We start from the raw sequence: 72,089 nt of genomic DNA on the forward strand, positions 1-72,089 counted from the left end.
CCCATAGGGAAATCTTGACTTGGGATGATCAGAGTTGTCCCAAATTGGGAAAAGGGGCTATGAATTTGTTTCCCTACATTCCAAGACATAAGCTGCTTTCGAGGAGGGAGTATGTGCTTGAGTGAGAAGTTCCCTATAACTGAGAGCAATACTGGAAGAGGGGCTTAGTTAGCTATGATTCAGCAGTGTCCAACACTCCCAGAATCTTAGTGGAGTGAGTGCTTTATTTTTTAGGGAGGTTTGGGCAACTTACTACAGCTTCCACTATATTTGATGCGGCATGAGCTGTGGCCTCCAAAAATAAGAATGTCTGAAGATTACAAAAACCTTAAAATTGCTCTGGGGCAGGAAGTGGGAGTGTTCAAGGAACAAGATAAATGAAAACATTCAAAATGTTCATTTCAACCCAAGATTTGAAACCATGAGTTATTTCTAAATCCTTCTTATTGTAAGTGAAGACTATCTTTCATATTCTGCTTCTTTTTGAGTAGGGAGATTAATTTTTTATTCTGAAAGATAATTTTTTTCTTCTTTGTTTTATGACAGGGTAATATATTCTGTCCTGATAACTACAAACATTTGTATTTGACAATGGTTATAAAAAGTGCAGCGTGAAACTGTAAAGTGGGATAGAAAGCAGGATAATATATATCATTATTACTTCCATGAAACAATCCTTCTATCCTGTGAGCTTCTGGAAAATTGGTGATGCCTAGGACTTGAAACTATAGGCATAAATTACCTTCCTTCAAGAATTTACTCACACTCCAGCTGAAACCTATCAACTAGTGAATTTGACCCATGAGCTAGAGACTCAGAACTACTATTCTGGTGTGAATTTCTCCAGTGGGGACTTTCACTACACACTTGTTGACTAATCAAGGAGTATATAACATATTAGGATTAGAGGGTGATCAAGGTGAAAATTTTCTCCAAGTGTCCAATTAATTTTTGCCAAAGAGAATTCCATATAAAACAGAGCCCATAGAATATTTTGTTTTAAAAGAGTTTTATTATCCAAAAAGAAACACGTTAGTTTTGTGTTGTTGCCTGAACTCTTCTGGTCACAGACTCCACTTTTTTGTGAAACTCCTTATAATCCATTAGAATTAGTGCTCCACGGGAACACAGTGAGGTGTTCCCACGAGGTATTAGGGAAGTGGATACTGCTCCTGGTTGCAGAGTAGTACATGGATGGGGTAGCCAGCCTCCAAAATAGCCCCTCCAAAATAGCTCCCCCATCCTGGTATTCACACCCTGTGTAGTCCCCTCCCACATTTTACAAGTCTGACTGGTAAAACTTGGCAGAATTGATGGTATTTTTGAGATTAGGTCATAAAAATGACTGCAGCTTCCTTCCTGGGAGCACACTCTCTTTTTCTCTTCCTGACCAGTAGTCTGTGGGAAGTCATGCTGTCATGTCTTGAACACACTAGGCAGCCAATGGATACACCCATATCATGAAGATCTGAAGTAATCAGCCAATAATCAGTGAGGATCTAGGGCCTGCCAACAATAGTGGAGTGGAAGCAGAGTTCTAAACTTATTGTGATAACCATTTCATGATGTATGTAAGTCAAATCATTATGCTGTACACCTGAAACTTAGTGCTGTAAGTCAATTATATCTCAATAAAACTGGAAGAAATATAAGTATATATATATATATATATATATATATATCTGATGGATATACTTTAGATTATTTTAATTGAGAGAGTGGTTTACTTACCTAGATTTTCTACTTTTTCTACAATGAATATTCCCTGAATAATAAAAATGATAGAATAATCAAATTTCACCAATCTTTCACTTCATTTTCCTTTAGGAACATTTATTTCTCAAGTTTAAAACATCTCTTATGTATCCTATACACATTTACTGAGCAACCATTATAAAATCAGATCTATACACTATTTCATTTGAATCTCATAATGGCTTCGTGAGTGAGTCAGTTAAAAGATATACTGGACCTGGGACCTTAGTGGTAATCACCAGATAGAAAAGAAAAGGTATGGCCAGGTAGAATGGACCTGTAGAATAGACTTGCCTTTAGCCTGGTCTCTCAAAGGCAGTTAATATCTGGAGATGGTGTCTGAATTAGAGAGTGGCATATGGAAGCAGTATTTGCTACTCAGTAGACAAATGGGATGAACAACAGATTTATGTTGAAGGGAATTCATCTGTTAAGAAACAAGACTCAAGACAGCATAATCCAGAGAAAGGGAAAGGAGAACTAATCAGGTTGTGAAGCTCTATGACCAGGTGTTTGAGATCCAGAGAATCAGAATGTTTTAAAGGACTAGTCTTTATGCTCTAATAATATATTATAAGCTAAGATGCTTGTTAAGGTTTAAAGGCATAGTCTTTGCCTGTGTATACACTGAGATATTTCTTTTGGTAGCAAGTTGACAGAAAACCCAAATTAGATTAGTTTAAACAATGAAAGTGTTTGGTTGGCTTGTATAAGTGAAAAGATATAGAGGAATGATGGAAACACAAGCATTTTTTAAAAATCACAGTTCTGGTTATGTCTCCACAGTTCTTTATGTTCTACCCTCTTCAGAATGACAGCTTTGTCCTCCAGGTGGCTTTCCTCATCCTGGCAGAATGGCTCCAACATTTACATATGCACATTTTACCATCTAGGAGACAGGAGACTCTCCATGTACTGGAATCCCCACTAAGAATCTTGAAAGTCACCCCAAATGCACCAACTTAGATCAAATGCCCACCATTCTATCACTGTGGCAAGAAGAATGAAATGCACTGATTGCATTAGTTTAAATTATTACGTTAGGTATCTAATGTTGTGTTACAAATTATCCCCAAATTTAGCAGACTGGCATAACAAACATTTGTTTCCATGGGTCAGGAGCACAGGGTCAGCTTAGTCGGGTGTTTCTGATTCAGGGCTGCAGTCTCATCTGGAGGCACAACTGTATATATATAGGAATATTACTCAGCCATAAAAAACAGAATGAAATCTTGCCATTTGTGTTCACATTGATGGACCTAGAAGGTATTATACTAAAAGGGAACTACTGACTGTTTAAATTTTGGAGTAAATTATCCTAGCCTTTTTCTAACAAAAACTGAACTCAGTAAATGCAAAATAAATTATAGATTTGCTAATTAATGGATAGGACACTGGATTATTCTGTCCAATTCAACTGGCAGCTGAGATTTTGCCCACTCCTGAACCCCAGTTTCAAGTTAGGCACCCAGACATCTGCCCTCACACTTTCTGCCATTCTTCTTGGTTCTATATGTTGCCAGACCCCAGACTCTCTGACACTGGAGCCTACATGCCTGCTGCCCCAGGTAGTTGAATATCTGCCTGGCTGGGCTGCTCCCTGTTCATGGCTACCACGATCTTTTCTTCTGTCTTCTACCTCCTTTTCTGTTTACCTTCATATCTCAGTGGGCTTAGTGTGGCTCTGAGCACCTGCTGTAACATGAATTATGCCTCATCTCTGGGTCCCAGGCCCTACCTCCTAGCTTTCCTCATTTCCTACTTAGCTCACATCCTGGCAGGACTTACTGTACTTGAAGTCTGGTTAATGATAGATCTTTAATTTTGAAAGCATTTGAAAATTTTTTGTTTTTCGTTTTTCCCAACCTAAAGAATTGAAAAGCTTTGCAAAAAGAAACAGGGTTCACTTTCAGCCAAAGGGCTCATCACCAGATCCTTTCAGAATTGACATCCGGCTCTTTCATGCCCCCTTGAACCTTGGGCCAGTTAGTAACACTCTCTGAACCTCAGTTTCCTCAAAAGCAAGTGGAATTAAAGAGCTAGCATTTGTGGAAGTACATAATATGGCCCTTGGCACCTAACAATTACATGCAAATTAGCTCTCTATTCCTTTTCTTAAACAGAAACACAAAGGCTTGGGAATTGGCAAAGACCTACCTTAGTTATCAAGGTCTTCGTAATGCAGGTGGCTTGTTTCTGATCTGTGTATCTGATCTGCTTGCCAGGGACTGCTTCTCAGGCTCCTATTCCTGACTATTGGCATTAGGCTTTGACTGCTCACTTCTGGTATTTTTGGCTGTCTCTCCTTCCTTATTGTATATCAGCATAGTTCTCAAAATGCAACCCCTTTGTTTTTTCTGCCTCTAGTCCCTGACATAACTAACCCTACTCTGTCTCGTTCCCTGTTTGACATATGTAGGGTTTAGGAAGTTCAAATTAGAATAAAACTTTTACGGAGCTGAGAGTTCCCTTCCGTTCCTCCCCTTGTTTTGAAGATGAGTCTAAAGGCAGTGAAATATTTTTCTTAAAATAATGAATATATGGCTGAGTCGGGGCTGAAACTTGGGTCTTGCAGAGCCTTTGTCCATTGAGTCATTCGCCTTGCTCCTTGTTCCTTATCCATAACTTACCTCCAACTCAAGGGTGTTACTGAGACTATTAGCTAGCAAATTCTTACTTCATACCTATGACAGTAGAAACATTTTATTAGTGATTCCATAAACCATACAGGCAAAGAACATGTTGTATTTTTAAGAGTGACTCATTTATGAAAAAGAAATATGTTTCCTGGTTCCCAGTCTGCTTGGCAAGCTTAAGTAGAGAAACCTTGAATTCATTCTGTTTTTTAACAAAAGTCTTAAAAGAGACTCATCTTTTTTGAAACTTCTTTAGTATGAGAAGTGTATATGCCTCAAATATAGCTGTAACACATGGTATTTAACTAACTTACATTGCCCCAAATGATGCTATTGTGCTCAAGGTAGATTGTGAGCTCCTAGAAAACATTCTCTTAGTCATCTTTGATTATCCAATATCTAATACAGTGCTCAGGCAACAGGTTTTTTTTTTATGAATAAATTTCTCAGAATCCGGCAATGATGTAGAAAATCTATGACTGTTTCTTCAGAACCAATCAATGACATAGAAAATATATGACAGTTCAGAATGTGCCCATACTTTTATAAATAGAAGGCAGTCATAGTACTGTTTTTATAGTCTAGTTAGAGATCCAAGAGATCCTTATACATAGTTACCCTGCAATTAAAAACTCTTCTTGCTTGTTAGGAAACTCCTGACTCCCCTTTTCTTCCACCTTTGTAAGGAGAATCTTCCCAGGGGTTATCTCGGGTGCTTCTCCTCTATTATGGTTGATGACAGTAAGAGGAGGGATTTTAGGCAGCAAAATTTGAGCTTGTTAGTTTATATCTTATGTAAGCATAGAACTCAGACACAGAAAGGTTCTATAGAGATCAAAATGCAGATCAAAAAACTTCAGATACCAAGAATCTATATTGATCTACCATGTGAGAGGTAGGACCATCCATCACTGGAAGCAACAATAAGAGTTTCTCCATTTTCCCTCAACATTGAAAGTAGCCTGTGTGTGTGTGTGTGTGTGTGTGTGTGTGTGTGTGTGTGTATGTGTGTGGTGGTTGTGGTTTCCCCTGAGACAATCAGAGGTCCTTAATGTGTACAGGGTCAAACATGTAAGTTTTCAACAAGTTCCATGAACTGCTTTAGATCTGAAAAAGTTCAGTTTCTGAAGGATGCTATTGAAAGGAGTGGCAAGCTGACTCTTTACTTCCCTCTCCTCCTTTCCTTTCTAATACCATGAAACACTCAATTCCCTAGCACTCTGCAGGACTGGACTCGAAGTTGGCCATCTGTTTGGAAAACAAACTTCTTGTGGTTGAACCTAATACATGCAGCACGTGCAGTTCAGCATGTAAGATTCATGAGTTCTCGACCACATCCAGACACCAACGTATCTAGCTAGATCCAGGCACATCATTTATTAGAATTAATTTTTCAGTTGACACCTATTTAAAAAAATTCAACAATACCAGTTATTAAACAGAAAAGAGTCTTTTTTGTTGTTGTTTAAAAAAACCCTGAAGGGTACAATACCTAAAAGAAGATTTTAAAACGTTTATACATACTATATGCTGAGTTTTAATACTATATTTGCTCTAATTTTAAGCCTCTTTAATAAGAATATAACCAAAGTGTAATTAGGGCTATCATTTTATGTGGTATCTTCAAATTCAAAGTAGCAGAGTAGCGAACAGTTAAATAAGTTTAAATGACATTAGATTTATAGGTCTATGGGTTTATATCTGAACCATGTTTCTTTATAAAAAGGGGTGTATGTTTACAAAACTTTCAAAGATCTCTTGTGTGTTATTGTGAAGTACTATATTTCTGTTTTTCTCCTTCCCACACCTATCCCTGTTATTTTTATATATTCAGAAGGAATGTCCAAACTCCAGTTTAGTGAATTACACTTTAGGGTAAATGGTAAGCAGTCCTACCTTTTCCTTTCACATATAATTCCAGAAGATCAAATAAATGGTGTTTGCTTAAAAACTTACTGACAGCATTTTTGCAAATATTAACTGACCAAGGGGATTTAGGTTATTGTATTTTGTTTTGAAGACTTAGCATGTAATTTTGCTTCAACCTCTGGTCTCTTTGGAATGTCAGGGTTATGAGTATAGCCTCATTATAGATCTGAGTTGGGTCAGACCAGAGAAAACCCTTAGGCATGCAGGACCTCAGCTGAAGGGAGACCCACATAATGGGAGTAAGAGAAAATGCTTCAGACATGGGTGTGGCCCATTAAGGAAGAAACCAGTTTGTTTTGTGTTGTAACCCAGTTACAGTTGAGAGAGTTAGACATGTCTGCTTAAAGAGGACAGCAGAAGTTTTAAAGAACAGAGTGTAATGGTACTACTTGAAATTATGGACATAAATTGAGCCAGATATTCTTTCATGCATTCATTCATTCATTACTTATCTGTTTGTTCAACATTTGCAGTTGATTCCCTTCAAGAATCTACCCTCTACCCAACAAGGTATTTGTGAGTTAATCCAAAGTAAGTGATTCATAGGTTTCTATTTTTAGACAATTCAGCTTCTCCAACTCAAATGTTACCTTCCCCGGGTCATGTTCCTTCTCTAAATCTTGTCCATTCTTCACTCTTTCCTTAGCTTAGCTCTTTCATTTAAAAAATACTTGATTAGTTACCTAGTTCCAAATTTATGTCTCCGTTGTCTCAGTATCTTGATTTCAGATTTTCACATTGCAACAGTAAGTCCAGTAACCACCTCCTTCACTTTGTCAAGCATCACAACCATTCTCACTTACTGTTTTACTGACAGGTCCTGCTTGGCATAGATTGGAACCGAAGAAACATTGGGGTTGGCTGGTTGAGGCACAATTTGCAAACTAATCCACACTGCCTTCAGAATAAATTTTTCCAAAACCGTCTATTACACATTTATTTATTATTAAGAATCTTGTCTCTTTGGAACAGCTTCAAGATGGCGGAGGAGTGAGACATGGAGATCACCTTCCTCCCCACAAATACATCAGAAATACATCTACAAGTGGAACAACTCCTATAGAATGACTACTGAACGCTGGCAGAAGACCTCAGACTTCCCAAAAGGCAAGAAACTCCCCACGTACCTGGGTAGGGCAAAAAAAAAAAGAATAAACAGAGACAAAAGGATAGGGACAGGACCTGCACTAGTGGGAGGGAGCTGTGAAGGAGGAAAGGTTTCCACATACTAGGAAGCCCCTTCGCGGGCGGAGACGCGGGTGGCGGAGGGGGGAAGCTTCGGAGCCGCAGAGGAGAGCGCAGCAACAGGGGTGCGGAGGGCAAACTGGAGAGATTCCCGCACAGAGGATCGGTGCCAACCAGCACTCACCAGCCCGAGAAGCTTGTCTGCTCACCTGCCGGGGCGAGCGGGGGCTGGGAGCTGAGGCTTGGGCTTCAGAGGTCAGATCCCAGGGAGAGGACTGGGGTTGGCTGCGAGAACACAGCCTGAGGGGGCTAGTGCAACACAGCTAGCCGGGAGGGAGTCCGGGAAAAAGTCTGGACCTGCCTAAGAGGCAAGAGACCATTGTTTCGTGGTGCACGAAGAGAGGGGATTCAAAGAACTGCCTAAATGAGCTCCAGAGATGGGCGCAAGCCACGTCTATCAGCGTGGACCCCAGAGACGGGCATGAGACGCTAAGGTTGCTGCTGCAGCCACCAAGAAGCCTGTGTGCGAGCACAGGTCACTATCCACACCTCCCCTCCCAGGAGACTGTGCAGCCCACCACTGCCAGGGTCCCGTGATCCAGGGACAACTTCCCAGGGAAAACACAAGGCACACCTCAGGCTGGTGCAACGTCACGTTGGCCTCTGCCGCTGCAGGCTCGCCCCGCATCCGTACCCCTCCCTCCCCCCAGCCTGAGTGAGCCAGAGCCCCCGAATCATCTGCTCCTTTAACCCCGTCCTGTCTGAGAGAAGAACAGATGCCCTCAGGCGACCAACACGCAGAGGCGGGGCCAAATCCAAAGCTGAACCCTGGGAGCTGTGCAAACAAAGAAGAGAAAGGGAAATGCCTCCCAGCAGCCTCAGGAGCAGCGGATTAAATCCCCACAATCAACTTGATGTACCCTGCATCTGTGGAATACATGAATAGGCAATGAATCATCCCAAAATTCAGGCAGTGGACTTTGGGAGCAAGGGTAGACTTGGGGTTTGCTGTATGCAACAGACTACTTTCTGATTTTTATGTTTATCTGAGTATAGTTTTTAGCATTTGTTATCATTGGTGGATTTGTTTATTGGTTTGGTTGGTCTATTCCATTTTTTAAAATTAATTTTTAATTTTAATAATATAGTTTTATAATTTTTTATTTTAATAACTTTATTTTATTTATTTTCTTTCTTTTATTTTTTCTTGCTTTTCTTCTGAGCCATGTGGCTGACAGGGTCTTGGTGCTCTGGCCGGGTGTCAGGCATGAGCCTCTGAGGAGGGAGAGCCGAGTTCAGGACATTGGACCACCAGAGACCTCCCAGCCCCACATAATATCAATTGGCAAGAGCTCTCCCAGAGATCTCCGTCTCAACACAAAGACCCAGCTCCACTCAGAGACCAACAAGCTCCAGTGCTGGACACCCCATGCCAAACAACAACCAAGATAGAAACACAACCCCATCCATTAGCAGAGAGGCTGCCTAAAATCAAAATAAATTCACAAACAGCCCAAAACACACCACCGGACACACATCAGAAAGACAAGGTCCAGCCTCATTCACCAGAACACAGGCACCAGTCTCCTCCACCAGGAAGCCTACACAACCTACTGAACCAACCTTATCAACTGGAGGCAGACAACAAAAACAACAGAAAAGCAGGAACTACAAACCTGCAGCCTGCGAAAAGGAGACCCCAAACACAATAAGTTAAGCAAAATGAGAAGACAGAGAAATACACAGCAGATGAAAGAGCAAAGTAAAAAACCATGAGACCAAACAAATGAAGAGGAAATAGGCAGTCTACCTGAAAAAGAATTGAGAGTAATGATAGTAAAGATGATCCAAAATCTTGGAAATAGAATGGAGAAAATTCAAGAAGCATTTAACAAGGGCTTAGAAGAACTAAAGAGCAAACAAACAATGATGAACAACACAATAAATGAAATAAAAAATTCTCTAGAAGAAATCAATATCAGAGTAACTGAGGCAGAAGAACAGATAAGTGACCTGGAAGATAAAATAGTGGAAATAACTACTGCAGAGCAGAATAAAGAAAAAAGAATGAAAAGAATTGAGGACGGTCTCAGAGACCTCTGAGACAACATTAAATGCACCAACATTCGATTTATAGGGGTCCCAGAAGAAGAGGAGAAAAAGAAAGGAACTAAGAAAATATTTGAAGAGAATATAGTTGCAAACTTCCCTATTATGGGAAAGGAAATAATCAAACAAGTCCAGGAAATGCAGAGAGTCCCAGACAGGGTAAATCCAAGGAGAAACATGCCAAGGCATGCATTAATCAAACTAACAAAAATTAAATACAAAGAAAATATATTAAAAGCAGCAAGGGAAAAACAACAAATAACATACAAGTGAATCCTCATAAGGTTAACAGCTGATCTTTCAGCAAAAACTCTGCAAGCCAGAAGGGTGTGGCAGGACATATTTAACGTGATGAAAGGGAAAAACCTACAACCAAGATTACTCTACCAAGCAAGGATCTCATTCAGATTCGATGGAGAAATTAAAACCTTTACAGACAAGCAAAAGCTAAGAGAATTCAGCACCACCAAACCAGCTTTACAACAAATCCTAAAGGAACTTCTCTAGGCAGGAAACACAAGAAAAGGAAATGATCTACAAGAACAAAACCAAAACAATTAAGAAAATGGGAAAAGGAACATACATGTCGATAATTACCTTAAATGTAAAAGGATTAAATGCTCCAACCAAAAGACCTAAACTGGCTGAATGGATACAAAAACAAGACCCATATATATGCTGTCTACAAGAGACCCACTTCAGACTTAGGAACACATACAGATTGAAAGTGAGGGGATGGAAAAAAGATATACCATGCAAATGGGAATCAAAAGAAAGCTGGAGTAGCAATTCTCATATCACACAAAATAGACTTTAAAATAAAGACTATTTCAAGAGACAAAGAAGGACACTACATAATGATCAGGGATCAATCCTAGAAGACGATATAAAAATTGTAAAAATTTATGCACCCAACATAGGAGCACCTCAATATATAAGGCAAATGCTAACAGCAAACAAAGGGGAAATAGACAGTAATACAATCATAGTAGGGGAGTTTAATGCCCCACTTTCACCAATGGACAGGTCATCTAAAATGAAAATAAATAAGGAAACACAAGCTTTAAATGACACATTAAACAAGATGGACTTAATTGATATTTATAGGACATTCCATCCCAAAACAACAGAATACACTTTATTCTCAAGTGCTCATGGAACATTCTCCAGGATAGATCATATCTTGGGTCACAAATCAAACCTTGGTAAATTTAAGAAAATTGAAATAGTATCAATTATCTTTTCTGACTGCAATGCTATGAGACTAGATATAAATTACAGGAAAAAATGTAAAAAATACAAACACATGGAGGCTAAACAATACACAGCTAAATAACCAAGTGATCACTGAAGAAATCATAGAGGAAATCAGAAAATACCTAGAAACAAATGACAATGAAAACAGGATGACCCAAAAACTACGGGATGCAGAAAAAGCAGTTCTAAGAGGGAAGTTTATAGCAATACAATCTTACCTCAAGAAACAAGAAAACTCTCAAATAAACAACCTAACCTTACATTTAAAACAATTAGAGAAAGAAGATCAAAAAAACCCCTAAAGTTAGCAGAAGGAAAGAAATCATAAAGATCAGATCAGAAATAAATGAATAATAACTGAAGGAAATGATAACAAACATCAATAAAACTAAAGGCTGGTTCTTTGAGAAGATAAACAAAATTGATAAACCCTTAGCCAGACTCATCAAGAAAAAAAGGGAGAAGACTCAAATCAACAGAATTAGAAATGAAAAAGGAGAAGTAACAGCTGACAGTGCAAAAATTCAAAGGATCATGAGAGATTGCTACAAGCAACTATATGCCAATAAAATGGACAACCTGGAAGAAATAGACAAATTCTTAGAAAAGCACAACAACAACAAAAAAGCACAGCCTTCAAAGACTGAACCAGGAAAAAATAGAAAATATAAGCAGACCAATCACATGCACTGAAATTGAAACTGTGATTAAAAATCTTCCAACAAACAAAAGCCCATGACTAGATGGCTTCACAGGCTAATTCTGTCAAATATTTACAGAAGAGTTTACACCTAGCCTTCTCAAATTCTTCCAAAATATAGCAGAGGGGAAACTCTCCCCAAATCATTCTACGAGGCCACCATCACCCTGATATAAAAACAATACAAAGATGTCACAGAAAAAGAAAACTACAGGCTAGTATACTGATGAACATGCTTGCAAAAATCCTCAATGAAATACTAGCAAACAGAATCCAACAGCACATTAAAAGGATCATACAGATGATCAAGTGGGGTTTATCCCAGGAATGTAAGGATTCTTCAATATATGCAAATCAATCAATGTGATAAACCATATTAACAAATTGAAGGAGAAAAACCATATGTTAATCTCAATAGATGCAGAAAAAGCTTTTGACAAAATTCAACACGCATTTATGATAAAGACCTTCCAGAAAGTAGGCATAAAGAGAAGTTACTTCAATATAATAAAGGCCATATATGAAAAACCCACAGCCAACATTGCTCTCAATGGTGAAAAATGAAACCATTTCCACTAAAATCAGGAACAAGACAAGGTTGCCCACTCTCACCACTATTATGCAACATAGTTTTGGAAGTTTTAGCCACAGCAATCAGAGAAGAAATAGAAATAAAAGTAATCCAAATTCTTAAAAAAGAAGTAAAACTGTTACTGTTTGCAGATGACATGACAGTATATGTAGAGTATCCTAAAGATGCTACCAGAAAACTCGTAGAGCTAATCAATGAATCTGGTAAAGTAGCAGGATATAAAATTAATGCACAGAAATGTCTTGCATTCCTATACACTAATGATGAAAAATCTGAAAGAGAAATTAAAGAAACACTCCCATTTGCCATTGCAACAAAAATAATAAAATACCTAGGAATAAACCTACCTAAGGAGACAAAAGACCTGTATGCAGAAAACTATAAGACACTGATGAAAGAAATTAAGGATGATACAAACAGATGGAGAGATATGCCACGTTCTTGGATTGAAAGAATCAACATTTTGAAAATAACTATACTACCCAAAGCAATCTACAGATACAATGCAATCCTTATCAAACTACAAATGGCATTTTTCACAGAACTAGAACAAAAAATTTCACAATTGGTATGGAAACACAAAAGACCCTGAATAGCAAAAGCAATCTTGAGAAAGAAAAACGGAGCTGGAGGAATCAGGCTCCCAGACTTCAGATTATACTACAAAGCTACAGTAATCAAGACAGTATGGTACTGGCACAAAAACAGAAACATAGATCAATGGAACAGGATAGAAAGCCCAGAGATAAACCCACACACATATGGTCACCTTATTTTTGATAAAGGAGGCAAGAATATACAATGGAGAAAAGACAGCCTCTTCAATAAGTGGTGCTGGGAAAACGGGACAGCTACACGTAAAAGAAAGAAATTAGAACACTTCTTAACACCATACACAAAAATAAACTCAAAATGGATTAAAGACCTAAATATAAAGCCAGACACTATAAAACTCTTAGAGGAATACACAGGCAGAACACTCTATGACATAAACCACAGCAAGATCCTTTTGACCCACCTCTTAGAGAAATGGAAATAAAAACAAAAATAACAGATGGGACCTAATGAAACTTAAATGCTTTTGCACAGCAAAGGAAGCCATAAACAAGGTAAAAAGACAACCCTCAGAATGGGAGAAAATATTTGCAAATGAAGCAACTGACGAAGGTTTAATGTCCACAATATACAAGCAGCTCATACAGTTCAATATCAATAAAACAAACAGCCCAATCCAAAAATGGGCAGAAGACCTAAACAGACATTTCTTCAAAGAAGATATACAGATTGCCAACAAACACATGAAAGGATGCTCAACATCACTAATCATTAGAGAAATGCAAATCAAAACTACAATGAGGTATCACTTCACACCTGTCAGAATGGCCATCATCAAAAAAATCTACAAACAGTAAATTCTGGAGAGGGTGTGGAGAAAAGGGAATCCTTTTGCGCTGTTGTTGGGTATGTAAACTGACACAGCCACTATGGAGAACAGTACGGGGGTTCCTTAAAATACTAAAAATAGAACTACCATACGACCCAGCAATCCCACTACTGGGTGTATATCCAGAGACAACCATAATTCAAAAAGAGTCATGTACCACAATGTTCATTGCAGCACTGTTTACAGTAGCCAGGACATGGAAGCAACCTATGTGTCCATCAACAGATGAATGGATAAAGAAGGTGTGGCACATATATACAATGGAATATTATTCAGCCATAAAAAGAAACAAGTTCTTGGTAGTGAGGTGGATGGACGTAGAGTCTGTCATGCAAAGTGAAGTAAGTCATAAAGGGAAAAGCAAATACCGTGTGCTAACACATATATATGGAATCTTAAAAAAAAAAAAGGTTCTGAAGAACCTAGGGGCAGGACAGGAGTAAAGACACAGATGTAGAGAATGGACTAGAGGATGTGGGGAGGGGGAAGGATAAGCTGGGATTAAGTGAGAGAGTGGCATGGACATATATATACTACCAAATGTAAAATAGATAGCTAGTCGGAAGGCCACATAGCACAGGGAGAACAGCTCGGTGCTTTGTGACCACCTAGAGTGGTGGAATAGGGAGGGTGGGAGGGAGACGCAAGAGGGAGGGGATATGGGGATATATGTATACGTATAGCTGATTCACTTTGTTATACAGCAGAAACTAACACACCACTGTAAAGCAATTATACTCCAATAAAGATGTTAAAAAAAAGAATGTTGTGTCGTTGCACTCTTGTACAGATTATGTCCTACTCCAAATGTCTGAAACCTCATCTCTCTTCTTGTTGGTGATGTGTGTGTGTGTTACACACACACACACTCATATATATATATATGCATACCTATACATATATAGATATCACATTGATATGAGTGTGGTCCTCATAAAGCTTGGGAATCAAAAGCTTTGCATATGAGATCAACTTAAGATTATTGGATATATTTCTGCATGTTATATGTTATGTGATCATAAGGATTTTATTTACTCTGGGAATATGAAAGATTAGAAACCTAAAGAAATTAAAATTTTGGTTTAATTCAACAAGTATGGATAGCGTATGTTGATGACTGCTTAAAGAGTCACAAAATTGAAAAAGACTTAGTCTCTGACATCAGGGGCTCAGAATTCAGAGGGAGCCATGCACAAATACATAAATATAAAACAGGCTATAAAGTGTTACAAGAGAAAAAGAAATAAAAATATCTGCCATAGTAATATACAGCAAGGAGAAATTAACTTTAACTAAGAGAATCTGAAAAGATTATCAGAAAATAATGGTGTAGATATGCTCATGTATAGCCAGAGGAAACAATTTGAGCAAAGATGCTGATGATTTGCCCACTTCATTTACTCATCCAGTGTTTATTACTGATCTACTGCTGGCTAGCATTAGAGAAATGGAAGGCATGTCTCTGCTGATAAAGAGCTCTTAACCTGATAGGGAGGAGAGACACAGACAATAACAGTCTGATGTAAAAGGGAAGTTATCTATGGCAGTGAATTCCCCGAATTTCTGGGAGATATTTTAAGAATTTATGATGTTTGGAAATCACAATCTCTGCAGGTATCTACTTTTTGATAACCACTCCCCAGGTGATTCTGTTGAGCAAACAGGTTTTAGAGTCAACCAGCTATGAGGTAATGAAACCTGAGTCCAGAAAGAGGCAGAGGAGTTAGTTAAATGGTGAGGAGAGGGGAAGGGCAAGGATCTTCCAGGCAGAGGGAAAAGCTTTTTCCAAATGCTGGAGAGATAGTCATTGGTTCAAAGGAACATCGCTGCATGTTAGAAGTCATAACAGGTGAATCTAGAGAAGCAGAGAAGTGTCAGATTGAGAAAGATCTTGCATGCTATGTTAAACACTTTGTATTTTATCCGTAGAGTGATGGGAATCTTTAAAAGGGTAATGGGGAGCAATGTGGTAAAGGAGGCATGAAGGAATTACTCCTAATGCATTTGATTCCCAAAGAATTTTTTTCACTAATGTTTGAATTTTGTAGTTGGAACATTTCACTAAAATGGAGGAATCACATGATTGGTCTCCTTCTATCATAAGAGTTTCCACTCTTGGGCTCCATTTTGTGCTTTATCAATTTTAGTTAGTTTTATCTCTGTAAATCAGTTTAGCTTACCAGAATTTAGTTGGTCCCAGGTTAAAAAAACAAAAACAAAACCAACTCTTTGCTCTTCTGTTTTAACGACTCCTTAGATATGCAAGTAAATTATAGTTACTAGTGTGTATTCTATGTGTGTAATTAATAATCATGATATGCTGTAATATCTCAGTGTGTTATAATTAATGATCTCTGATCACAAAAACTTCCAATAAATTGAATTCTTAAGGACTTGCTATAAACAAGATATCTGTGCAATACTGTAGGTGATAAGAGGACGAGGAGGTGCCTTCCACGGCCTTATGAATCTCTCAGGCACTATGTAAAGTGTGAAGTGGAGGGGTTTTGGGTCTAATCAATCTCAGTAACTATTGAGTCACCTAGGATAAGATATTTTACTGGAGCCTCAGTTTCCTCATCTGTTAATCCAAGGTAGCTTTCCAATTTTAACCATGGGTTTCCAGTGACGTAGTAGAAAAAGGTATGGTGATAATGCAATGTGGAAGTCTGTAGTGCATAGTGATATCAGGACCACCTTCCCTGGAGTCAGTCAGACCTGGGTTTGGATCCTGGCTCCATTATTTGCTAGTTGTGAAAACTGGGATGAGTTACAATATCACCCTAATCATCTGTTTCCTTATCCATAAAGTATATGTTTATAATAGAACTACCTCTTATGATTGTTGGGAGAATGTAAAAAGATAACACTCAAAAATCAATTAGTGTAGTCCATAGCATGTAATAAGCCCTCAATAAATGTTATACAAGCTAAGAGTTAATATTGACTCAGAGGAGAGATTACCTAAAAATAGGAGCCTTGCAATGCACTGAAACAATGATAACATTTGAGAAGACCCTGGAAGATGGAAGAGCATCTCAGCAGGTGGGTTTGGGAGACAAGAGTGAGAAGAGGCAAGAGTGGGAGGAGAAAGTTTTCCTGAAGGGGGTTAGAACTTCACAGTGTTTATACACGTGCATAAAACAGGACATGAAGTACAATGGAGTTTTCCACCCTTCATGAGTGATGTCACTGCCTCCCTGAGGGCAGATGGGTTGAAACTATTTCACTGATAAATTCAAACAAGTAAAATGACATGCTTCATAGTTTCAGCAGAGAGCTTTCGTCCTACCAGGATGGTAATCCAAATATCACGAGAGCCAGGTCCTGATTCTTTCCTATTCAGTGGTGGTTAGGACGGATCTTACATCTGACTCCTGCTTTAGGATTAAGGAGTCAGAATGTTGGACAGGTAACAGGTGGAGTGAAACTGTCCCTGAACACTTGCCAGGTTTAAGTGGGTCTGCTGTCCTCTGGAGGACTTCCATTTCCCTGACTTACCTCCATTGTCTTTTACAGTTTCCATTGGATGCTTGCCTCTGCTCCACTTAGGTTGCCTTGGATCCAAACCCTGATTTTGCCACCTTCCAGCTCCATCAGCTTGGGTAAGTAATTAAACAAATGATCCTTATTTTCCTCTTCTGTATGTGATATGATGCCTCTCCAATTGTGTCTTTAATACAAAATGAAATAATACAAATGAAAATGCCTATAAACTCCAATTAAATATGATTAAAATTAAGAATGTTGATACAGAGTTTTTCATAAATTCTTTAAGCACTTGTATATAGACCTTTTTGCTCATTTGATGCATAAGTAGAGAAATATACTTGATTTTTTTGTTTTAAGCCTCAGTTATATAGATTGGCTATCTAAAATGATCAAATTACTGGACAGTTTTTAAAGGACCTTTTAACATTTATTTTATTATTTTATTTATTTTGTTTTACAATATTGTGTTAATTTCTGCTGTATAGCAAAAGGATTCTGTTTTACATATATATACATTCTTTTTCATATTCTTTTCCATTATGGTTTATCACAGGATATTGAATATAGTTCCCTGTGCTATACAGTAGGATTAAAGGTCCTTTATTTTCATGTAATACAAGCTAATAAAATATAAAATGTACCTTGAACTGAAACCAAGTATATGGAATTCCAGCCCAATATTTTCTATTAAAACACCCTGCATCTAGAACATAAGATACATTCTAAATAAGCTATATTATAACTGGGTCACCTTTGAAGGACCTTTTTAGAATACTCATGCTAAATTTATAGCTTTATCTCACAGAAAAACATCAACTATCTATTAAGAGCGTAAATACTATTGAATATCTTTCCTCCACTAGAATATTTTGTTCTTTGATGTATTTCTAGTGCCTAGCATGATGCCTGGCACATGGAATTTATTCATTCATTTATTCATTCACTCAACGTGTATTTATTGAAACCTAGCATTCAATAAAGCTATTCACATAGTTCCTACTTCTATGGGGCTTAAAATTTTAAACAAACAAATAAACATCCCCAGCACGTGAGCTTCTACAATGATGCCATCACTGTACTTGATATTGTGGAGCATTTAAAGTACAGGTAAAACATGAAATAAAACAAAAAAGGATTCCTGCTTGCTTATTGGTACTTGTCACAAACTCATTTCTCAATAATGTGATGCACATTTACACACCTCTCTCTTTGCTCAAGATGTTTCCCTTGTCTGTTCCCTTCCTTTATGTTTAACGAATTATTATCACTTAAAAACCAAATCAGCCATTTTCTTTTCCACAAAGCTTTTTGTAATGATTGCCTAGAGATATCAATCATTCCATCATTTATGCTCCTAAAACATTTTTCAAAAACATATACTTCAATACAAGATCGATCTATCTATCTATCTATCTATCGTCTATCTATCTATCTCGTCATCTCTTCTCCCAATCAACTGCAAACTTCTTGAATGGTGTTTTATTAATATTTGGATATGAAGTAACTAACCCTGTGCCTGACACATACTTTCTACTTGGTGAATTTTGTTTGTTTGTTTCTTAAACATCATCTGGAGACATCAAAATAGTGTATAGAAAACTTGAAATGATGGCATGCTAAACTATGTGGTTATTGATTACATGTCAGACAGAGAGGTGAGTGAGCTAGAGATATCATATAAGGCTTTGTAAAGTTAATATTCATCCCTTTGTTGATGATTAGGATTATAATAAATGGTGAGAAAAATGAAAAGCATTTCATCCAGAAGAGATAGCATAAACATATGTTAAGAGACAGAAGTAACCAGAGGTTAAGAAAGAAACTGCATAATGTCTAGAAAGGAAACTCTGTTGAGAAGGACTGAATGAGCAAATAGAGGTGATACATAATCTTCTTATTAGATGTGTATTAGGGTTCTCCAGAGACATGAACACACACACACCCCCACACACACACACATGCACATGCACTCGATTATGGAGGTGGGCAAATCAAATCCCAAGATCTGCATGGTGAGTAGGCAAGACCCAGGTGACCCAGAAGAACTAGATACAAAGTGCACAGGTCTGAAAACGAGGAAGGCCAATGGTGTAGCTCTCATTTTAAGGTTGGCAGGCTCTAGACCCAAGTTCAGTTTCAATTCAAGGCTGAAGGGAGGAAAAAAGCCAAATGCCAGTTCTAAGGCAGTCCAGCAGGAAGAATTCTCTCTTATTCAGGGAAAGGTCAGAACTTTTGTTCTATTCAAGCCTTCAGTGGATTGGACGAGGCCCACTCACATTAGGGAGGGCAATCTGCTTAACTTAGAGTACTGATTTACATGTTAATCTCACCCAAAACACCTTCACAGAAATACCTGGTCATCTTGACCAAATATCTGATCAAGCTCTAGCTCAATCAGTTTGACACAGAAAGTTAACTACCACAAGATGTATAGAGGAAACATTAGAAAGATAATTTTCATCCAGCATTATTAGTAAGAGGCTTTATGAAAAAGACATCTTTAAGGATATATAGGTTTGGGATAAGTGGACTTTGGGTTTTATTGGGGGTCATTCCTGATGACAAAGCAGCATGAACAAAGGTATAATTCAGGAAAGGACAGGGTATTCGTAGTTCAGGCAATGGTCACCTACATGGGGCATCAGTGAGGATACAGGGAGGGAGTGGCAAAATGACCCATCCTTGCCTCCTCTCCCCTCAATAGTCAAGACCTTTGAGTTTCTGTTCTCTTCTCATTCCCTCCTGCTTTTCCAGCTCAAAGTTGACTGTGAAAATACTGCTGGAAAAAATTATGAAGATTTACAAAAATTAGGCTGGTGGATTTTTTATAAATTAGTAAAATTTTAGCTCACCTGCCAAGGAATCAGAGGGACAATCAAGGCTTGGAGTTGCTTCCCCTTGGTGGGCAGAAGGAAATAGATCTTGCAAATTAACTGATACAAAGTAGGGTCCCCAGGACCAGAGCTGCAGAGGATGCAATGGAGGTTATTCAGATTGGCCAGGAGGGTGAGCATGAGCTATACCCTCGGGAGCACCAAAGGTAAAAGCTAGGGAATACGTCAACTTCCCAAGTCCAAGGGGTCAGTGCTGGGATTTAGATGACAGATAAACTACAAAGGCTCTGGATTCAGGAAGACAGGGCAGTGGTACAGGGTGATGTGCAACAAAGTGCACGGGACAGAGTGAAGAGGGAGGACCGGAAATAGTTTCCTAAAATATAATTAGTTGACTAGAACTTGTTTTTATTAGCTTCCCCACACCTGGTTGGTAGCAGATCTTCTGGTTTAAAGGCTAAGGTTTAGGGCAGTTAGGAATTAATTTTATAAGTAGTAGTAAAAAGGGAGGCTACCTGACCTGTCTGTTACTTGACCACTCTCACTCTCTTGTCTAAAACTTTCAGTGGCTCTCAACAAATAGCACGTTAATCCACGCTCCTTAACCTAGGGTTGAGGATCTTCTGCAATGTGACTGTAACTTGCCACTCCAGCTTTCTTTTCCTCTATCGTCCTAAACATATACTTAACTCTCTGCACAGCAGAGCACTCAAGGCTTACTCATCATATACTTTATCCTTCTGCCTCTAGGCCCTTTATACCATTATTTTTTATCACTGACGTCATCTAGCACCAGTGTATTGAATGAAACCCCAAATTAGTCATCTATTGTCTTAGATAGGGACTTTGTGCAATTTTCATTCCAAAAGAGCTGAGTTAAGAATACATCAATTAAGCCAACTGGATTGTAAAGGTGAGCACAAGGGCAATGATAAGGACACAACCTGATAGCTTATAAGAACATCTCCTACAATTTCCTGACAATTTCAATATTTTCCTGCTCAACGTGGACTAAGTATACACTGAACATTCACCATTCATATAGCCTTCATAATTTACAAAGAAGAACTGAAACTGACTCCCTAAGTGAATGCTTAAATATGCAGAGAGAAAACAAGAAGAAGGAAATGCAAAATGGTGAGGAAAAAAATCACAACTGTCAAGTGAATGCGCTTGAGTCAAATGAAGAAAGTTCAACTTGTGAAATAAACCCTGATTCTGATAGATTTACTTAACACCATTTTAACAATGAACATAAGGATATATGTGAAACGGTGCAGGCCATTGAAGAGAAAAGTTTCATGTTAGAATGGTTTCATGAGTTACCTGTTACCTCAAAGAGAATAAAATGCTAACCTTCGATACCAGGTTTATTACATTGCAGTTCCCCTAGAGCACCCTCGATAGCTTAATCATACTGTACCATGATGAAAAGCTTGTTTTTCAAGGTGAAGTAAGTTACAGAATGAGTAATGATACATGCATTACTGCTGAAGTTGAGGTGTGATTTTTGACGAATGATTCACTGAGTCATCGTTAAGGTTTGCTTAAGAAAGACTCAAATTCTGTGTAAGGTAAGAGATAACTTAAGTGCACAGGTTTTCCTGGACCCCATGCCCTCCAAGCATTCTCCAAATCAGAGTACAATTATCCCATCGTGAACTGATTCATGAACTCTCTGCCAATGGTAAGCCTTTCTCTGTTTGAATGTCTCCAGTATCAAGAAACCCATCAGACCAGACCACTTCCCTTTCAGTCAGTTCTGATGTTTGGAAATTCTTCCTGAATTGAACACAACTTTTCCCTTCTGTGCTTTTACAATATTTTCTAGTTATGTTTTCTGAAGCCTCCTAGCAAGATTATTATTAAGGATTATTATTCCTTTCCTGTTTGACAACCCTTCCATTATTTAAAACCCACTGTTGTGTTTACTATCTCCTTTATTTAGATTTAAAATACCCTCTTCTTCCCAACTTCCTTCAGTTATACTTAATAGGAGATAGCTGCCAATCTCCTCACTAACTTCACTAACTGGAACCTTCTCCTCTAGGTGGGCTCCAGTCTTTCTTAAATGATGTACTCAGGAGTAAACTCAGTGACTCCAGGTGTGGTCTAGCCAGGATGAGCACTAGACTTTCAGTCTAACACTAAATGAGTATGTGTAGAGGTTTTTCCATTGGAACCATTTTAGTCCCAGGTTTTTGTTTTTTTATTTTATTTTATTTTATTTTTTTGTGCGGGCCTCTCACTGTTGTGGCCTCTCCCATTGCGGAGCACAGGCTCCGAACGCACAGGCTCAGTGGCCATGGCTCATGGGCCCAGCCACTCCACGGCATGTGGGATCTTCCCGGACCGGGGTACGAACCCGTGTCCCCTGCATCGGCAGGTGGACTCTCAACCACTGCGCCACCAGGGAAGCCCTATTTTTTTATTTTTATTTTTTTTAGTTCCAGTTTTGACTGAAGTCACTAGACAGTAAATACCACACTCCAAAATGAGATGAGGGATCCCAAGCTGGAGTTGCAAAAGAGGTGTCTTAGAACCAGTTTTGCAACTCTTAGTGGGCCAGCTATCTCCACCCTGCCCACTCTTCCCCATCCGTTGACAGAAAAAGACAAAGTTATCTCCAAGAAAAGAGATGAATATTAGGAGAGCTTTTTGGAGACTGACATGTATTGAGTCCCGCTTCCCTGGCACCATAGAGGCGAATGATAGTTCTAATACCTTACTTTAAGCCCAGAGAAAGGAGTTTCAACTCGTCTACACTGAAAGCCTGGTATTTGTTCCCTGGACCTGGAGAGACATAATGGACTGCTGTCTGTCTCGGGCCCAAGAAATCTAAAGGGCAGAGACCGTGGCAAGCACGTTGCTATGAGGGAGGCCTGCACGAAGGAGGATTGGCTGCAAAGGGCTTCGCCTCTGTACAGGAGTACAGATGTTTACATAACTGGAATGAGGCTGTGTCTTTGTGCCTTGAAATGACCAAAAGAATTTATATTACCTAAGAATGACAGCGATGTCATGGGACCTACCCTAGATTTCATCCTAGAGGCAGGGGAAGAAATGGCCCAAAACGAATGGATTGAAAGGATCATGGGAGAGAAAAATGAAATTTCTTCATGGTTACACCTTTTGTTTCCTCTGTGTTCAATTAAGTTGTTTTACCATGTATCTATGACGTCTATGTGTACGTACATATATGCATACACCACATATACATATCTGTACACACGTGTATATATATATATTGATATATATATATGGCACATATGTAGAAGAGCAAGATTGTAACATAAAAATAATAATAGCTATAATTTATTGATTGTTTATTATGTTCCAGGCACTGTATTAAGACCTCTACAAATGTTATTTATTTTTCACAGCCATCTTAGACAGCATTTGTCATTTTCATTTTATTGAGCCAGCTATTAATTAAGTAGCAAGTAGTGTTCCCAAGAGCTCACATATGTTAAGTGGCTTAGTCTGAACTTGAGTCTGCCTGACTCTGAGGTCCAAACATTTTAACCACTGGTTTATTTTGCCCTTAGTTATAGGCAGTATGGCCTTTGACAACAACAGATGATTTTATTATGTACTTTTTTCCAGTGAGCACTGGGCAATTAAAAAGGAGTGAGAAGATTATTCATAAGATGTGGTATAAATCAGCTTATTCCTCCTAAGGACGTATAATGAACATAGAAGGAACAGTGTGTGACCCTAACAGAAACAACAGTTAGCACAAAAACAACTTGCTGTTTTTCTCAACTGAAAATGCAGAGCTACTTCCACCTGCAGGCCAAAGGGACAACTGCAGTATTTCCAGCTGAGCAGAGACTGACACTTAGGGTGCTGGACCAAGGGCACCACTCACTGCATCACCAGGTGGCTCTAAATCTTCAACCAGGAGTAATGCACATACTGGGTGAGTGGGAACACAGTGCTAACGAATCGACCACGATGTCTTAGGGATCCTGCAGAACGAAAAGCTCTGGAGCTGCAAAGATGATTGAGCCACTTCTGCCAGCACAGTATTTATCCTGGGGGACCCTGGCTGATTCAGAAAGAGCAAGCTCACCTTTACTATCTCTTCTGTCGAACATGGGGGCTTTGAGGATTAAATGAAATTCATCACCTAGTTGTTGAGAGCCTACTATAGGCCAGGCAGAATTTTAAGCATTTGGGGTGCATTGATGAATCAAATAAAGCTGTCTGTCTTCATGGAGCTTAGATGAGATAATGCATTTGAAAATATTTTATAAACACTACTGGGTCACACGCAGAGGGATGATTGTCCTTTGTGTTTATACTATAATGGGAATCCCTGCATGTTTTTAACCAATGTGCCCGTGTACTACTATTGGAAGTCGCACTATCACTTAAGACTGTACTCAGCGTTGCCTGAACGGAGCTCTCACTTCCTCTCATGTGCTGGGCTCTGGTCCACTCACTGTAGTTTCTCAAGGACAGGGACCAGGTCTTCCATATTCTATTTTCTCTGTGTCTCCAGGACCTAGCATAGTGCCGGTCAGAGTAGGTTATATGTATATGTGTACTGAGTGGAATGGAACTAAACTAGGATTGAGTAGATAAAGCTAAGTATTGGAATCTAGAGCATGGGCAGAAAGAAGAATTGATTTAATTACATAGGCTCATGAATGTTTTTTTGCTTTTGTTTTATTAAAGTATAGTTAATTTACAATGTTTAGTTTCAAGTGTACAGCAAAGTGATTCAGTTATATATATATATACACACACACACATATATATGCATATATATAATTTCTTTTTTCAGATTCTTTTCCATCATAGTTATTATAAGATACTGAGTATAGTTCCCTGTGCTATATAGTTGGTCCTTGTTGTTTGCCTATTTTATATATTAGTGTGTATTTTTTAATCCCAAATGCCTATTTGACCCATCCCCCATCCCACTCTCCCCTTTGGTAACCATAAGTTTGTTTCCTAGACTCATGAATGGTTTACTCTGCATGTGCACCTCCGTGCTCACAGCTCCCAACACATTTGTCTCCTCCTTTGAAGTGCACTCACACTCCACCCATGGAGTCCTTCTTACTCATCGGTTAGTCTGCATGTCTCTCCTTTCTTGGATCTCCTATCATATTATGGCCTCACCCACAGAAATTGACCCTGAAGCATGCTTGTCTTACGTTATTCTCTAAAAGTACTATACTTTGATTCAGGAAGAGCTCTATAGTCACACTAATGGTCTCCCAATCCTTAACCGCATAAGACGTCCAGTACAATTTGGGGAATTAAATAAATTAAGGTACAGCCTATATATTTCCTGTGAAGGAATCTCTGATTTCCAGAGATATGTGTGTACTGGTGTGTGTTCGCATGCATAGTGCATGCATGGAGCCCAGTGTTTTTTTCCTTTACTTCACCTTCTTCATTAAGTCCTGATATTTGGATTTGGGACCTGTTATGGTACTAATTAGGGAAGACTTTGGTACCAAAGATGTAATTCTGGTGTCCCCCTCCCACAGCTTTGTCTGTGAGCTATAGTATATGAGTCTGTAAAGTAATATGCTGGTTTTAATGCTGATTTTTCTTCTCTTCTTCTTAGTCTCTCAAAGCATGGTCATCTGGTTCAGAATCAGAATTTTATACAAGACATTTACAAAATGGGAACTCTTGACTTCCGTTCCCAATTTCCCGAATCCAGATCTCTGAGGGTGGAGCTCCCGAGTCTGCATTTATAACAAGTGACTTTGGAGATTCCATTGTGCACTCAAGTTTAAGAACCATTGCCCTGGGGTGCACTGTTAGCAGGAAAAGTACATTGTGGAAGGTCCCTGGGTGGCAAGCCAGCAGCCAGGTCCAGGACTTTTCCTGTAATGGGCATGTGCTTTTGGAATTGGTTTCCCTCCCAGATCAACAGAGCATGAGCATTTTAGATTTTAGGGCACAGGGACAGATTCACTTGTGACTCACCGAAGCAGCATGTGTGCGTTGTAGCTGCCTTACACCATAGGTAATTCCATTCTTTGAATGGGTACTTTAAAAATTAAGTGTTCTTTTCCCCAATTGTTAGGTGAAATTAGTCAAAAAATAAATAAATAAAACTAAAAGCAATTGTAATGCCGCTCACAAACTAATGATAACTACTGATAACATATATACTTTATTTATGGCAGTAAATAGACATATTCCACATATGGTTTTACAAATGATTTTATATTTACAGTTTATACTTTTGAACACAAATCAATTAGAAAATAGCAAATTTTAGTTGCAAAAGTTTATTATTTTAATATAGACTTGAAGGATGTTTTATCAATACTGATTTTAGTCTTTTACCCTAAATATTATGACTGAATCATTATTAAGTGGAAAAAAGTAATCCCTTCCTGAGCTGTCACTAAAATAACTTTCTTAGCAGATGATTCTTCCCAGAGTAATGACCTATTTCTAATCCTTTTCCCTTGATCCTCTGTCTCTTTCTCTCTCAATCTCTCTCTCTCCCCCGCCTTTCTCATTCCCTCTCTTGCATTAAGAACCATGTAAAATATTTTTTATTATCACTTAAAAATCTGTATTTTAGTGTAGAGAGGTCTATCTGATAATGATTAAATGAGGGTATGTATGCTCTTTTAAGTATTTTTTTTAAATTCTACTGGTTATGGAATATTTATACTCAATAAGTCTACCCATTCGGGTGTAGGTAAAACTCTAGTTGCCCCTGCTATATCACAGACTTAAAAAAATCCTTTTATTCTAGAATAAACAGTTTCTGTTTCAAGCATATTTTCAAACATTGGTTCATGGGGGAAAAGTAATCATATAGGGAATTCTTGGTCATGTTAATATTTACCATTTAGCTACTTTTGTCAGACACTGTCTAAGTGATTTACAGACACAGTATCGTCTAATTTTCCCAAACGTTTCATGATGTCTGTTTGTATTAATATCCCCATTTTACAGAAACCACAGCCCAAGTGCCTTCAGCCTGTAAGCTTCAGAGCAAGGATTTATACCCAGAGCTCTTTGGGTTAAAATGCGCAACTCTTTCCCACTGAATGATGTCGAAAGGTTAGGAGCCATGGCTCTACCTGGGGCCCAGGTGCTTGGAAACCCTTTATGGGCTGTTCTATCCAGCACTTTGGAATGCAAACTCCCTTGAGCAAGCCCTTGTTAGCATAGTTTCACCAGTGGCCTGTCTGTCTAAGGTAGTCAGCGAATATTAAAATAGTCCTAATAATAAAAGCACTCAGTCAACCATATAGCCCCCTTACTGAGGGGAGGAGGAGAATAGCTCACTTTCTCTGGAGGGCCTGAGAAGGATCAGTTTACAGGCGTCAGCATGGGGTGTGACCCTTCTTCCTTCTCTCCATCTTGGCGCTGGCACGTGCCTCTGGTGACCATCATCTCACATTAGCCCACAGTCTGGGCAGAAAACATTACCGGGGCTCCTTTTCTCCCCGACCCAAAACATTCTCAGTCCTTTCACTGACCTGGCTTCTGATTGGAGGCTCGTTGCTTCAGATAATGACCTCCAGGACCCCTCTGTGGGTTACAGCCTGTTTGTATTACTCTTACCGCAGCTTAAGACGCCTGCAGTGGGGAGTAAGGAAAAGGAAAAGACCAGCATTTTCAACATCCCCAGGTACCAGAAGCACAGAAGACTGACAGCATTCCAGCTACCTGCGTGGGTCCAGGGCTGGCAGCTGCCCATGTGTCCCTTGCAGACAGGCTGTTCGTTAAGATGAGGGATCTTTTTCAGTATGTCGCCTGCTTCTTTGCATTTTTCTCTGCTGGGTTCTTGGTTGTGGCCACCTGGACAGACTGTTGGATGGTGAATGCAGATGACTCCCTGGAGGTAAGAAGTCAGCGCTTCTTTTACTGACCCAAGCCTGTCCACCTTTTCTCTAAGCCCCACTGGCCCATTACATTCACTAGGACTAAGATAGTAATAATAGCCAACATGGTTGGACTTGCTTCTTACTTACTACTTACTGAGTCTTTACATTATTAGCTTATGTAATTCTCACAGCTCATCTATGAGGTAGGTATTGTTGTTATCCCATTTTACAGATGAGGTAACTGAATAAGCCCTTTTTCATAAAGGTAAATTTACACAAGCGTAATTATATAAGCTCTCCAGAAATTCACCTCTTCCATTGCTGCATATACCAAATTGAATAACATTCCATTAACATCCTTTCTCACAAACAGAAATATGTTAACCTTGAAGACAGCATTAAAAGTAGTATGACAGACTTTCTCAAGGAGTGATCATCTAAATGTTGATCAAACTCAAGTTATATAAAACCTACCCAATTACTGTGCAATGGAAAAAATGTCATTGTAAGGAGTTTCCAAGTAGGAGAAAACATTCTCTGGGAAACCAAGTTTTTCTAGTGTGTCCCAAAGTACAGGAGACAGATATGGGTTTAAGAAACCCTCTTTTAAAAATGAGTTGCTCTTGGGAACCTACTCTTCATGTACAAGATGAGTGAGTGGTTCATATTTGAAAATTTAATTTTTCTCACTGGAGAAGCTCTGAAAGAAGTAGTTTTCAAATTTAGAATTATTTTCTGTGGCTATAGGAATCTGAGAGAGGTAAAACTAAGTAAAAATCAATTCTTCAGACTCAGCAACTATTCATTTGTAAGGTTTCAAAAAGCGTAGGTGAGAAAAAGAAACAATATATCAGGAACTCACTGAGAATATACAGCAACTCACTATGTTCTCCTATGTACATCCTGAATGGAACAATTTACTCTAGCAAATGCTATACGTTTACGAAGTTTAAGAAAGATACCTGAGGGCAAGTTTTTATATTTTTTCTTCTAATTTTATTTTTTAAACTCCCAAGCTGGAGTTTCAAATGGAAAGTAATAATCTTTTGTTTTTCTGTGTATTATTTTTGTGTTTTATTTTTTTCTTGCTTTTAAATTTCCTCTGACTCTTACATGGTATTTCAAAACCAAGAGAGTTTTAAGTGCTTCTTTAGCACTAGAAAATTATTTTTCTGAAAATTGTGATAGAACTGAAATACTATAAAGGATGTCTGCTATATGTTAATCCAGTGGTGCATTATCTGGCCATGCACATAAGTGGTGAATGAAAAAAACAAACCAAAACTGTCCTTTGAACAGTACTCAGAAAAGTGCAGATAGAAATGTTCTGCTGCCATTAGCTTGCTAGAGTATGGGCTGCCAGTCGTAGGTGATGAATACAGAAATATGTTGGACTTGAGCTCACTTAAAATTATGTTTTTAAAAACATGCAAAATCTCATCTAAAAGCATTCTTAAAATATTTTCCAAAACAATTTGAAAATCTTTCTCCTTAAGCTGATGGAACTGCTAACTTCACTTGATAAGAAATGAAAGTTTAGAAAGGGTCAGACCTTGCTGAGACGGATTGGGAGTTCTGGCATTTAAAGTGCCTTCTTGCTTTCATCTCAGTACATACAACCAATCTTCCCTCTGTTCTGTGCAAGAACACTTCTAGGTAAAATGAGTGGAATGAGTAGTCTAGTTTATTCACCTTGAGTAAATCCTTGCTAACCTTGGACTATAGTTTAGTAGTTCTTAGCTTCTTTCATATTTCCCATACTTGAGATGTATTGCAATAAATCTTCCCCAATAATCCTCCCCATTAAAAGAAGAACCCTTTAGTCATTTGTAGAGACGTGGATGGATCTAGAGATTGTCATACAGAGTGAAGTAAGTCAGAAAGAGAAAAACAAATATTGTGTATTAATGCATATATGTGGAACCTAGAAAAATGGTACAGATGAACCGGTTTGCAGGGCAGAAATAGAGACACAGATGTAGAGAACAAATGTATGGACACCAAAGGGGGAAAGCGGCGGGGGGTGGGGGTGGGATGAATTGGGAGATTGGCATTGACATGTATACACTAATATGTATAAAATGGATAACTAATAACCTGCTGTATAAAAAAATTAATATTCTAAAATTAAAAAAAAAGAAGAACCCTTTAACAAATGAGGCCCCCTTCTCTCCAACAGTCTCTTTATTTGTCAGTATTTTTAAAGGGACATGGAACTCACATAACAATTACTCCTTCAGTTGGCTAGCATATAAAGTCAATAATATTATCCATAAATGTCAAGGTTCTGATACTCACTGACTCAATTTTACTGTTTTGTCTCTTTGCTTCCTTCCTTGTGCATATATCGTTGTTGGTCCATATTAACAACTCACTTTAAACAACTACTGGACAAAAATTGACACAATAAAAGGGCTTTTAAAAAAAAGCATACCCATAGAAAATTTAAACAGAAAGGAATATAATGAATTTTTTGCTTTGTTAATCTTTGACAGTGATGTAGGCATCAGTGTTGGAAAATGGATTCTGTAGTTCAGTTCAACAGAACAAACATGAAATGTATGTCATTTCAAAGGTGCCGTGCAAATCCTCCAAGGGGAGTCAAAGCTAAAGCAAGAACCATTCCTGCCTTTCATGAGCGCACATTTAGGGAGGAACAAAGATGCACATGAAACTCTAATAGAGGGTGTAGGCCAATTCATATTTGAGAAAGAAATGAACAAAGCAAAGAAGAGAGAACGATTATTTCCTGTCAGGAGCACTGCGACAGGCCTCAGGGAGGAAAAGACATTTGAACAAAGCGTCAGAAAAGATGCCAAGGATTTCAAAAGTTAGAAATGGCAGCAGAGGTCTTCCAAGAGAGAGGACAAATAGCAAAACTACAGGCTAAAGGTGAGTAACAGGGAGCAAGAAGCAGAGCTCAGGTATCCTTTTGACTTACTAGAGAATACTCAAAACACTACAAAATAGTATGGGGCCTCATTTATACCTGTCCTGAAGAGGCTAAGTAAAAACATTAGGAAAAAGTAATAGCACACGGAATTGTGCACAGTCCCAAGTCAGGGACCAGGGGTCCTGAGCTACCATGCTGCTCCTGTCATTCTTGATTCATGTGTGTCTTGGGGAAGACTGATGTGTGAAGAGAACCTGGGTTTTGAAATTATTCCAGCCTGTGTTCACATCTTAACTGTCTTCTATTGAGCAGTCATAGCTCGTGTCTTCAGCTCAGTTTCCTCAATTATAAAATGAAGTTGAACTCAGCTGTTTTAAGGTCCCTTTTAGTCCTACATTCTTTATGAACTCCTTGACTATGACTTTCAGAACTCCTTGACTATGACTGTGTCTAGAGACTTGACTATGTCTTCCAGAGAGATGGCCAACCGCTGGAGGACTGATGGCATCTAGAGCCTCCCTAGAAATTTCCACTAGGAAATCTAGTGTGAGTCTTCATTTTTCTGTTAACTTTATATGCTCTTTCTTCCTATTTCCCACTCTACTTCTCTCCTTACTTTTTTTCTCCCTTCCTTTCTTCTTTCCTCCCTGCCTCCTTCCTCTTCGTCCTCTTCTCCCTTCCTTCTCCCCCCTTCTCCCTTTTCCTCCCTTTTAAAAATTCTTTCATGCCCTACTTCTCTTTTATTCTTCTTTTTCTACCCCCACCCTTCTCCTTCATCTCTTTATCTCTCTTTTGTGCTCCCCTTTTCTTTCTTTTCTTTCTATAATCTTTCATTCCACAAATGCTCTTTGATACCTACTGTCTACTTGGTACTGTGGTGGGTACAGGTTATGAAGGAGGATGAAACTTGGATCTTCCTTAGGTTTCTCCCAACATATTGGCAGAGACAGACAGGTAAACTGATAGACAGTATGATATGATCAGTGCTATGATTACAGATAACTCTGAGTGGCCAGCTCACTTAGTCGTGTATAATCAGCGAAGGTTACCCAGAAGAAATATCTAAACTAGGCTTGAAGAACAAGTGAAGGGGGAAGAAAAAGTAGAGAGTATTGCATGCACAGGACATGATCTAGGCAGAGATCTAGGTATGAGAGTGCTGTGAGTATTGCATGCACAGGACATGATCTAGGCAGAGATCTAGGTATGAGAGTGCTGTATGTTTATCACTTTGGACATATTGGAAAAAGTTTCCAACATAGGGAGGAGAATATAAGGACTGGATCATCGAGGGCTTGTGTTCAAGTAAAATATAGATCTTATACCATAGACAAGGGTGGTTCACTGTAAGCAAACATATATGTGTGTTTTAGAAAGAGCAATCATTCTGGCTAATGTGGGGAATGATTAGAAAGGGTAAAATGAATTATAGGGAGATCAACTAGGCAGCTTTTCCCATAAAACAGGAGGAAAACATTGATGGTCTGAACTAGTGTGACAGCAAGCATAAAAAGGTACAAATGAACTTGTTTACAAAACAGAAGTAGAGTCGCAGATGTAGAAAACAAACTTATGGTTACCAGGGCATAAGCAGGGAGAGATAAATTGGGAGACTGGGACTGACATATACACACTACCATGTATAAAATAGATAACTAATAGGAACCTACTGTATAGCACAGGGAACTCTACTCAACACTCTGTAATGGCCTATATGGGAAAACAATCTGAAAAGAGTAGATATATATATATATATGTATAACTGATTCACTTTGCTGTACATCTGAAACTAACACAACATTGTAAATCAACTATAATTCAATAAAATCTTTTTTTAAAAGATATGAAGATATGGGAAACTAAAGAACTCACATTGATGGGATTAATAATTGATTGCATGTGGGGAAAGAAGGCTGATGGAGAAGAAGTAAAATTTGAAATCCACTTTACTGTTTTGGGGTAATTGGAGGAAGGATGGAGCCACTCACCTAGAGCTGAAATGGAGGAAAATTAGTCTCTATACAGAAGTCATTAAGCAGCAACATCCCTGGACCATGACACTATTTTTTTCTTACTTAGATGGTTGCACAGCACCTTGAGGGGGCCAGGAAGGGAATGCTTTTCAGTGTGGATGTTTATAGGTTGGACTTGATGTTACAGGGACCTAAGATTAAATCCCACCCTGCCAGGCAGTAGCTGTGTGAATTTAGACAGATGTTTAAGTTGTATAAAACGGCATTTCATCTTCTATAAAGGGAGAGTAACAATATGCACATGGTAAGTGTCTTGTAAGGGTTAAACCAGCCTGTGGATCTAGTTGACCGCAGTACCAGGCAAATACAAATCAGTCAATAAATGTTAGCTATATTATCGTCTATTTGCAGTTTATTGTTTTGTTTTTGTTCTGGAGGAGGAGATGACATTTTGTACAATGTTCACTGAAGGGAGAAGTATGAGATTTAAGTTTTGTTCCTATTTTCTCTATTGATTCTCTTGGACACATTTTGTTTACTTCTCTGAGCTGTGGTTTTTTCCATTTTTACATTTATGACTGTTCCCTTTTTGTCTATCCAGGGGAATGAGGCAGAGAATAGAGACAAAATAGCATAAGTTATATATTAAATACATTTTAAAAGAAAATAAATTATGAATTAATAACAAAAATATGTTAATTACATCATAAAATGTGTAATTCTTCATTATCCACAGTAAAATAGGAAAGTAGCTTCTTCACAGAGTTACTGGTCTCTCAATTGTCAGAAAGAAAAAATGTTTTCACAAGTTTATTTCATTTTTCAGTTCAACTTTTGTTAATTATTTACTGAGAATTTGTCATGTACCAAGCACTGTTATGATTAAAATTTTATGACCTCAAATGAAAGGTAATCCACATTTGGATTTATTTTATCTTCATTACCAGGTTCTCCCCTGGGATTTCTATTTTAATTAATGATGCTACAATTCTTCCATACATAAATATTGAAATTATTAGAGCTAGCATATACTCTGATTATATATACTTGGTTTGCTTTCCAACTGATTTTAAACTCCTTTAGCAGACATTTGAGCCTAGAAATATTCTTTAATTTGCCTCATGGTCTCCTACAGCTCCTAGCACCCCCTTCCACATAATGGGAACTCAGGATGCATTTGTTAATATGAAGTGAATGGGTACCTATTATGATACTTGACATACTTACTAAAAGAATGAATAAATGAGTGAAATATAATGTGAAGTGATATTTGGAAATCTCACGTTGAACACTAAATAAGAAGTATCTCTGTAGAAATACCATCACTTTTTCTTAGGGAAGATCGTTCATCTTGCTGCAATTTAAATTTTTTCAAGATATGGATTTGGTCCCTCTTTTTAATCAGATAGGAAAAAAGAGCCAATCCCCTGAGATGTATAATAAAGTTGGTGAAGAGTGCATTCCTACCTAGAAAATATAGCTTTTCTTCCTGGTGCTTCAAAGAGGGAAAGAAATTAAGAAAAGGAGAGAGAGAAAAGGAAATTGATATTTTGTAATAATTCACTCAACATAAATTGTGATCTCTGCCACTGGCCAGTAATCTTTGCAAAGTTGTGATTCCATACTTTCATAAGGAAAACATTCTAAAATGATTAAATGTATGACTTAAATTAAATAATAAATATTAAAATGGAAATATTTATATAGTCCATATATGTAAATTAGGTAATATGACCATGAAGGCCGCAAACATTATATTAATACCTAAGAAGTTTGCATTATCCCATTCTTGCCATTTGTGCCTTTAGCCAGTGATCCACAGCTAAGCAAGTAGAGTTAAACCAAATATATTTTAGCAAATAAACTCATGGTACATAAATGGAGTAAAAAAGAAAGGTGACATCTATTTTATTTATTTTAATCTTGTTTTCTCATCCTTATAAATACCTGTCTTGAGTTCTTTTAGGCCCTGGGATAGTAAGAAAAAGAAAAGAAAATGTAAAAATTAAAAGTTCAGAACTTTAGTATGAAAAATTCAAATGCCTTTCTGTTCCAAGTGAAAATGTTTCATGTTTTAGTGGTAAAACATTATTTACTACGGTATTATTAAAACTTTTGCACCCCAATAAATATATTCAATTAAGTACTGGAAACACGTAAGTTGCATCTTCAGCATTAAAGTACACTAGCACAGGGATGGTAAAGTGGTGTGAAAACTATAAATCTCTATTTTATGTATACGCAAGGTGGTTTTTAAAAGAATATATCTTCATGACATCCCATTTTTCTTTTGGCTAATGATTATTCTTCCTATATATATTATATTTACACACAAATCCCAATGCATATGCATTTATAACATAATGCATAGTGACAAAGAAAAATCTTGTTTGATGTGGTCAACCAAGAAAAAACATTTACTAAGCGTACTGTGTATAATTACTATATATATTGGATTGGCCAAATGGTTGGTTCCTTTTTTTCCATAAGATGGCTCTAGTAACACTTAGTTGTCTTTTAAATTCATTCAAAACAATTTTGTTAGATTGTATGTGACAGCTGTCATATCAGAGTGCATTTAAAAAAGACTTATCAAAATTGGTGAATTTTTGTGTAGCCATTTTAATATTGAAGACGGAAGAAAAAAAGCAATGTTTTCAGCATATTATGCTTTATTATTTCAAGAAAGGTAAAAATGCAACCTAAATGCAAGAAAAGATTTGTGCAGCATATGGAGAAGGTGCTGTGACTGGTTGAAGGTGTCAGAAGTTGTTTGCCAAGTTTCGTGCTGGAGATTTCTCTCTGGACGATGCTCCATGGTTGGGTAGAGCAATTAAAGTTGATAGCAAACACATTGAGACATTAATTGAGAACAATCAACGCTGTACCACACGGGAGACAGCAGACATACTCAAAATATCCAAATCAAGCTTTGAAAACCATTTGCACCAGCTTGGTTATGTGAATCGTTTTGATGTTTGGGTTCTACATAAGGTAAGCGAGAAAAACCTTCTTGACCATATTTCCGCATGCGATTCTCTACTTAAACATAATGAAAACGTTCCGTTTTTAAAACAAATTGTGACGGGCGATGAAAAGCGGATACTGTACAATAATGTGGAACAGAAGAGATCGTGGAGCAGGCGAAATGAACCACCACCAACCACACCAAAGGCCGGTCTTTATCCAAAGAAGGTGATGCTGTGTATATGGTGGGATTGGAAGGGAGTCCTCTATTACGAGTTGCTTCTGGAAAACCAAACGATTAATTCCAACAAGTACTGCTTCCAATTAGACCAAATGAAAGCAGCACTCGATGAAAAGCATCTGGAATTCGTCAACAGAAAACGCATCATCTTCCATCAGGATAACACAAGACCACATGTTTGTTTGATGACCAGGCAAAAACTGTTACAGGTTGGCTGGGAAGTTCTTCATTCATCCACCGTATTCACCAGACATTGCACCTTCGGATTTCCATTTATTTTGGTCTTTACAAAATTCTCTTAATGAAAAAATTTCAATTGCCTGGAAGATTGTAAAAGGCATTTGGAACAGTTCTTTGCTCAGAAAGATAAAAAGTTTGGGGAAGATTGAATTATGAAGTTGCCTGATAAGTGGCAGAAAGTAGTGGAACAAAACGGTGAATACATTGTTCAATAAAATTCTTGGTGAAAATGAAAAATGTGTTTTTTTTTTTACTTAAAAACCGAAGACACTTTTTGGCCAACCCAATATATATATATGTGTAAATTTCTCCTATGTAACAGGAGGAGAAAATGATAATTAATTAAAGTATTTTTAAGTTTCTCTCTTCTCAAAAGATATATAAAATATATGGAGGCATGACAGGCACACTCAAAACTGCAGAAGATAAGACAATGCAGGCAAAATTGTGTGTTGCCACTTGTAAATATTTTCAGAGGGATAAGAAAAGGGAAATTGGCAAAGGCTAGCATAGAGAAAAGAGAAACCTTAATTGGAAACTGCTAAAGAGGTTAGAATAAGAAATTCCAGGATTAAGGAATTAATTTATGCCATTATAAACTCAACTAGGAAGAGGGACCATCAGTCCCTCTTCCCGAAAGTTTCCTGAAACTGTTTTTCTATGTGGTATCCTGCTCATCCTTAGTATTGTGGTAAACACTTTCCAGAGCCAGTTGAGTAGACAGGGTCCAGGCTGACACCAAATCAGCATAAACTCTCTGGTCTCAATAATATTTCTTTAACTCCTGGATTTAGACATTCTAGCCTGTTCAGTCAAGTCAAAAGGACATATTAGGCCTCAACTGTGTGTACAGTATATCAGTAACCATTTTCTATGCCAAGTGAGAAATGAGAGTTAATGTGTATGAATTAGAAAAATTGACAAATATTTTCCCTCAGTAAACATCTTTTGAGCATCTATTATATACTGAGAAGGCGGATTTGTAAGCTTCTTGAAGCAAGGTGCCATGCCTATCTTGGTCATTGCCGTATCCCCAGCACTTAGCCGGTTGACTGACACATGACAGACATTTAGTGAACATAGTTTGAAAGGCAGACTTGGGAGACAGATGCACATAAATGCACATAGAAAGATAATGCAATATTATAAATGCTATAGAAATATGGACTAGTTACTGTGGGATCCAAGAAGAGATTAACTCCAGCTGGAGAGACTGGGAGAATCTCATGGAAGAAGGGATATCTTTGAGGTGAGATTTAAATGACAGGGAGAAATTTGAAGATCCACTCAGCTCCTGCTAATTGCTGCTACATGCAGCCAGGGAGTCCAGGTGGCCAGACTGACCAAGTTTCCAAGGGAAGCCAGAAATCTGTACTCTTCTGTAAAATCTCTCTGTTTCACTGTTGGCAGGTAATTAATATTAAGAAATTTAGGTTGGCCTCATGTTTGTGACTTGCACGTTTATTGCCACATCTTGGATAAACTGACTTCTTCCCACTTCAGGACCAACAGATATTTATTGAAATGATATAAAAATTCCCTGAGTATTATTTTATATGTTATTTATTAATATATGAATCACATGTTAAGAGCACAAAGATTAAATTTGTAATCGTCTATTTTGGACAACGCTGTGAGATAAAATTATTAGTTAACATTGTTTTTACCCGTTAAGTAAGGTTAACTGTAATATTTTAAGCATGAGTCTGCTTTGTAAGAACCTTGCCTTAAAACTTTAAAGAATGTAGATTTGCTTGTTTTAGAGAGTTCTTAATAAGCCATTGTACAACAGGAGGATAAGTGAAGATTCTAAATTATAGGCAAGGAGGGCTTTCCTAAATGTGATAAATAACGAACAGTCTTTTAACCTTGTATTTTGTGCACAAAGGCACCTTTAAGGGTGTCTCCAGTAAGTGCTATATTAACACAGAAGTTTAGTTAATTACAGCCGCTATTCTCACGTACCTTAACTGAGTGTGAATACCAAGCAATCTAATATTGTGCCCCTAAGCATTAATACCTAATGAAATTGGATTCCTTGTTTCCTTTAATGAGCTCATTGCTTTTCTAAATATGGTCATTGCAGGTAAATGATCAATAGCCTTGAAAATGACACCATTACTGGATTATTTTCGCAAGAAAAAAATACTCTTTTTAGTTTAAATATCCTCACATATATAGCTCAGCTCATTTCCTAAATAACCTCACATATAATGAGAATGACTATAGTAGGTTTTATTTGTTTGTTTCAGTGACTGAGTTAGACAGCAGGAAATTGGGGACAGTCACTCTCTGATTATAGAATAGGACTTCAGGTCCATATGACGTAGCTCAAATTGGAATGAACTGGATCCAGTGTGTTCCTGTTAATTGAGAGACTGAAGGGTAATAGGCTATGAGAAGGCTTGTCTTCTGTTGTGGTATAATAGTTCAGTACAAATTGTCTCTACTATCCATTTCTTAGGGCTGCCATAACACATTGCCACAATTTGGTGACTTAACACAAGAGACAGTTTTCTCTTACAGTTCTGAAGGCCAGGATTTTGAAATCAAAGTTTTGGCAGGGCTACACCGCCTCTGAAGGCTCTAGAGGAGAATGCATTCCTCGCCTCTTCCAGCTTCTGGTGACGTAGGCATTCCTTGATGTGGGCCCACGTCACGCCAGTGTCTGTGTCTGTGGGCACATTGCTTCCTTCTCTTCTATCTGTCTCTCCTCTGTGTGTCTCTTCTTATAAGGACACTTGTCATTAGATTTAGGGCCCACCCTGGTAATCCAAGAGGATCTACTTTTCTCAAAACCCTTAATTTAACTACATATGCAAAGTCCCTTTTTCCAAATAAGGTCACATTCACAGGTTCTGGGAATTAGAACATGGATACATCTTTTGGGGGGCTGCCATTCTACCATTGCATCTACCTTTCTCCACTTTCATATGGTTAGTTAGTAATGCTGAACTTAGTCACTACTCAGGTTACTATGCTGTTTAAGTACTTTACTAGTATTATCATTTATTGAGCAAATCATTTATGTTGTGTGTGTTTGTAATTTTTAATTCTTATAGTCACCCTAGCATTAGCTCCTTTATAAAGATAAGGAGATTGAGCTCAAAAAAGGTAAGGCCTTTCCAAGGATGCAACACAGCTAATAAGAGTGTCAATTTAAAGTCTGTGTTTTTTCAGTTATAGCTTAAATTTCATGTGCATGTAAGTTTAGATATTCACATCCTTCTTTAGAAATTGATATATTAGGTTTCGCAAGATGGATTTTCTTTATCAATATTTTGGTCTCTGTGGTGCCTCAGGTCAGATAATATTCCAGCATTCTAAAACATCACTACTAGATTTAATCTTAGGAAGAGCAAGCCAAAGTGAGGTTTCATAGAATAATGGCCATAGGATGAGATTAAAGTTAGGGCTTACTACTTCACCCAAAACTATCTTCCAGTTTCCAATTCTGGAGTACTTTCACCTGAAGTAAAACTAGAATTTAAAAAAATAGGTTTTAAGTATACTGCAATGCTTAAGAGTGTACACACAGACTGCTGTGTTTGAATCCTATCTCCTCCATTTAACTACACTTTCTGGGGTTATCACTTAAATTTCCTGTGCCTCCTTTTCCTTATTTGTAAAATGGACAGTAATAATGATAGATCACAGGATCCTCTAATTAATAAGTGAGGTGATAATACACTTAAACAGTAACTGCTTCAGAGTATAGATTCAATATAGAATTATTAATTATTACCAATTATAAGCATTTTACATACAAAGTGAAAATAGAAGTACAGCATTCAAAATTGTGATGGAGTAGCCAGCAGTAGAGTTTTATTTGGTGCACAGCACAACTTCAAAGCATATGGGTCAAAGAGTTTCATAGCACAAATATTCTCTGATATAATTTTCTTTTGCAAATCAAATGTTTCATGTTCCTTCCTTTCTTCTCCGCACCCTTTATAATCTCCCTGTCTTTGCATTTCTCTTCCCACTCTGCTCTGTTATTTCTTCTTTCTTTAAGGAAAACTTTAAGCTTTCATTTTCCAAGATAATTTGTGGTTAAATCTTACTAAACTATTCCCAGATTGCCAAGGTAATGTGAATCTGTAATCAAATCAGAATAAACAATCATATTAGTTCTGTTCCATATGTATGAGCTCTGTCAAGAATACTTGAACACATTTTCTGTTGGCATGTTTACAATTCTAGGAAATCTATTTTGACTTGCAGCTTATAGGTAAAATATGAGAAGGCTCAGGACACTTGTACCTTTTAGCTCTAAGTGGATACTTAGAATCATCTGTACAGCATTTCTAAGTAAAAGCGATTTATGACTGCAAGGTTGTATGAAATTAATGTTCAGTTTGTTTACATCCATCTCATAGCTTAAACATTGGTAGTCCATCAGTGGAGCAAGGAAGAAGTAGTATGGTCTTTATGTATAACTTTCTTTGACCATTATTTTAAATTTATGAACTTCATATATAATAACATGTTTCTTCATGGGACTCATTGTTCATGATGAAGAAAAATTAATATATATTCCTAATAGACTCAAGATGTCAGCAGTTATCATCTATTGTTATATTGATTTTTTTTTTTTTGGATAAGTAAAGGTCAGCATATGGTAGTGAAATGAATTGTCGCCCTATTAAACTGACTCGATGATAGAACCAGCCATAGGCATTTGCATATGTTTAATTCTGATTTTATCCATCTTAGGCATGACTTCTTTCCGCCCCCCACCCCCAAATCAGAAAGTGATTTTACTTCTTGGTGGGGAAAGCCTTGAGTTGTTAGTGCTTAAGGGAAAATACTCTAAAATGCATTGTGTTTGTTGTAAATGAAATTCTGATCATGCTTGTAACCACTGTACTTTGCTATCAAACTCACAACAGCCAAGTTCTTCCTTTGATCAAGGTGAATTGAAGTGTGTCTGCCTGAGTTGTTTCACATGGTGTCTTCTCCAACATCTAGGTGAGCACAAAATGCCGAGGCCTCTGGTGGGAGTGTGTCACAAATGCTTTTGATGGGATTCGCACCTGTGATGAGTACGATTCTATACTTGCTGAACACCCCTGTACGTATGCCTTAGACATCACCCTTGTCAGGGAGGGAAGACCAAAGGAAATTGAACTCAGGTTTCCATTATGTGTTTTTGCTTTTTTTACGATTCAATATTAAGGTTCTGTCCAGTTTTAAATGTTTCAAATAGAAATTTAGTTTATTTCTAAAATGTGAATTGAAACATTTTTAGCATATTTTATCTTTTCCCATGTATTTATAAATTCCTTTAGGGTAAAAATATTATCTTGTTCAGTTCTGCTATCCCACAAAGGGTCTGGTATAAGCCTACTACAGCAGGCTTATAGTAAACACTTTTTAAATTGAAATGAAATCTTCAGGGTGCAGTGATTTTATGATTAGAATTGACCGGTTAGATGAAAAGCATTTCGGAGATGTCTTTTAGCTATGACTTAGGTCAGATAGAAAGTTTACAGTATTTCAATGGATGACTTGCTAAGATAGAGAGACAGTGGATATAGAGGGGCAGAGACAGAGACAGAAAAACAAATAGGGAGAGAGATAGGCAAAGAGAGACACAGACTGTGGGATCAGGGAATGACAAACATTAAAATATGTGACACATTCTTAGCAGAAATAATAAAGCCATCTCCTAGATCTTCCCTACCTTTAGCTTTAAATTATAATTAGGTGCTAACAAGGCCCATGTTTCTATGAATAAAAGATTTCATAGATTGAAAAACCTTATTACTGATTCTCTCAACTCTTCTCCATACCATTTATTTATTTATTTGTGTGTTTGTTTGTTTATTTACTTATTAGAACATCCAATCGTGCCAAGAAGTACTGGTACTGTTATTAAAGCAAATTGGTTTTAGTCTCTTTCAAATCAAATGATGGGTGGTGGTACAATATCACAACTTCTTTTCTCAAGATAAATGAAAAGTAAACCCTTAGAATGTGACTTTTCCCCTGAACATCTATTTCGGTGCAGGGAAAAGCACTTAAAAGGAGCTGTGCTCTACAAATATCTTTCTCTGCCATTTAGGATTTGAGTGCCTGAAACATTTTTTAATTCATAAAGCTTTTATTTCATTTTTTAGAAAAAGGCCTTTTATGTTTTCCTCTTTTTTTCCCTTCTTGCACTAACCTAGTTCTATCTACAAAGAAGCACGATTTGGTCAATAGGAATGGGCATTCATGTTCACGTGGACCCTAGGCTACTGCAGAAATGCAGTTCTATGGTTAGAGTTGAGAAGAAAATAGAAAGATGAAATATTTCAAACTTTTAAATATTTGTTATATGCATTTATGTAAGAAGAAAATAAAATTATTCACAAGCCTACTACACAGAGAAAACCACTGTTTATATTTTTAAATGGTCCTTTATCTTTTGCCTATACTATCTCACATTTGTCTTTTGATATATTTTTACCTATTACTTTCAAATAATATGCTAAAAATCCATTAATTTTCTTTAAAAAATTCCATCATATGCTTAAAGACTAGAGAGATGAAAATGAGTTCTTAGAAAATAATATAACTGTACCCTCTAAGTTAGGATGTTACCTGTAAGAAAGTAGATTTTATTTTTAGTCTTTGGTATCTTTTATACAATCACAATTAGATCACATTTCTCATTACCTTGTATGCTTAGAGTATTTAGACCGAGATGCATTTTTATTTATTTATTTATTTATTTATTTATTTATTTATTTATTTATTTTTTGCGGTACTCGGGCCTCTCACTGCTGTGGCCTCTCCCGTTGCAGAGCACAGGCTCCGGACGCGCAGGCTCAGCGGCCATGGCTCACGGGCCCAGCCGCTCCGCGGCATGTGGGATCTTCCTGGACTGGGGCACGAACCCGTGTCCCCTGCATCGGCAGGCGGACTCTCAACCACTGTGCCACCAGGGAAGCCCCGAGATGCATTTTTTAGGGCTCCTGTTGATACTGTTAATTTGAGCCCTTCTCCACCCCACAAATCAGGGTATTTAACATTATTCTGGCAGCCAAATCTCAGATAATCTCCAAAAGGAAATCCCTGGCTGGCCAGCATTAGCAATCTCTTGCAGAGCTGCCCTCTTGGAACTGGGCTAGCCATGGGGCCCCTGGATGACACCATAGGCATGAGTCCCGTAGTTCCACAGAGCATCTGAGACACACTTTGTATGGGAGCAAGGGTCAGAGAGGGGAAAACCAGGGCCAACAATGATTTCAGGGCACCCCATCCAGATAGCAACCCTGGCCCTGTTGATCCCAGGTTCCAGAAGAGGACTTAGAAAATTTCAAGAGAGGCACTCCAAAATGTGGGACCACTTAGTTTGGGGTGCTGAATAGGAAGCCCACTTACATATAACATTTGAGGATCAAGGAGATCTGCTAAAATATAAAAACTCATAACACCTAATGAGTTACATAGTTTTCTCTTTCCTTAATTTTGAAGAAAACAAAATGAACTTTAGATTTGGCCTAAATTTGAAATTTGAGCCTAAATTTTAAAAAATAATGTCTAATTTTGAGATCTTAAATATTCACCTATTAATAAGGTAGAAACTGATTTTATGCATTGATTTCCTCTCTTAGATGGATTATAAAAATAATTTTGAAATGAGGAAAATTGGCCACATTTTCACAAGCCATCTATAACTAAATAGCCCCTAAAGTTGCCTCATCACTGAGGAAAAATTATTTCATTACAAGGAGACTCCAGGTCACTATGAAAATAAAACATAATTATGATACCATCAAAGGAATAAATTTTATTACTCCTCTCCAGTAGCCAGCTAAAGTAACAATAGTTCTGACTTCAGATACTTAACCCTCCATTTGTGGCAACCTTATTCTTGTTTTAATTTAGTGTCACTGGGACTCACAGGTGAGGAGGCTTTCACAGTTGATGATGCTCCCATTGCAGATGACTGCTACTATTCTACTTCTATGTACCTGATCTTCTCTTTCCTGGACTTTCTACCACATATTCTCATTGGCCATAGCTTTAAAATATGCTTCGTTGACAATGCAAGGTTGAAGGGTTAATGCAGAGTGTTGGCCAAGAAGGGTCACCACCTGAAGGAATAAAAGAAAATAAATAGTCTTCTGTTTAATAATGGAAGCTCCTTCTCCTTCTAAAGATCTGCTGATGGCTCCTACCTGAACTGGCAAGAGATGTCTTGAAGTATTTTATTCTGCTCCCCTATTTTAACCAATTTGTTACATTTTTTCAATAAAACTTCAAACAAATGTAGTGATTATTTATTTATTGAATACTTATTGTTTGTCTTCAGAAGAAGAGATACTCTACTTTCAATTCAGCATTAAGCTAATACTTGTAAATGAGACTCCTTCCAAAACAGGAGGCAAAAAGGAAATAGTTATTTAATCCCCACCATATGCCAGGCATTTTACTAGATGGCCAACAAGACTATAATAAGCAGTCCTTAACCAAATAATACTGTTGATAGTCTCGTACTATTTTTGCATTTTATGAAAAATTAAGGGTATTTATTTTCAAGTTCATGCATATTTAAAGTCTGATTTTATTCAGTGGGCATGTGTTAATGTACGTGCTTGTCTGTTTTTTGGTGTACCTCTGTGTATTAACATGTCTCCTTCCTCTGACTATGCTGAAACCACACGCTCTGATCTTCTAGTGAAGTTGGTGGTAACTCGGGCGCTGATGATTACTGCAGATATTTTAGCTGGATTTGGATTTATTATCCTGCTCCTTGGTCTTGACTGTGTGAAATTCCTCCCTGATGAGCCATACATCAAAGTCCGCATCTGCTTTGTTGCTGGAACCACATTACTTATAGCAGGTATTGGTCTGGACTAGTGATGGGGATAAAGATACTCAACTAAGGTCTTGGGATGAAGAAGGGTGCTGTTCTGAAGCAGTTCATTTTAGGATAATATTTGACTTGCTTTTCTAGATTGAAGGAATAAGGAGCACATCCACCAACCCTGCTTTCCTTAGTTTTGGAATCAGATAATTAATCTTTTGTTAATATCCCTGGTCAGGGTTTATTGAAGTCCTCAAGTTATTTTTTAACTATTTAAAAAGTTATATAAAGCTTTAACTTAAAAAAAAAATTGTGATTATTCCTGAAGTTAAATCCTAAAATAAGCCTCCAGCCGCCACCTTCTTGCCTGTACACGCCCTTATCAGTTCTTCTTGGCAATGAACTAAATTGTACCAAGTCCTGTGTTAGGCTTTTCTCATGTGCCAACTCATATGATCATAACTGTAACAATAAACAGATTATGCTCTTATCTCTACTTAAGAAGCTGGTGAATAAATGGAGTTCTGAAGACATAAATCAAGCATGAGTAATAAACAATAAATCAAGAATCACTTTATATGGTGTTTATTAGTGAAACAGCAAAATTGATATTTTACTGAGGTCTGTCATCAAATTCAATTTAGTCTTCCTTTATCATCATGTCTTTTTTGGATCGTAATACAAGTTGGGGGGAAGTACACTGTGAAAGAAATCAAAGTGTAGGAAGATTGAAAACCAATGAGTCCACCCTCCAGAGAGAAAACCATCTTCTTTTATGGTAGCAGCAAAAAGTTAGCAAATGCTTGCAGGTATATATATATATATATATATATATATATATATACACATACATACATACATACATATATAAAATGTGTGCCCTTAGGCCAGTTAATCTGTCTCCTTTTCTTGGTCTACAAATTAGCGTGAAGCCTCAGCAATAATATCTACTCCTAATTGTTGTTGTAAAGATCCCAATGTGGGCAGAGTAAGCCCATAGCTGAAAGTCTCACCCATCACATAGTCAGGAGTGGGGCCTCCCTGATATTTTCACACAAGGCCCTAAGGATCCTTAGGTTGTACTAGAAAATCACAAGAATTTAACACTTTGTTTTCCTTTTAAAGATATTCATTCCCATATCCAGCCTAGTGATAACATAAAGCTTTTGTATGTAACAACGTGTTCATGTAACACATTTAAACATCATTTAATGCTTTGCAATTTTATTCTAGAATGCTTTTTGAGACATCACTAATCTACTCCATTTTTTATAAAATAGCAAAATGAACTAAATTTAAAGAAAAATAAGTCACTGAAGAAAATCCCTGCAGGAACGGCTAAAGAGATACTCAATTAAATCTCCAGAGATGGCCAAAGCCTTGGAAACCTCATTTGAAATTAGTATGCCATGTATATATTTATATGTATACACACACACACACACACACACACATATATATGCACACACATAGATATATACACATAACTAAAAGTGGGGTCTTTTTGCTCACCGCTCAAAAGCCAATAAAGAGGTAAAGATGGTGAAAAGGAAAGTTTGCTTTATTTTGGATGCAGGCAACCAGTGGGGAGGGCAGACACCTGTCCAAAGGCTGACCACCCCCCCCACCCCGACAATCAGGGAGCAAGAGCTTTTATAGGTGGAGGGAAGGGGCTACATGTAGAAACAGTACAGTCAGCTCTGACAGCCATCTTGAAATTGGTCATCGGTGGTCTGACCAGCATCATCTTGATTGTTTTAAGTACAGTTAATCTTCAGTTCCATGGTCAGTTTGTTCCCATTTCTTTAAGGCCAGTTCTCAGAATTGTGGCAGCTTATGTCATGGCTACAGTCTGCTCATCATATAGTTAACTTCTTCCACCTGGTAGGGGTTTCAGTATCTATAAAAGAGCCCACAGGATATGGCTCAGAGTACCATCCATAGCCCTTGAGAAGGAACTAAAAGTCCTTGACTTTGCTTACTAACTAAACTGTCATTGTCTTGTCCTGTCTGACTGCTTTTTTTTCTTCTGCATTTTCTCACATCTCTGATTAAACTTATTCTTTGGCTAAAGTTTTTCCACAGACAAAAGGCAGGCGGAGGACGTGGGGGAGAAAGGACCATAAGGTCCTGCTCCGTTTCACACACACACATATATATGTGTGTATATATATATGTGTGTGTGTGTATATATATATATGCATATGTATATATATGCACACATATATATGTATATGTATATATACCAAAATCTGTTTCTAAGTTTCAAAAAAAAGTTTTCATCCTAAACCTATGGGTTACAGTATTATGGGAAAGGTGTGGTAATTTACACCCTGTATTTTAATGGTTACTATGTGTTCATGATCTGGTCCTTCTTAAACTTCTTGCATTAAACAACTGGGAAAAGAATGCAATTAAATTGTGACTTCAATAGATATCACAGACAGACTTGCTAGAGAAAAAATGTGAGAGTTTCTTGGGGGTTACAGATTTCAGAAGCACCATTTTCATATAGCCTTTTGTCTGACAACTCGCCACTCTTTTTTCTTACCTCTGAGCCCTGGCATGCAATTTATACCTTTAAAGCAAGAGGACTCTAGTGGCATTGTTTCAAGACAATCAATTTTCAGAAAGACTAATCTGTGAGAATTAAATTTTATTTAAGATCGACAAAATTTCTTAGTCTATCCTAATATGGTGTGGGAGTGTTAGATAACTTTTCAATTTCTACTTTAGTTATTTGTTTTTAACCTCAAAGTACTAAAATGAAGTACTTAAAAAACATAGTTTCCATATGGGTGCTGATTATGTAGCTGACATAACTTCAGTCGTGGGTCTGGGTAGCCATAGAATACTCTTAAATACAATACAGTAGAATACTCTTAAATCTCCTTGGATTTAAATTTTTAAAAGGCCTGCATTATTTTTAGCAATTTTCATCTCCTTCAGGTGCCCCGGGAATCATTGGCTCTGTGTGGTATGCTGTTGATGTTTATGTGGAACGTTCTTCTCTGGTTTTGCACAATATATTTCTTGGCATCCAATATAAATTTGGTTGGTCCTGTTGGCTTGGAATGGCTGGGTCTCTGGGATGCTTCTTGGCTGGTGCTGTCCTCACATGCTGCTTATACCTCTTCAAAGGTAAGAACAAAATAAAATAGCACACTTCCTTGCCTCCAGTGTCATTCCTCCCAACCTAATAGAAACACAACTCACCAGCTTAAACTAATGTTGATAACTTGATCCCTACCTATTACCATTAGAAATTTCAGTTGTTCAAGGACAACTGATTTGCAATACTAGAACCTTACTATCCTGTTAGTGGTATATTTGTTGAAAAGAAAAAAAAAGAATACTACAGCTACAACTGTATCTAACATTCAAATATATAATGGTTATTTTGATGTGTCATAATCTTATATATCTCACTTCACCCAATCAACTAAATTTATATCTACAATTTATATCTACAGAGAAGTAAACAGAGAGCCAAGTCAAATGCATACTTGATGTTAAAAAGTGTGATGTGTTACTATTGGGTTTCTCAAAATGTCACTGAAAAAAAATAAGGAAATCCCTCTTCTCATAAGAAAGAAAAGAAAAGGAAATTACTTGATTGAATTTTAAATCTAAAAATAACTTTCCAGTTGAAAATCTTAGAGTTTCTTCTAGGTTCTTAGATGATTCCTTCTTATAATATTTATATTATTGCCTCTTTTGGGTAAGAGTATATAAAATTACATTTTCCCCCAAACTTTACTGAGCCATAATTATTTTTTATATCACCATGTTTATCTCTTCCAAACAGATGTTGGACCTGAGAGGAACTATCCTTATTCCAGGAGGAAAGGCTATTCAACTACAGCTGTTTCCATGGCCCAGTCATATGCAGCCCCTCGGACACAGACTGCCAAAATGTATGCTGTAGACACTAGGGTGTGAAGTGACACATATCAGTCAGTGTGTATATGTTGTTTAACTAACCAATCAATATGTTCAAGTTAATAAAATAGCCGGCCAATCCAGGAACAGTTATCTAGACTTCCTGTTCAACTAAATTAATTGCTTAGCTTAATCAAAAAGTTTGATTCTCCTATCACTTCTCCTTCTCAATTATTCTTATATTCTTCCACATTCTTTTACCCTCTCTCTCACACACATATACACACGTACACTTTCCCTGTATTTTAAGATAAGGTTGCTGGGATATAAAACTGTTTGTTGTGATATTGCTGCTAGAGATAGTGATATGGTGATATTAAAATTAAATGACGCTTTAAGAATAGAAAACAACTTTCAAAAGAGGTCAGAGATTCTAATCTTTGAAAGGATTGTCAAGCTCTTAGCTCTTTCCCTGGTTTTTGGCTCACTTTTTGTATTCTCAATTGAGTGAGTTATTTGATAACTTTGAATAAGATGATTCTTCCAAATTCAAACAAGTATATCAAAACTTACCATTGCTCTGATTCTGTTAAAATAGAAAAAGAAAATAACAGCTTCATGTACCAGCCACTGGTGGGAGTTAAAGATAAAAAGGTCCCCCTCCAAACTCTAAATGTCAAAAGCAAATGCTAAATTAATACCAGAGTCAGTGCTGACCTTCTTCCTCATTAACCACATTAAAGATCTGTGTATTTTTTTAATCACTACTCCAAGTTTGCCTATAGATTGTCAAATATTAAACTACAGCAGTTAATAGCTAAACCGGAGAGTTCACTTAGCATTGATTGGGCATCCAAATGTATCTCAAGAATGTAACATATTAGAATTCACCAATTCAGGTGTCCTCTCACCACTGGATCCTCAGCACCTAGCAAAATAGCTGACATACGATAAAATGTAAAAAATATTTGTTGCTTGAAAGCAATAAAGGCTCAACAATTCTCTATTGAAAAAAATCAATTTTCCTCACAAAATATGTGCTTTTTGAAAAAATAGAATTATATACACACTTAAAGAAATCAATGAATAATTGCTAAAGGGATTTTGTTCATATCCATAATATAAACATATTTCAATTTTTTTAATTGTAGAGTTTTTTTTTAAGTTATAAAATTTAACCTCAGGTTTTCTGGTTCCTTGAAACTCACATGAATAGATTAATAGCCATACAGTACCTTAACAGACTATCAACTGAACTACAAATTAGTTCTTTGGAAAATGGAAATTTAGTTGTGAATGTCTGAAGCTCCCAAAATAAGTGTTTCCAATTTAAAAAGCTAAAAATAATGTGAAAACGAGATGATGGAAACTGGTACATACATTGCTGAGAATGATGTTCATGACTTCATATGACATCTCTTTACTAGTATCTCAGGAGAATTTATAATATAATCTTAGAATTAAGAGCAACTGATTCACCTTTATTTCATGGATGTTATTAACTGTAACTGACATTTAACATAAGTAATTGTAGATTATGTTTACTAGTTATATGGGTATTATTCTAAGCATTTTAAAGCTTATTTTGTGTTGTTCTCTTTTCTCAACCTTAGCTTTTAAATTTTTTATTCCCATATTTATTTTATGATATATTGTCTGTCATGTTTTATATATTCTAATAAGTCTCTTGAAATACTTCTGGGGAAAGGCAGGGTAAATTTAATTAAATAATTAATTAGATTTTAGAGATACAAAGTTTTCCCTCCTTAAAGGTTTCATTTCTATGAGGAAAAATTTCAGAGGATTATGGTGATAATCGAAATCTATTAATGTTTTGAATATTTTTCTCAATAAAAACATTTTGCATATCCTGGGAAGAATATTAGTATTTTTTTTAAAAATTCCCTTGGGGAATGTTCATTCCTAATTCACTGTAATCTAATGAAGCTTTCCAAAATAAAGCATAACAAAGAATATATTTTGTATAGCAACTACAAAATATATTTGTTGTACAGTGAACAGCAAAATAAATATCAAATTGTGAAGAAGCAATAATTGACATAGTCATAGCTCAACATGCTCAGAAAGAAAAAAATAACATAAGCCCAAAGTATACTCATATCTGGTTATTAGGTTGAATCATTAAAACAGCCCACAAAATTCTGAGTACTAGAGTTTAGTCATGTCCTGTTAATTGCAATAGGAAAAAATAAAAATGTATAAAATGGAACAATCTTATTTACCTATCCCTTGATTAATCATGACTTTCTAATATCACAATTTTAACTGAAATTAGCCTTTTGTTATTATAAAAGTTATATATGTGCATTGTAGAAAGTTGGAAAGCAAAAACAACCAAAAATGTATCTTGTTTAAATACCATGGGACCATCTTCTCTCCACCTATACCACTACTTCTAAAACCCTATTGAACATCTGCACATTCTTCCAGATATTCTGTTTATACACATACATGCAAAGACTATATATTCTTCTTTAAGAGACCATTCCATATCTGTGGCTTTGTAACCTAAATTCCCCCCATTAATTATCATTGTCTTTTCATAGCAATAAATTTTCATCTTATTGATACCAATCCATGTTTAAATTTACCCAAGTTTCACAAAATGCACCATACTACTGGTTTGTTTAAACCAGTATTTTCATTTCCTCTGATTATTAGGCCCCTTAAGTCTCTTTTAATCAAGCTACATTTTTTTCACCATCCCTGATTTATTAAAAAAAAAAAGACAAAACAAAACTGAACCAGTTTTCCTAGTTTATTCCACCTTCTGGATTTGTCTGGTGATGTCACTTAGCTTGTTTCTCTATACCTTGTATTTTCAGTAAATTGAAATTTAAATCAAAAGAACTTGATGGAATCAAGTTAAGTAGTTTCTAAAATAAACCGTAGGTGATGTGAAGCATGTCTGGAGACCTAATATCTTGTTGATTTAGCCTTAATTATGATAAAGTTGTTCGCTGCATTAGGGTGATGCTAATCTGATCTCTCCATTCTTCAGTTGTACATACTTTTCCTTTAGTGACAAAAACAAGTGATTATTGTGGTGTTATTTTAGAAACCATAGGAATATCCTATTCTCCATCAACCATAATAATAATTTTAAAATAATACTTTTAACAATTGATAATCTTTATTGGAGTCAGTACATTTGTTATAGTTTGTAGAAAGATGGTTTTCTAATTCTATTTTATCTTCATCTGTAGTAAAAACTCTTCTGTAAAATAAGCCTTGGTCTCTTCATTTGAGTTTATTTAGTTACCCTGAAAAGGCAGGATAAATGCTTAAAGTTCTTCCCTTTCATTTATCAATCCACAATACAAAATAAGGAGCTGACTTATTAGTGAGATAATATGTAATTTATCAGCCAAACAGGGACAATTTGAGAGTAAAAGTGTGGCCCATTAATAATTAAATCCTGGGAAAGTAAGGAGGTACTGTCTTTCTTTTAGCTCAAAGAGTGATGCATATTATTTTTCAATATTTCCTTATATTGGAGTGTCATTATGAACCTACAGATTACCATTGATTCAATGTGCTTTAATCCATAATAACTATTATTATTATGATACTTAAATTGTTCATCTTTGGTCTGCCTGGGCTTTTTTAAACCGGCTCCTATGTTTTCTTGATACAGTACTTTAAAAAATTTTTCTTCCGTAATCGTAATGTTGAGGTACATCCAGAAAAGTACATGTTTACAGCTAGATGAATTTTCACAGAGTGAATATACCTGCATAATCTGTGTTCATGTCAATAAATAGATTATCCTTTCCCAGAAGCTCCCTCTGCCCCACCTTCTTGTCCTTACCCTCACCGTTCTGTGGGTAACCACTATCCTGACTTCCAAAACCATAGATGAGTTTTGTCTGTTTTCGGACTACTGTATATTTAATTCTTTGAATCTAACTTCTTACCCAACATTATGTCCTAAGATTCAAAATTCATCTATATGGTTTCATGTAGTTTAGTTCACTTATTTTCATTGCAGTACAGTATTCTATTGCAGAATATATCACAACAAAATGTTTAATCCATTTTCCTGGTAATGGACATTTGGTACGTTTCCAGTTTTTAGCTATTACAAAGAGTGCTGCTATGAACTGCCTTTGTTTCTGTTTTTTATTGAAGTGTAGTTGATTTACAATATCATGTTAGTTTAAGGTATACAGCATAGTGATTCCGTATTTTTGCAGATTATATTCTATTATAGGTTATTACAAGATATTGGGTATAATTTCCTGTGCTATACAGTAAATCATTATGCTTAAACATTCCTGTATATGATTTGGGGAGAGCTATACCTTCCCTTCTCTACTACCTCGGAGTGGAATTGCTCCATCACAGGTGCGCTTGGGTTCAGGGGTAGTGGATATTGCCAAAACATGTTCCAAAGTGCTTATATCAATTTACACACTCACAGCAGTACATGATGTTCCACATCCTTGTCAATGCCTAATATTATCTATCTTCTTTCATTTTAGCCATTCTAGTAGGTACGTAGGGGGTCAAAAAATAAAAATCTGTAGTTTTTAACTCATCTTCCTAATAACTAATGAAGCCATACATATTTTACTATGGTTAGTATCTATTTGAATATTCGATTTAGTGAATTATATGTTCAATTTCTTTGCCAATCATTCTACTTCCTTTTTTCTTTAAGAAGTTCTTTATATATTCTTGATCTGAGTCCTTTATCAGATATATGTGTTACAAATATCTTCTCCTAGCCTGTGGGCTGCTTTCCCACTTTATTAATGAAATTTTCTAATGACAAGTTATTTTTAATGTAGTCCAGTTCATCATTTTTTTCCTTTATGATGATAATTTCTTTGTATCCTGGTTAAGAAATTTTTGTATGCCCCAAATCGTGATGATATTCTCTTCTGTTTTCTTCTAAACTATTTTAGTGATCCCTTGTATATTCTTTTATGTATTTTCTTTCTTGTATTTAAGTATAACATATATACAGAAAAGTACACAGAGAATAAGTGTATAATTTGATAAATTTTTACAAAGTGAACATACTATGTAATCATCATCCAGATCAAAAATAATACTATGCCGGAATTTCAGATTTATTTTTAATATACTTCCTAGATGATTCCTCTGCAGCTTGCATCGTCCCACTTAACTGACCCAAGGGTGAAAACCAGTTTTAGAAAAATATCTGGGTAAAGATAATTTCCATAAAAGGAGATAGGATAATACAACTGTACAGATTTCCAATTATGCCCTTCACCATATAATTTCCTTGTTCATAGTACCATAAACTTTACAGTTTTCAGATATACTGATATCAGAATGATCAATATATAATTCACAATTGATTGTGCATGCACACGTGCACGCACACGCACACACACACACACAACCCTACATACACAATACTTACCGGGAGTAAAATCAAGTAGAGCAATTGAAGTACAATGTTGAAGAGTTTTTCTTTGGTCTCCAGAGTTTAAGTCCTCTAAATGTAGGTTATATTTCATGGGTGCCTGGGATTCATAAAGATTCAATCTCCCATTTTGTTTGAAAGCATGAACAACTGTTTCTTTTTAAGTACAATAGGAATCTCTGTCACTTATTCACCTTGGGGATCAAGTTTGCTACTTAATTTAAATATGAATCCAAGTGTTTTTGAATAAATTTAAAGAACAAAATAAATAGTATCCATAGCCAGCATTTTATTGGAAGATTAAAGAGTCCAGGAAAAATATCTTATACACAACTCCAATGAGTAGGTCAATTGGCTTTAACAAATTTCTTATAAAAATATTAATACATTTGGTTAGAATTTGTTCCCAGACAACTGAAATGAGGTCCTGAAAATATAGTTCTAAGATTTATTTGACAATTACTCAAACTAATAATTTTAAAATCACTGATTCTTTTCAGTTTTTCTTCATAAAAATGTATATAAAAATATAAAATATTAAAAAAATAAGGAAAAGGTGAGGGTATTCCAGGAAACTTTACAATAATGCAAAATATGTAAAAAATAATAGGATGTCATCTAGATTATTATTCTATTTGAAAATTAGCCTTCCATAGTGACATCTATTGGTTTAATTATTCATATCACTCTACCCTCATTTAACTCTCATGTTAGAGAGAAGTAATCATAGGAATGGAAATCTAAGTATCACAGGGTATCTTAACTAATTCTCTGCATAGAACTAGAAATTCACACACACACACACACACACACACACACACACACGCACAGAGTGATCATTGGGAATATGGCTATTTTCCTTCAAATTGTTTTTTAAAACATAAAAGAAAAAGTTTAATGTTAGAAAGGAATCACTACAATAATGATTTAGAAGTAGAGATTTAGTGCTAGAATGAATTTTTGAGGTCATCTTGTTTAACCCCCTCATTCTATAAATGTGCTCACTCTTTCAATTACTTTTGATAATAACATGATAGAAGTAAAATAGGGAAGTGGCGTGGTGGTGGTGGGTTGAATTGGGAGATTGGGATTGGCATATATACACTAATATGTATAAAATGGATAACTAATAAGAACCTGCTATATAAAAAAATAAAATAAAATTCAAAAATTCAGAAAAAAAAAGAAGTAAAATGGAGGATTTTTTTTTTTTTTTTCAGTACGCGGGCCTCTCACTGTTGTGGCCTCTCCCGTTGTGGAGCACAGGCTCCGGCTGCACAGGCTCAGCGGCCATGGCTCACGGGTCCAGCCGCTCCGCGGCACGCGGGGTCTTCCCGGGCCAGGGCACGAACCCGTGTCCCCTGAATCCGCAGGTGGACTCTCAACCACCGCGCCACCAGGGAAGCCCAATGGAGGATTTTTTTTAATGTAAGTGGTGTCATACACCACTAGACACAGTATTATTCATTAAACACAGTGTTACTATTACTATATAATATTCTGTAAAAATATTCTTAATATTCTATGAGAATCTGTTGTTAATTCATTCAAAAACATTTATATTGTCCTGGGGGCTAGATACCAGGTATTTTATGCTTAATAGAAAAATGAGAAAGTTGTCTTTGTCTCTCTTATTACCTTTCATTTCCTTTTTCCAATCCATGTTTACACTACAGCCAGATAGAGCTTTTAAAAATACATATCCAATCATGTTACCCCTTTGCTTAAATGTCTTCCTATTGTTTCTAGGATAAAGTAACAAAAATTTTAACACGATTTTTTTTTTTTTTTTTTTGCGGTACGCGGGCCTCTCACTGTTGTGACCTCTCCCGTTGCGGAGCACAGGCTCCGGACGCGCAGGCTCAGCGGCTATGGCTCACGGGCCCAGCCGCTCCGCGGCATGTGGGATCTTCCCGGACCGGGGCACGAACGCATGTCCCTTGCATCGGCAGGCGGACTCTTAACCACTGCGCCACCAGGGAAGCCCTTTAACATGATTTTTAAAGGTCAATCATGACTTGGTCCGTGGGTACCTCTCCTACTTCTTTTTTAGCACTCTCTCCTTTGCTCCACCCTCCAACCAGACTGCATTTCTTTCTCTGCCTCAGACGCCCCATGCTTCTCTTGCCTCTGGCTCTGGAACAGCTTCTTCCTTTTCCAGTTCTTATCCCTATCATCCTTCCTATCTCTAGTAACACATCACTTCTTCTGACTTCCACTAGACTAGGTTCCCTAACACCTGAGGGCTCTGCTTTCATTGCCCCCATTGCACTGCACTTATGAGTGTGTGATCTCCTGCAAGTTTGCAAGCTCTAAAAGGGTAAAACATTTTATACTTTGTGTACTGCTCTGTTCCCAGCAACTGGCACAGTGCCTGATGCATAGTAGACCTTCAATACATATTTTTGAATAAATGAGTGAGTGAATGATGATAATACCCTAGCCTGGAGAAACTAAGCATTTTATTTGTATCCATTGTATGCAGTTATTTGTTCATTGGATTATTCTTTCCATTATTAATGCATACATTTGTGCAGTTTTATTGAAAGACCATCTCTATGTTTTCAAGCAACCAAAGACGCAGAGAGGACAGAGGCATAAAAAAAGAAGAAACTTAGAGTACAATAAAATAATTGCTATAATGTGGGTATGTATGGAATGTCATGGAACAAGCAATCTCTGCATCTGCCTGTGGAGTCAGGGAAGGCTTCATAGAGGAGGGAAATTTCAGTTGCATGAAGAAAGTTGACAGGCATTTTCAAAGAAAACAAATTAGGGGAAAGAATTCTGTGTAAAGAGGAAAACATGCACAAAGAAATAGAATCAAGAGAGGGCAAGTAATGTGCTGAAAATTAATGTCCTCAGAGCATAATTGGGATAAGGAGGTTTCAATATATTCACAAGTTAACTTTAAAATGAAAACCCTAGGAAGATAGTATTTCCTTCTTTCCAAGTAGGAAAATGGAGATGAAAATGTTTGCTAAAAAACCCTCAATGCCACCATTAGAAATGCAAGCCAAGGTCATAAGGCGCTAGTTTTATTCTGTAGGATAACTATCCTGGTTTCCCTCCTACAGTCAGCCGCTTTGAGGCATCACCCAAGGAGCAAAGTCTTATTGAAGACAGGCTTCACCATCACAGAGATAAGTTTCATTCCCAAATTAATATTCCTACCATATCTTCTCCTTTACACTTTCATCTTCTTTCAAATCAGTTCTTTTACCTTTTTGGTTTTGTTTCTTTATGTCAACATCCTCATGCTGGAGAGAATAATTCCACTTTCATTTTAAGGAGATAAACTGGGGATTATGTGGAAAAAGCATTCCTAGAGCAGGTTCTGCAGCTTTTGAGCTACAAGTAGTTACTCTCCAGTGAATAATGTTGGCCCTTGATATGCTGTAATTAATTGGAAAACAATATAATACACAGTCCTATATTGGTTACTCTATGTTTCCGTTCAAAAAAGCTGGTGATTTGTCATTTAAAGTTTTATTGAAGTAATCTTTACTTTTTTAAAACAGAAAAGAATAAAACAAACAAACAAAAACACCATTTATCCCTGTACCCAGAGAGTGTTTGTTAACATAGAGGAAAATTATACGTGCATGAGATTTTTCACAAATTAACAGTACAGAAATGTAAGTATTAAACGATGTCTCTCTTACCCACCTCCATGGTTTCCCCCCACCACCTCTCTCCCAAAAGATGTACCTATCACATATTTCTTATGTCTTTACAAAGAAAATAAATTTTATGGCATATATGGATCCTTTGAAAATGTATACACCATACTCTTTATCTTCCCTTTAAAAATAAAATTAATAGTTAACTATACTTATTGGCATTTTCCATATCACCTTATTCTTTTTAATGGCTGCATAGTTCTTTGTTCATATGTACCATTACTTGTCTAATTTGTCCCCTTACACATCTCCATTACTTCCTCCGCTTTTTGTATCATAAGCACTGTGGCAATGAATATTCTTTTAAAAGCATCTTTGCCTTCTTATGGGATTACAACTATAGAATTACTTTCCAACTGTGTCTAAAAGCAGAAATGCTGAATCTATGAGAATATGTATTAACATTTTTGATACACATAGCCAAACTGGGTTCCAAAAAATGTTATGCTAATTCACACTTCTCCCAGTGGTATATAAAAAGGCTTGTTTCCTCATATCCTTGCCAACATAAGATATTAGCAACATTTAATATTGTTACCACTTTTATGGGTTAAAAAATGATATCATATTATTGTTTTGATTTGCATTTATTTAACTAAATTGAGTACAGTTGATAAACTAAAAAATAATCACTAATTGTTTGAATATTTATTGCTGCAGATGGAAATTATTTTTTTATTGTTTTTACTACCCTGCTATGATCTATTCCCAATTTCAAAACATGTATTTATTTTCTCAAAGTGTGTTATACTTCCTACCCATGGCATTTGAAATATTTTTAGGTGGTACATTGAATATTTTTATTTTACAGCCATCTATTTATTTTTATGTGGATATGAAAAAACATGTTTTCCACTTAGAATACAATTTGAACTTTTCATTTAAATACATTTAAGTTTGAAACTGAGTTGATTTTAAAATACATTAAATAAAAATAAGTAAAAATGCTTTTTGGGTTATCAAAAATGGGTAAGTCCATATTTGGCTGACTGAATTTTGGTATACAATGGGCTAATCAACGTAATATCCTTAAAATAAAATATATGCTAAGCAAAAGGTTCAGTAGTTTATTAAGTTTCATTGCTCAGGCAAAGTAGAGCCACAGGCTAGAATTAGAGTTAGCAAGTGAAAAATGGGCATATGCTCAAATTCAACCTATAGGCTTTCTCCAGAGCCAGAAACTAAGAAAATAAGAGTATTTATTTATTTGGTTATTTAAAATAGATCTCAGAAATCAAATCATTTCACTCATAAATACCTTATTTTACATATATATATAAAACAGATAAAGACTTTTTAACAATGTAACTACAGTACCATTATCACAGTCAACAACATAAACAACAAATCCTTAATATCATTCTTCCCAATGTCTATTTTGTTCCAATTGTCTGAAAAATGTCTTTTCCTTTTACTAAATTTAAACTACATTATACAGTGCCTTTGTTTTCTAAAACTATGGAGCAAGAAGTATTGATTAGAGGAGGAAATCAGAGGGAGGCTTTATTTTACTGGTGAAGGGAAAAGCTTCAAGTTTAGTAAATAAAAACAAAATAAGCTAATTTGGTTAATATAGCAGCAACTGAAGCAGTTAGCAAACCTTGTCTAAAACAGACAAAATAAAGGTGAAGGAAACTAAGAATAAAATGCATTATTGGAAAATAAAAATTGGAGGTTAAAAACACAATGGAGGCTTAATCACATGGAGTTAATGTTCCAGTACTGGTTGTTCTGAGCATATGTCAATTCTTGTTTTCTTCTTAGTGGAATCCTCTCCTTATGCTAATAAATTTATAGTAAAACTGTATTTATAAAGTAGAAAAACTCTCCTCTGAAGCCTTACACAGTTTAGTTTTGGTCCCAAACACTTAAACCTTAAACAGCAAAGCAGAGTTCCTGGGGTTACACAGACTTACCCTTTTTAGTGACCATCTATTGTTACTTGAGTGTGTCCTTTGACTGGCTTACACAGCTTATCAAAGCATTCCTTTCAACCACAAACTCTCCTTAAAAGAAAACCTTATCTCCAGAAAGACCTTAGAACCTCAGTAATGTTTTGGTATCCTTGAGAGATTGGCCTCCCAACCCTTTATCCAACTCTCCTCATATAGCATCAATCTATTTTGTTGGCCATGTCACAGGTGACAAGCATTCCACATGGTATCAGGTAAGCATGCAATCGTCCACTGATTGTTTAAAATCAGTCCCTAGGCTTTCTTATTTTGTGTCTCTCAATACTCTTCATGAAAAAATAATAGCTCCAGACCTTCTAAATCTAAAACGCAATTAGTCAGTGGTACCTAAGGCTCTTTAACAGTATAAATTTATCCAGATTTAGATACATAAATGAGAGAATAATCTGAATTGACAGATGAATTCAGGTTTCATATTCGATGAAAAAAGTTAAAGTTGATAATTTATTAAATATAAAGAGAGACAAAATTATATTAATTACTAGTGAAAGGGAAATTCTCTAAGTTTTGCTTACTGCATTCCATAAACAGATTTTCCAAAGAGGAAACTTTTCCTCAATAAACATGAGAATGAAACTAAGACACCTGAATTCTTTGATAATTTCAGTGCTTCTGAGCAATACCATTTTTCATCTTACTAATATAAAAATCTGACATCTTGGTTGATATACATTACTTGCTTCATGAATCAGATAGATCTAGGCTGGCATAATTTTAGAAGGGGAAAAATAACTATTTCCAAATGCACAAATATAAATTACATTTTGTTTATCACCAAATTATATCATTTTGTAAAAGGACATTACTTTCATTTCATTTTCCCAGAACTACATTTAGTAATATAACAAAAAAATATATACTATTTTTCCAAGACGTAGTATTAAGCAGGAAGAAAAAAGCTTGTATTGTTATTTTGTACAAAATCACAAAGCGAAATGGATTTAAAAGTGAAAGATTCCTTTGGAATGTATACTCTATTTCCTTTCTTTGTTCTGATTAAAAAAATCTTTCTCTATTGAAAGTGGAGCCTTATAGTCAACACATTTTCATGGTGCCATTTTCTCTTATTCAAACCTGAAGTATTTCACATTTTGCCTTAAATATAATATTCTGGTTGAGTTTCATTTCCTTGTCCAGCTGAATGCTATTCAGTCTTATCCTAGCTTTATTTCATTTCCATGAAAGATACTGAATTTTATAGTTGTCTTTTATAAAAGTTGTGCTCCTAACACAAATGAAACAAATTGGAACTACAAAATTGAAAATTAAAGGGGAACTCATGGTCAGGTAGAAAAGTAATAGACTAGACCTATAGGGTCAGTGCTGTAGGTGTCATAGACTACATAAGGAACATATACACAAATTACCTTGCCTTTTTAGGCAACTCAAACTTACAAGTGTCACCCTCAGAAGTACAAGTATATTTCAAATTTTCTAGACTCTCTGATGGCAGGTGTCTCATCTGGCACTCAGCTTCATTGTGAGCAACAAGAGCTAAAGTACTAAATGCCTCTTTGCAAATGTGAACCTCATTATTATTCCATTCTGCTAGAGTGTGTCAAAAACCTAGCTTCATGGTTTCCCTTTAGCCATTAAATCAAATCTAGCCATTGGGCTAGAATCATGGGTAGGCTTTCATGCCCTCTGCTGGACATTCAAAGAAAAAGCTACACCCTTCAGCAGTAAGACAAACCTCCTTTTAAAAAATGAATGCTCTTTAACATGGGAAGAATAAGAAAATCTAGTCCTATCAAAATTAAAATCTGAGATTCCAGGTTAAATTGAATTTTAATGATGAACTAATGATGAACTTACTGATGAACTAAGATGCAGGCAAAGATTTTCAGAAATGAGATGACAGAAAGGAACACAGGTTTCTTTTTTTTTCTATTTTAGATATCATGATAATCTTATAACCCAAATTAGTTTTATCATTTTGTTATTTGCAGTAGTTTTCAGTGGACCATAAAGGGCACTTGCTATGGAACTTTCAAGTCTCTGTCTGGAGGTCAGATTAAAGTAGTGGAAACTCTAGTATCATGAAAAATAATACTAACAAAGTTTATCGGAGAAATACATCCAGAACCTTGAACAATATTTGACATACAGCAGTCAGTAAGTATTCTAAGACATTAAATTAAAATGTGACCCGTGATATTCGATAAAAAATCTTTGTCAGAAAATTTCTCTGAAAACAAACTATTTTCTGTCAACCCTACCCAACCGCTTACAGCCTATTCTCCACACTTCTTCCGCAGCCCCCAAATGTAAACCAACCAACCACACACCAAGCATGAACTTTGGTTAGACTTGCACTGGCACATGCAAGTCACTTAAAAATGAATTCTGACGGCTTCAACCCTGACTTTCACTAATGTCTTCATCAAACTCCAGCTGCTGAATCACTAGCCCTGTTTCCAGATGTGCTTATACTTTTCTATGTGTTAATTGTAACTGCTGCCTGTTCTGTAACTGGAATGAATTTTAACATACGTAGCTTATAGGATATGACCAAAATCTCTTTCGTTAGACTTACATATTTGAAATAAATGTAATTATAACCCACATGCTCCGATGTTAATTTCTATAACCACTTTTGAAGATAAAAGATCATAGTGAAAAAATATTTGCGGCAGGAATTAAAAGATCAAAATAGTCTCTAGTTTTGTCTCACACTACTTAGCTATGTACCTTGAGTAGTCAATTATATTTCCAAAGCCCATTTTTCTCATCTATTAAATGAAGGCAGTGTTTTGTGCTTTTTTAAAACAGAATTTTGCTGAGATTTTCAATTATAAAAGTAATGTACACATGTTATTGAGTAATTAGAAAAATCCAAAAAAGTGAATAAAAAATAAAATCACCCATAGCTCCACCACCTAAAGACACTTATGTTTAACTTTTTTCCTTGTGATATGATTTCCTCTGTTTGTTTGCAACTGCAAAGTATAAATCTGCCAAACCTTTATTTATTTAACTTCATTTTTATTAAAGTAACACTTGCATTTAGTTTTAAAAGTCAAATAGTACTATAGCCTCATGATGAAAATCAATACATCTCTGCTCTACCTGTTCCCACACAGCATTATCTCCAAATACTATTTCTTGAGGAAATAATTTTCAACTCTTTGGCATTTTGTTTCAGATATTTATGATATTTCCACATGATGTACTTTACTACTATTTCTTGATTTTTTAAAAAATTTAGATATTATTCATTGATTCCACACAATCTGAGATTAGGATTTACTTTCTAACCCTAACCCTCATGCAAACTTTCCTCCTCTGCCTACACTGTCAATATGAATAACCCTCATTTTATAATTCAACATCAATTATTTACATTATTCACAACTTAACCATTTGGGCGGTTAATCCAACTTTTGTTTTTCATAGATTTATAATCACCTTGTTTTTTCAGTTTCTTCACTTTCCATTTACCAATCATTAGTTTATCACCACCTTTTCATTACAGATTTTTTCCTTAATCTTACCTCTTATTCTCCTATAGCTATTCACTGTCATGTTCTGATTGGAACTGGCTCTTCTCTGGGCTGCTTCAATGCTATCTTCCTGTAGATGAAGTTCATCATCATTCCCCAAATTCTCTTCACCTCTCTTGCCTCTAACTCTTGGGCATTTCTGCATTGGTACAGCAGGAATTTGCTTGATTATTCTGTTTCTTTCCATAGGTCCTTTAGCATAGCAGAGAAACTTGAAACCCCAGTCAGTTATGATTTATCTATCTTTACCTATCTTAGACATCTTACCATGTACTAAAACTTGTTGCTAATTTTCTTCATCATCGTCTTGCCACTCTCTTTGTTCTTGTGAATTAAAAAGCCCTTTTACTCCTTTACTATAATCTTCATGGGTTTAAGAAGAGAATGGATATGTTCAATCTACCATGTATAACTTAAAGTTATACAGCATTGTCAGTTGTCCCTGGCTCTTAGTCACAGTCACTTTTGTAAGGCTTCATTCCCGTCAAATTCCCATCCAGTTATTTTTGGAACTTTTGAGAACTAGTGAGCTTTACTTATAAAATTGTTTGAATACATACTAAGTTCCAGGCTGCTTTAGGGTCTTGGGATATAAATTAGTGTATAATACAAAGATCCCTCCTTCATGGATTTATGTTCTAGCAAGGGAAGGCTGACAGCAGATTATAAAGCGAATTTTACTATGCAGTATAGTAGAAGATGATAAGTAGAAGACAATAGATGTTATGGGAAAAGGAGTAGTGTACCTGAGACAAGGAGGTGAAAGTGCTAGGGTTGGGAGAAATTGCAATTTAAAGTAGGGTAATCAGGGCAGACCTCACTGAAAAAGTGACTTTCAAACAAAGACTTACAGGAGGTGAAGGCGTGAAGCAATGTTGATATCCGGGAGAAGAGTTTTGCAGGCAAAAGGAACAGAAAGCGCTAAGGCTGGAAAGGTCAGATGGGGGTTGGGTACAGCCTGGCAGGTTTGAGGGCAGGGTTCCTGGAGCAAATGAGTAAGGGTGAGAGTCACTAGAAAGGAGAACTGAGTGGCATATGGATCCTCTAGGGCCATGTGTCAAGGACTTTTGTCATTTTCTGAGTGAGATATGTTGTCATTGGAGTTTAGTTAAGGAACATGATCCTCCTTATGCTATAAGAATCCTACTCTAGTTACTGTGTTGGAAATAGAATATAGGAGGGCAAAGCTGGGAGCAAACAGACCTGTTTAGATGCTATTACAGTAATCCAGGGAAGAACTGACAGTACATGGCTCACACCAGAGATGGCGTAAGAAATGTTTAGAATCTAGAACTATTCTGAAGGTAGAGCCAAGCTAAGGCATTTCCTGATGTAGGAAGTCACATAAACGGAAAACTCAAGGCTCAAGTTATTTGGTCTGAGCACCTGGAAGCTTGCTATTACCATCAATTAAGATAGGGAAGGTTTGGATAAACATGTTTGGGAAGATATTAGGAGATAAGCTTGGTCAAAGTTAAATTTGAAAGGTATATTAGACTAACAAGTGAAGATGTCAACCATTCTGTTCAACAAAGACCATATGGCGTCTGCCACGGATGTCTTTTCCTGGACCCCTTGCTCATGGCCACTAAAAAAATGTCACTTGATGATATCTCACTGCTACTTCTGTAGTTAGAGTCCTCAATGGGAATACTGATATCTATGCCAAGGGTTCTTACCATGGTTTGCTAAGAAATGCCAAGTCTTGAGGCACTGGTCTTGGGCTCTGGAGTCTGCACTCACTCATATAAAATGGGAGCCTCTGCTTCTCCACATTGTGGGATTACATGTGCCTCACAGCTTAAGTAGTCTCCTTCAGCTTCAATCAACACTTTCTCCCTTCTCAGGCTGTGACATACAACTCCTTGAACTTTTAATCTTCCTCTTCATTCATCCTTCACCCTTCAACTCCAAATTGTCCTTCTTCCTACTCTCTCCCCTCACCCTAATTCAAATATTCTCTTTCTGGTTCTGGGTCTGGACATGTATGCATCTCTATTTGGGTCACTGTTAAATTATGATAATTTTATTGACTCCATACTAGGGAAGAGGTCAAATTGAAATAGAGATTGAGGCAGAAAAATTTGTGATGTGTATGACAGCAAAATCCTAAACTTAATGGAAGCCACTCCTTGAGTTAAGTACTGCCTATATGAGTACATGGAGAAACTTGATTAGGAGCATAAAAGTATAAAGCAGCAGTGACATACCAAGACTCCACTAATTTACTACGGTAACATCTCCATGCTCCAAATTCTTTTCCTACATTCATGCTTTTGTCTATTTGTCCTTTTTTAGACTACATTAATTGATCTCTAGGAATTCCCACTAAATGAAAGAACTGTTCTTAAATTTTATGTTTTGGAATTAAAAATATTTCTGAGTTTCAATTAATCATCCAGATCTAAAATCGGCTTGATTTTAGAATTTTTTCATATGGAGGTGGGGGGCCTAAAGCACCAAAACATGGAACATGATACAATTCAGGATTTTGAGTTTGAAGGTGCATTCCAATTCCAGTTGGATTCACAGCTGCTTCTGTCCCTGGAAAGAGAAAGGTGGAGATATAATCTTTCTAGTCAGCATAAAACAGAAGCACATGAACTGCCTAATAAAATCTGGCATTTCTTGGATCACTGGAGCAACAGAAAATTGTTTGTTCCCTTGAGAAAAAATTTACAACCATATCACTCTCTGCCACGATAGTTTAGTCATTACGGCAAGAAAATTTGCTCTCATGAACCGATTAGACCATCATTGACTAAGCCATAAAGAAGCACCTACAACTTAACAGCTGAAACCAGAAGAAATATCCCTTTTGGAAGATCAGAAGACAAGATTCCCGTAAACACGAATGGCATTTTAGCTAATGCTTCCATCATGAGATATGCAAATATCACTAGAAACATTAAAGTATTACCTCTGAACTTCATTATTTTATATGTATGCTCTGTAAACTGCAACTCACACAATTAATTAATTTCAACATCTCTATGATGAATAGTAAAAATATCAAGTTGTGAAGTTTTCAATTAAAGTATACACATGCAATAAACGAAAGGCATTCTCAAATTTTAAATTTTGAAATCAAAGCTCTTGACTTTAGATTATGCACACTACAAGCCATTATATATCAAAAAACAAACATTTTCTTCCTGAAACTGATCACCTTGAGAGATCATGCACTTATTCCAATAGTTCTTTGGGAAGTCTTCTATTAGTATTGGCTTGAAAGACTGTTTTTGAGTCACACAGGAAATCAACAGTAATATTTTATACCCATTTCTCTCTTTATATTTTTTCTTTTATTCACAGGGGTCTTTACCTTTCTGGGAATGATTTGGCTTCTTCTTCCCAAAACAATAATAACAACCATAAATTCACCTTTAAAAAAGAAACTACACCCTTAAACTAAATCTGGCCCTTTGACTGTTTTTGTATATTACATTGAAATAGCACAAACATGTCCATTCATTTGCATATTGTCTTTGCCTGCTTTTTCTACTATAATTGCAGAAGTGAGTCATCCCCACACGCTTGCAAAGTCAAACATATTTTGGCCTTTAATATAAAAAATGTGCTGATCTCTTTCTTAAAGGATTAAGATCCAATACCATTGAGAAAATTCCAAAGAACATGCCACAATTATCAAAATGATTCCACGAGTAGTTACATATCAGGCAATAGCTGCTTCACTGGAATCCATATGTAGATTACTCAAAATGATTACTTTGGAGTGCATTCTATTTATTTAGAATCATGAATTTCCATAATATAATAATTCAAATATTATTATAATATGTGAAGGGTGGGGCCATATTTAGAATATAAGTCTCACCTCCTGGTTCAACACTTTTCTTAAGGGGTTATTTATTTAATTGAATAATCTACTCCTACGTTATTACACAATATTTTTACACCTCAGTTTGCTGTTGTGCCATAAAAATCTAGTGATGGTATCTACATCTATAAAAACAAGTCTAAATGAATGTAAAGTGCTTAAAACAAAGCCTGACACACATTAAAATTGATTGTCACTATTATTAGTAGTGATAATAGTATTATTACTATATAGCAAGAACTGTACTATGCTAAGAGTATGATGCATTTTCTTTTATTTACAATAGTATTTCCCATCTTAATGGTTATCCTATCTTAATGGTTAAATAATGATTAAATAATGGTTAAATAATGATTTAATCATTATCCTTACTAATGTTACAACACAGATGGGCTTCCCTGGTGGTGCAGTGGTTGAGAGTGCGCCTGCCGATGCAGGGGACACGGGTTCATGCCCCGGTCCAGGAAGATCCCACATGCCACGGAGCGGCTGGGCCCGTGAGCCATGGCTGCTAAGCCTGCGTGTCCAGAGCCTGTGCTCCAAAACCCTGAGAGGTCTGCGTACCACAAAAAAAAAAAAGAAAAAGTACTGAATTTTGATATTAAAACTTTTTAGTTTATTTTTACCCCACTTCCTATTTAGCTGTTAGTTTTTCCAGGACATCTCCTGCTCTGTTGAAAATCTTATGCTGATCCAAGTTTCTGAAGGGCAGCTGTTAATCTCTACCAAGCACTCTTGAGGCAACTGTAGTATACAATGCAGTGCCTTAACAGGAAAGTTTAACAGACGGTCTCTGGATGAGGACACTGCTTAACATGAAGAAATAAACTATTAATTGTCACTTCCCAGAAATCAGAAAATTGTCATTTTTCTATTTACAGCTGAGGCTAGCAATTACACATAACTCAAGACCATACTTTCCTCCTTTTCATACCTCTTAATGCAGACTGGAAAATAATAGGAAAGGCATGGTTTGGGGGGTGGGGTTTGGGAGCAGACAAGATCAGGATGCTGCCAATATGTCTGGGGAGAAAGGACATGAGTATTGACACTCGCCTGTCCAATTCCAGTATTTCAGGCTCTGCAGTGGCAGCAGACAATCTGTAAATTGTTGTTCAACATTACTGCAGGTAAGTGAGACATGGAGAGCTTTGTAAATGAGACTATGAACACGGGGTAGGATAGATGGATATTAAAATCCCAGAGATGCTCTTCTGTACCCTAAACCTTACCATTTACTTGGAGTGTCCAGCCCTGTGTATCTTTTCCCTTCTGCTTGTTGACTGAATGACATGTTTAGGTTCTATCCCCATACTCAACTCTGAGTCACTTCCCCAGGACACATTTTTTTTTTCTTTTGGGGTCTTTTTCTTCTGAAGTTTTCTCATTCAGACTCTCTCCCCAGTGCATGCCTTTGAGTCTTCAATAAACCATGTCTCGTTCTATGTTTACAAATCTGCTTTTCACAGATTAGATTTTCGACCCACACAAAACTATAAGGTTTCCAGAGAGGAAGTCTAGAAGTGTGTAGACAGCTTACCATAAACAGGGTCCAAGTCTCCAACAGCAAAAACAGCCATGGTGCGTCTTCGGGGACCATTTTGGAGTTTCCTCAGCCAGCACTGGAGGCAGAAGAGCACTGCTCCACAGAGAAGAGCCACCAGGAAAATCAGCAGCAAGAACCTTACGCCAGAAGAAGAAAGGGGAGTGAGGTGGAGCATTCTGGGAAGTTAAGAGCTCCTGCTACTTCCCGGAAAGGGGCAAAAACTCAACAAGACTGGATACAAACAATCTGGGAGGCCAAATTCCTTAAGCAATCCCCCACCACCACTCATACATTTTCACTGACTCTGGAATGTTCACTGAGCTTACAGGGGGTCAGTCTTGCCAGGTAATCTTAACTGTTTTCTCTTTAGAAATTGGAGAGTGGTTCAAAAGAGCAGCATCTTGATTCCTTAACTCATTCATCCATTATTCCTTCCATTCAGCCATCCATTCATTCATTCAACTAGTACGTAAGTGACCAAATAGATTTTAGATGTTGGAGCTGGGGATTCACAGGTTGACAAGATAGGGTCTCTGTCTTTGAGAAGCTAACCATCTAATTGAGAGAACTGGTAATGTTTAGTTTTGAAAATACAGAAGCCGAGATTTAGGAAGTTATAACAATCCTTTTTTGTCATATTCTGAATGGCTTTTAGGGTCAGAACTAAAATCAGTGGAGGAGTCATTTTGGGAGATTTCAAGATAAAGAACAATGATTTCACCTTTAAAAATATCCAACTTGGGAATAAATTATTATTCTTAAAAATAGTAAGTTCCCGGGCTTCCCTGGTGGCGCAGTGGTTGAGAGTCCGCCTGCCGATGCAGGGGACACGGGTTTGTGCCCCAGTCCGGGAAGATCCCACATGCCGCGGAGCGGCTGGGCCTGTGAGCCACGGCCGCTGGGCCTGCGTGTCCGGAGCCTGTGCTCCGCAACGGGAGAGGCCGCAACAGTGCGAGGCCTGCGTACCGCAAAAGAAAAAAAAAGTAAGTTCCCTGTCATAGGAAATGTTTAAGTAAACACTGGCCAACAACCTGAAAGTGATGTTTCTGTTGATCCACATGGTCCCTAAAGTTTTCTTATGCTCTGATTTCATATTCTATCTCAATTATTTAGGAAAAGGAGTGTCATATACCACTAAAGGTTTTATAACACAAATTGAGGGTATCCTTACCAGATATACCAGCCATTTGTGTACTGATCTTTATAGTTTGTGCACCTGGTAATAAAGGAAGAGCAGTTAGTGCTGGACCTCTAGAGGGACAAGGATTATTCTTCTGGACCGTAGTATTTGTTCTGACCACACTTATTTCCTCAACAATCACCTACCCACTGCCCCCCCCATAATTACACAAATGTTTACTGAATGTCCACTTCATTTAAGGCACTGAGAATACAGGTAAATGTGAAACTGTCAGATATGTAAGCAGATAATTGCACTGTAATAGGCTTGATTCTAGAGTTATGAATACTGTTGTGCATTGAGAAGGTAGTGACTATCTTTTCAGGGCTAACATGTCATAGGTGTTAGGCATTAGGCAGATAACCACTGCAGTATTCTATTTATTCAGAGACCTAGAGTTTTTCAAAATGCGAATTCTCCAGGGAAATTTCATAATCTCTATTATCCTTTAATATCTTGGTAAGGAAGATATTACTAAACCAGGCCTGTAAACTGGTTGGAGAAAAAAATTAGAATAAAAGTAAAATGGGTGTGTGTGGTCACACATACCATTTACCAAGGAGTTAGAAGTCGATCTTCCATTAGGATGGTTAAACCATTTTTGTATCTAGGTACAACTCAGTCATTCCTGGGTTTAGGTTAAAAAGATGACACAAAAACAAAGTTCACAGTGTAATTTTCAGGAGGTTTAACTCCCCAGGGATAGACACTCAAGTGCTATTCATTCCAGAGTCCCTCACTATATCAGACACGGGCACTAAATGTATGTCTGCTGATGGACTTTTTTCACACCTTAGTGTATGGGCCGCTGTTAAAGTATTCTAGCATTAAATAGTGGAAAACCGTTCATCACAGCCTGATAAACTTCTGAGATAGAGCTGTACTTAATCATGTCTTCTTCGGCCATTGTTAAAATAATACTTAGTACTTTTCAGCTTGAAAGCATTTTTAAATGTCAGCTAATTTATTGCTCTCAGCATCTCTAAGGAAGCAGTGTGTCATGTTTATTATTATACTAGTCAGAAATGACTTTTTAACATATGTGAAGTATCAACTTAAAAATTTTACCACAAACATTTAAGACAAACGTCAGTCACCCAGACGACAAGACTTTTTTGTGTGTGTGCACCTAGAGGATTTAACCAAGTATATAGGTACAAATGGCAGGGGGGAAAATGGCAGCTGAAATATAAATTTCAAAAACATCCTAAAACAAGTGATCATCAATAAAGGATTATAAAGATAATTAATGGAACATCCTTATAAAGGAATATTATCCATTCATCAAAGAGAATATAGATTTATATTTATAATTAAACAAAATAATACAGAGAGCTCAATTCTACTTTGTGTATTTTCTTCTATGTAAATACAATGATTTCACTACATAGGTATTATACAGTTAGTATGTATAGATATATACCAAATTACTAACAATGCTTGCTTCTCCTGAAGATGGTATTTTGAGGCACTTTATATTTTCAGTATTTCTATATTCTTTGAATTTTTATAATGTACATACATCACTTTTGTAGTCATAAAATTTTTACATAGTATATTATAAATACAAAAAATCTTTAAAATGTAGTATCCCACTTTAAAGATGTATGTAGAGAAATACTCCTGGTGTCCTGGCTCAATAAAACAGCTCAAGGTTCTTGGTTTTGAGTCTTGAAATCTAAGCTTATGACCAGAAAAAAGTATGGATTGCTTTATCTTCCTCCATATATAAATCTCTGCTTCTCTCCTTTACATTTAAAAATAGACCATATACTTATTAAAATGTCAATTCTATATGTTAACTACCTTATGTCATTTCTTTTTGACACTCAATAAGTGTCAATTATTGAGTGGCTCTTATTGAGCCACTCAATATTTTTTTCAAGTGCTAACAATTATCCAAACTTATTTACTTTACTTCCTTTTTCTGATGCCGTGCACACACTGGTGAAGTTACTGATATGCAATAAAATGGCCAGGAAGCAGTTAGCTGGAGAAATGCAAAGTGGTCATACAATTTCACAACTGTAGGCTCCTTTAGGATCGTTTATTTCACCTTTAGGATTTTGCACACTGTGCAACAGACACTCACAGTGGGAAACGAAATGGGAGGTCACTACCTGACCAAAGAACTTAAACTAGAATAGAGGTCTTCTGACTCCATGTGCCTCCTTCTTCACCATTGTTTCCAT

The 72,089-nt window shown here is 36.7% G+C and overlaps 2 protein-coding genes across 2 annotated transcripts in view; one reads left to right on the forward strand and one right to left on the reverse strand.

Annotated features, from left to right (window-relative positions):
• Positions 1 to 16,963: 16,963 nt before the first annotated feature.
• Positions 16,964 to 48,812, forward strand: CLDN16 (claudin 16). Its single transcript, XM_060149275.1, has 7 exons — positions 16,964 to 17,019; positions 17,127 to 17,212; positions 27,499 to 27,773; positions 41,042 to 41,144; positions 44,742 to 44,906; positions 47,820 to 48,011; positions 48,679 to 48,812. Exons 3-7 carry the CDS (start codon positions 27,660 to 27,662, stop codon positions 48,810 to 48,812), a joined length of 708 nt encoding a protein of 235 aa, XP_060005258.1. The 5' UTR covers positions 16,964 to 17,019; positions 17,127 to 17,212; positions 27,499 to 27,659.
• A 16,922-nt stretch (positions 48,813 to 65,734) lies between these two features.
• TMEM207 (transmembrane protein 207) overlaps positions 65,735 to 72,089 on the reverse strand; it is an 11,844-nt gene continuing 5,489 nt past the window's right edge. The window contains exons 3-5 of the mRNA XM_060149032.1: positions 69,889 to 69,933; positions 68,712 to 68,854; positions 65,735 to 65,874 (exon numbers count right to left, since the gene is read on the reverse strand). Of these exons, the coding sequence (XP_060005015.1) occupies positions 65,735 to 65,874; positions 68,712 to 68,854; positions 69,889 to 69,933 (328 nt within the window). The remainder of the gene's footprint in view (positions 65,875 to 68,711; positions 68,855 to 69,888; positions 69,934 to 72,089) is intronic.

The sequence above is a fragment of the Lagenorhynchus albirostris genome, chromosome 5 (genome assembly GCF_949774975.1).
Source record: "Lagenorhynchus albirostris chromosome 5, mLagAlb1.1, whole genome shotgun sequence".
NCBI classification, from domain to species: Eukaryota; Metazoa; Chordata; class Mammalia; order Artiodactyla; family Delphinidae; genus Lagenorhynchus; species Lagenorhynchus albirostris.

What these genes read in the sequence shown, in the direction of transcription:
- CLDN16 (XM_060149275.1), top strand. Translation starts at nt 27,660, where the DNA reads ATGAGGGATCTTTTTCAGTATGTCGCCTGCTTCTTTGCATTTTTCTCT. An exon ending in ATGCAGATGACTCCCTGGAG is followed by an intron (nt 27,774 to 41,041) that starts GTAAGAAGTCAG and finishes TCCAACATCTAG; the next exon opens with GTGAGCACAAAATGCCGAGG. An exon ending in TATACTTGCTGAACACCCCT is followed by an intron (nt 41,145 to 44,741) that starts GTACGTATGCCT and finishes CTGATCTTCTAG; the next exon opens with TGAAGTTGGTGGTAACTCGG.